Genomic DNA, 71821 nt, shown 5'->3' with positions numbered 1-71821 from the left:
TTTATTTGGACAAAAATTAAATTTAATATACATATATATTATTATAAATAGCATTTATATATTTAAATCACAATAACGTTTCTAACATAACCTAAATTAATAAATAACCTCAAAAATAAGTCCAATAAGAGTGCATAAATTTATTTATGTATAAAAATCCTCCAAATTTTTTGACAGCGTGTTGTGTGTGTCTCTTTGTGTATTTAATTAATTTAAACCACATTAATGTTCCTAATATCACGAAAACTAACTAATAACCTCTAACATATATATCATCTACAAAGAAGATATTTATGCAAAATAATCAGAATTTGGGGTAACACTAAGGGCGTACTCCAGAACATCTTCATTAGAAGAAAGAAAGGGAGGGGAGGAAAGCAAGACCACGAACACAGTTCGCCGGTGCGAATTACCAAGTACAGAATCGAATTTTAGGGGGAGTTAGAAGGAGGAGACGGGAGCAGATGTGACTTTCGTGTATAAATTTAACGATTTTGTTCAATTCTGAATCAAGATAAGAGAAGGTGAACTCTCCATGTGCTTTCTTTCCTTTCCTTTTCTAAACGTGAGTAATTGTAAAGCATGCTCGGGAAGCTTTTGGTGCTCTTAATTTAATATTATTGTAAAGGACACTATATATATATAGAGGAGGGTTCAAATGCATCCAAATTTTTAGTAAAAGTTGAAGATCAAGTCATCTATTATTTAATATCTATAAAGAATCATTTTTTTCGGATTTCGAACCGTAAAGGAGAATAATTAAATTAAATTCTAAATCGGATAACATGTATTGTTACCCAATATGTGTACTTTTATAAGGGCTTTCAAAAATGACCTTTAAATGATAAATGAAAGGCTTGGAGTTGCAGAGCACAATTATTGATGCAGGAAGGCCGTTGTAAATGTAGACAACTGGACTTGAAGTGATTGAACCAAGCAAGTCGTCACTTTATTTTGGGCCTTAATTGGGCCTATTTTAAGGCTAACTAATTTAAGATTCTTTGATCAGGCGACGGACTAATTGGGCCTTGGGCTTTATGTTATATGGCTGTGAATGATTCAGTTGAGCAAAATCGTTATTATTGCTGTTATTATTACAAGCAAATACAAATATGTTTTATCAAATTTATAATTAAATTTTTTAAGAAATGTATACGGTGTACTTTTCTTAAAATTGTATATTAATTGTATTGTGTCACGATCAATATCATTGCATGATGAACATTAATTAAATTTTTATATAATGACAAAATTAAAATTGCTTAAGCATTGTCAAAAGTGAAAGAAATCAGATCCAAAAGAGAATGGAATCAGGTGCTTCTCAAATCCCTCATCTTCCTCTTTCTCTCTCCTACGTGATTCTCTTTTTCTTTCTCCTCTTTTTTGAAGAGCGATATAGGGAGAAAAAAATAGTAGGAAGCTGCTTTTCTAGCAAGAAAAGCAACAGATACGGATCTGATCCAAAGTACTTCATGATATAAACACATAACTACACAATTACAGATAGAAAATATACAATTTTAAGAAAAATACATATGTAGGATTTTAGCTATTAAATATATTTCAAAGCAAATAAGATGTTGGCTTCTTATAACAAGGTTGTCATCATCAATGTTGCTTCTTTTTAATTAACTATTGCACTATTTTAGAGTTGCACTTCTAAAACACACACACACACAAAAAATGGTTTCTTTGTGTTAAAATGGTGCTGGCCCCTCAATCTCACCTAAAAACAAATGTCAAATGATCCTTTGTGCTAATATCCTCTGTGTCTCATATAGAAGTTTTATTCTCAGTATTTGTTTGATTCAGTGTACAGTAGCATATTGCAGTTTTTTTTATTTTTGAAAAGAAACAAATATTTTTAGAAATCGTACAAATAACGAAATTTTATCGATGATATATGGAAGGAACCACATATTAAGTGTTGTTTGTTAGCGTGCCACAACGCAACATGATATAGAACACACAGTTTGCTACCTTCTTAATTTCTAAGGAACTGCACATCAATTGTAGTTCTCCTCCATTTTGTTCAAAAGAACCGCATTTTATATGGTTTAATTTCTTTACAAATGAGATTTTATGCAATTATTGTTGAATAATTTGTTGTGATCTGATAAGGAACCGCATCTCCGTGTTGAATTTCCAAAGGAAATATATATACATTTGGTGCAGTTCCTTTTATGTCAAAGAAACAAAATTCTTCACATTTCCAGGTTTTCAAAAATAATTAATTTTTTTTCTGAAAAGAATAAGATGCTTCATATGCTTGGGTTGCGGTGAATGACTCGCCACATGGATATGAGTGTCCATACAGCCACAATGAATCTATTATAAAGTCCTTGCTTGTCTTCCACTATACTGTGACATGTTTGTTCAATATTAAACTGGAGGTATATTGTTAGATTGCTACTCTGTCACACAACCAAACCAATGTACTTGTCAAGCAACCAAATTATGACTTAGTGTACAAGCTCGGAGCCATTTGTCGATCAACTTTAATTTCATTAATTCCTTCTTTTTCTTATAAATTGTTTCATGTCTCTTTGATTAATTCCATGCTAGCTTGTGGTTATACTCTTTTGTTGTTTCATTATAAAGTCCCCATTACATTTATTGTCATAGCTAGATTTATTAAAATTGAAATGCATATATATAATATTGTTTCCTTTAGGGATGAAAATGGAGCGGATGGATAGTGGTAAAACCATATCTATATTTTTTTTTTTTTTTTTTAATACGGATATGAAGCGGATATCAGACAGATTCAAATACGGATATAGATTAGATCGGATCATATTTATTAAAATATACTAAATTTCATAATATTTATCTAATTATAATGGTGAATAACATAGTATTTTTATAATATATATCAAAATATATGGTATATATCTACTATTCGGATACAAATAATTGAAATGTAAAACCATATCAATATCCATATCCACACGAATACTTGAAAATCGGATATCCAAATCTAATTTTTCAAATACGGATCAAATACGAATCGAATATTAAACATACCATTTTCACCCCTATTTATGACAATAATTTTATTATTTATTTTAAGTATATCATATCTTGGAAGAAAAATATGATTTCTACTATTGGTGAAAATATCAGGATTGGAGAAAGGTTTAAATAGCGTTTATTGAGTCACAACGGATTGGCTAAAAAATCAGTGCTATGTCCAAATAGCGTCGTTATAGTGCGGAATAGCACTCTATAACGCCATAACTTTTATGGTCCGAAAACGTTATAGCGGCGCTAGTGTGCTATTTAGAACCTTCGATTGGATTGGATTCATTATTGGCGAAAAAGTAACAAGAACAAAAACATTAGGGACACGTCAGCAACATGAAACTTAAGGCATCAATTTTAGAGGGCAAAAAAGGAAAGTACTTGTGCAAAAGGGAACTCTCTTGCAAAACATAAAAATGGAACTTACTAATTGAACTGAGAGTGACTGCAAATTGAAAGAAAATATACAAGCACTTTGGAAAAATTAATTAGGGGGCACGTCAGCAACATGCATGATATGGAGATAAGCATTTTTGTACAAAAAAGACATTTTTTTTATTTCTATATTAAATTAGGAAAATCCACAAGTGATGTACTATACATTTTTTGTGGATTATTTTATTTTTTTAATTAGAATTATATTTTTAAAAATTAAAAACTTTATTTTGAGAAAAAAAAATCAAGTTACTTATTTACAACTTTCAAGAAAAATAAGGACGATTTTTTTTTTGTCCTACTTATTATTAAAAGAAATATGGATTTTAATTTCCTAAACGATGAACTTTGGATTAATATGTTATAATCCATAATTGATTGATTGTCTGGTGTTTTCAAATCGTTCTTATACCAATTTGGACACCTATATTAGACCATTAGTAAAAGGGAACAAGTATTTTAAATAATTTCCAATTTATTTATTAAGAATTTAACATAGTTTGAATCGTCAAAAAAGAAAAATAATCAACAAATTAAGTACTTTTAAAAGTACTGTTTAGGTTGGTGTGTGAGAATATTAAAAAAATAATATTATATGATAGTATAAAATGATGTTGATTTTTGGGCTATCTAAAATAGAACATATTTTATTTGAATCATATTCTTAGAGAATGATATTGTTAATTTGTACAGTAGTAACATATGTTATTCTTACAAATTATTATGTTAGTAAAATAGTGCAGTAAAACATTTTCTGAGGAAAAGTTTATCTCAAACATTGATGTTAAAAAAATAAAACATCTGTTTTAGTGAGTACATTTGGATGAAACAAAGAATAGCTCGGAATATCTCGCTAACCTAAAATTCAGAATAGCCGCTAACCTAACATTTCATAGGAATAACGGAATAGCAGCTAATCCGAGTTATTCCTTGTGTTGAGAATAATGTTTTTTTCACCCAAATGTGAAATAGTGAGAATAGCTCGCTAGAAATAAAAGCTATTCCTAAGTTGGCGTTATTCCTGTGTCATCCAAACGTAGAGAACGCTTCCTGAAAAATGTATCTATGCTAGAATAAGAATAGGACATTTCATCCAAATAATGTCATTTTTTTGTATAAATGATAATAAAAATCGGTCAAATGAAAATAATAATATTATAATAGTTAAAAAAAAAGTTTAAAAAGAAAAGAGAAAGGTGAGGTGCCCCTTATGAGGGAAATTTTGTACCTAATTTTGAAAGAGGTGTGTTTGAAAATAGCGCGGGAAAAGGAATGTACAGATGGGTTGAGTGAAGAGAGGTCGCTTAGCTTTGTGGCAACATAGACTCAACACCTGACCCCAACCTCCTCCATCACCAATTCAACAAACATATATTAGGTACATGAATAAGACCAAAAACCATAGAGCCTTCCTTTCTACATATAACCCTAGGAAAAGCCCCAGAAGAAGCAAGCTTCATTCATCACATTCACACACAACTAACAAACCCAATTTCAAACTGGTTTGTACTTGTTTTGTTGATCGGAAATGGAGGCTGGCGCAGGATTGGTCGCCGGTTCTCACAACCGAAACGAACTCGTATTGATCCGTGGCCATGAAGAGGTAATATTTCAACAAATGCTATTTTGTTTTGGTTTTTATTGATTTTAAATAGTTCATTATTTTTCTCCTCTGTTGATATGTACAGCCCAAGCCGGTGAAGTCATTGAGTGGTCAAGTCTGTGAAATATGCGGTGATGGAGTTGGATTGACAGTTGATGGCGAATTATTCATTGCGTGTAACGAGTGCGGGTTTCCCGTGTGTAGGCCATGTTATGAGTATGAGAGAAGGGAAGGAACACAACTCTGCCCACAGTGCAGAACCCGTTACAAGCGCCTCAAGGGTATGGCGTCTCTCCATTTTACACATTGCTCTAAGCTGTTTTATAATATATACGGTAGTTGAAATCATCGGTTGATCACTAACGAAAATTTCTTTTAATATTTGAAGGGAGCCCGAGAGTTGAGGGAGATGATGATGAGGAAGATATCGACGACTTGGAGCACGAGTTCAACATGGATGATGATAAGAACAAGCAGGAGACGCATGATAACCAGCATATTACTGAGGCCATGCTTTATGGGAAAATGAGTTACGGTCGGGGCCCGGAAGATACTGAAAGTAACCCTCCTCAATTCCCGCCAATCATCACCGGTACTCGCTCCATACCGGTTAGTAAGAAATATTCGACACCAATAATTTCATTGGAAGATTAGCATCGGCTTTTATTGTAATAAATCTGTAACTTCGATTGATTGCATAATTCAGGTTAGTGGCGAACTTATGATGTCTAACGGTCATAGCTTCGCAGAACAATCCTCTTCCCTCCACAAGCGGATCCATCCATATCCTGTTTCGGAAGCCGGTTAGTACCTTTTCTTCTTCAAGAACTTAATCTTCTTATGTGATTTTAGGTTAAAACTTGTACATCACACTTTGTTTTTAACAACACAAAGTGCAATAAAAAACATAACTCTTGAATTTTAAAAAAAAAAAGATTGTATCTTAATTAAGTCCATTATCTTTTTATTACCTTGCTAATTAAGAAACATTGTTATATGAAAGGGAGCATAAGTTGGGATGAGAAGAAAGAAGGAGGATGGAAAGAAAGAATGGATGACTGGAAATCAAAGCAAGGATTTCTCGGTGCAGATCCGGAAGATGTCGATCCCGACATGCCATTGTAAATATATATATAATTTCGGTTTCTTTTTACGGTTGAGATTGATTCACGGTGAAGTAAAATTGAAAATCTTAATAATATTTCAATAAAAAATTTAATAATTATCAATATTTACTTCTTGTAAATAGACACATATTTTGTGAAATGTCACTGTATTGATTTTGATAGGTCATAACTAGTCCATATACATAGTTCTAAAAATTTCCACACCAATTTTTGCTGGGTTTTAAAAATAAAATGAAAAATGATTTTTTAAGGAGAGAATTAAAAATGAAAAATGGTTTTCTGAAGGAGAGACAATAGATAGAGAAAAATGACAAATGATTTTTTGAAGAAGAGATAATAGATAGAACAAAATCACTTTAATACAACAAGGTTGGATAACAGAGAAAGTATGAGATGGCTTTTTTTTATCACATAATTGATCATTCCACAGAGTTATACTGTAATTCTCATTTTGATCATGCAAGAAATTATGTGCTTTTAATGTATTTTTCTAAAATAACACAAATTTTGGATGCAGGAGTGATGAGGCAAGACAACCATTGTCAAGAAAAGTATCCATAGCCTCGAGCAAGATTAACCCGTATCGCATGGTTATTGTGTTACGGCTTGTGATCCTTGCGTTCTTTCTCCGGTACCGTATCATGCATCCGGTACATGATGCTATCGGCCTGTGGCTTACCTCTATCATTTGTGAGATTTGGTTTGCTGTTTCATGGATTCTAGATCAGTTCCCCAAGTGGTTCCCGATTGAACGCGAAACGTATCTCGATCGTCTCTCCCTAAGGTTTTATTATTTTCCAAGCAAATCTTTTTCAGTTGAAAAAAAATCATATTAATTTTGTTTAAATTTTTGTACAGAATACTAAAACATTCTGTTATTAATTTTCAGATATGAGAGGGAAGGTGAACCCTCCATGCTTTCATCAGTAGACATATTTGTGAGTACTGTGGATCCACTAAAAGAGCCACCTCTTGTGACTGCCAACACAGTGCTCTCGATCCTGGCCGTCGATTACCCAGTCGACAAAGTGTCATGCTACGTGTCAGACGATGGTGCATCGATGCTCACTTTTGAAGCCCTCTCAGAATCCGCTGAATTCGCTAGAAAGTGGGTGCCTTTTTGCAAAAAGTTCCAAATTGAGCCGAGAGCACCCGAGTTTTACTTCACTCGGAAAGTGGATTATCTCAAGGACAAGGTTGAGCCAACTTTTGTTCAGGAGAGGCGCGCAATGAAGGTATATATATAATCAAATTATTAGAAGATTTATTACAAAATGAGATATTATAAATTTTTACAAAAAACAGAGACATGGATATGTCATAATGTATACATCATACACTTTTCAACTTAATTTCATAACATATGTTGCACAATTTCTAAATAAAAATAAACTCATTACTGCATAATTTATATCCCTGATAATCATACATGGTTATTTGTCAGAAAACAGCACCATATCACTTGTTAAATAGACACTAATACTGAAACAACTTTTTATATGTGATTAGAGAGAATATGAAGAATTCAAGGTGAGGATCAATGCGCTTGTTGCCAAAGCCATGAAGGCACCGGCGGAGGGATGGATCATGCAAGACGGCACGCCATGGCCCGGTAACAACACCCGTGACCATCCTGGCATGATCCAGGTGTTTCTGGGGCACAGCGGGGGCCACGACACAGAAGGCAATGAACTCCCACGCCTCGTTTACGTTTCTCGTGAGAAACGCCCTGGATTCCAACATCACAAGAAGGCCGGTGCTATGAATGCTCTGGTATATATGTGCTCCTTTTCTGATACTATTCTCTGCTCAAGATGCTCAAATTGCATCTCAAAAGTATAGCAAGACAAATACTGTCTAGGGGACTATATTCTGACACTGCTTTTTTTTCTGTATGTTGTATAGATACGTGTCTCGGCTGTGCTCACAAATGCGCCGTTCATGCTCAACTTGGATTGTGACCATTACATAAACAACAGCAAGGCTGTCAGAGAAGCAATGTGCTTTTTAATGGATCCCCAAGTCGGACGCAAAGTGTGCTATGTCCAATTTCCCCAGAGATTCGATGGTATAGATACCAATGATCGATATGCCAACCGAAACACCGTCTTTTTCGATGTAAGCCAAACTACTCAATTACTAAAATCAACACTACTGGCATTGACAATTACCAATTTGGCATTAACTGTACAGTATTTGTCCCAATTGGTACTCTGATTTAATCAAATTTGGTGCATTTATATTGTTGTAGATTAATATGAAGGGCCTGGATGGCATCCAAGGCCCAGTATATGTCGGCACGGGTTGCGTGTTTAGACGACAGGCATTGTATGGATACAAGCCTCCAAAGGGCCCGAAACGCCCAAAGATGGTGACATGTGACTGCTGCCCCTGTTTCGGCCGGAAGAAGAACAAGCTATCCAAAGACGGTCTCCCACAAAGCGTAGTTGACGGAGGTAATTAACTTGCTGATCCTTAACATATGAAAGAAATAATATTCTTTTTTTACAGTGGAATTTAATGGAGTGAAAAGCATTATATTTTACAACTGTACAATTGGCAATTGAGAAGTTAATTGAGCATTGCTTTGGCTAAACTTGGCCTAATCAGAAATATCAATTTAGTTCATAAAGAGATCATGAAAAATGAATTACACTAAAATCCCACAAAATTTAATTTGATTGAATCTTAATTATATTGTTAGGAATGGAAAATGATGACAAGGAGTTGTTGATGTCACAAATGAACTTTGAGAAGAGATTCGGACAGTCGGCAGCATTTGTTACTTCAACTATGATGGAGGACGGTGGGGTCCCGCCCTCGTCAAGCCCCGCTGCCCTCCTCAAAGAGGCTATTCATGTCATAAGTTGCGGTTACGAGGATAAAACTGAATGGGGGATGGAGGTAATATCTCACAAACAAAACTAAAAGAAAATATATCAAGCATGAAAATTGCAGATAGATAATCAAAAGGAAAAATTTATCCTGATTTCATCATCTGAAAAATGTAGTTGGGTTGGATATACGGTTCGATCACAGAAGATATCTTGACCGGGTTCAAAATGCACTGCCGTGGATGGAGGTCGATCTACTGCATGCCGAAAAGACCGGCATTTAAGGGTTCAGCCCCGATCAACTTGTCAGATCGGTTGAACCAGGTCCTGAGGTGGGCCCTTGGGTCAGTTGAGATCTTCTTCAGCCGACACAGCCCTCTCTTGTATGGGTACAAAGAAGGCCAACTCAAGTGGCTCGAGCGGTTTTCATATGTCAACACCACAATCTACCCCTTCACCTCACTTCCTCTCTTGGCCTATTGTACTTTGCCAGCTGTTTGTCTCCTCACCGGAAAGTTCATCATGCCTACGGTTAGTTTCTCTTGCAGAATACAAATTTCCATCAAGAGTGAGGCTATGGAACTATGCATAGCGCAGATTAGCCCGTACTATGGACTAATATCTTCGTTTCCAAAGTTTAAACAGTCAATCTAAACCATTCAACATGATCTCTATAAGAAAATATAATTACATTTTTTTTTTTAAATTACTAATTTTTCGATTGGTAGGAAAATCACTGCTTTTGAATGGTCTCGAATTTTCAAATCAAGTGATTTCCTACCTATCTAAAAAATTGTAATTTTTTTTTTAAAATATCAAATTTGATCTACAAACATTTTTGTATGGAGATCACGTTGAACTATTCAGACACCATTAAATTAAATGAATCTAATGTCAACTGAACCATTTCATGGCTGCGGTTATCATATCCAGATAAGCACATTCGCGAGTCTCTTCTTCATCACCCTCTTTATATCGATCTTTGCAACCGGCATTTTGGAGTTGCGATGGAGTGGCGTGAGCATTGAGGAGTGGTGGCGTAATGAGCAATTCTGGGTCATTGGTGGTGTCTCGGCCCATCTTTTTGCGGTTATCCAGGGTCTTCTTAAGGTCCTTGCCGGAATCGACACAAATTTTACCGTCACCTCAAAGGCAACCGGAGATGAAGATGATGAGTTTGCCGAACTCTATGCCTTCAAATGGACCACTCTTCTTATCCCCCCAACTACTCTTCTCATCATAAACATTATCGGAGTTGTTGCCGGTATATCAGACGCGATAAACAACGGGTACCAATCGTGGGGCCCGCTTTTCGGGAAATTGTTTTTCTCCTTCTGGGTGATTGTGCATCTCTATCCTTTCCTCAAGGGACTTATGGGACGGCAAAACCGCACACCGACCATTGTCATTATTTGGTCGATTCTCCTTGCTTCGATATTTTCCTTGTTGTGGGTCAGGATCGACCCATTTGTTTTGAAGGCGAAGGGACCCGATGTCAGGCAGTGTGGGATAAACTGTTGATTTTTTTATGTTGTATTATTTTGTTCTAGTAAATGGTTGATTTTTGAAGGATTCATATAGCTTTGTTAAATGCTGTAAGTTTTTGTGAGACATTGCAAGGAACAATGCATCTTTGTTTTGTGTGATCTGTTTCAATTGAAGAAACCAAGTTGTAGTTTAAGGGTTTTTTATGATATATTAACTAATGATACATTAGGTATTTTCTATGTGGAAATGAGAAAAGGTGCTGCTCCTAAAACAACAAACAGCTCACATGTCAGGACTCAGAACTGTTAGATTCTATATTCCCCCAGTATCAGTTTATTAAAAATTTAAAATTCAGATAGTTCAGTAAATCTTTTATCAGATTTTTTTCTCAAATAAATCTTGTACCATTTTAAAAGGCAATAAAACCGTTCCTACAGATTTTTTGGAACTTTTGATGGGTAAATATATTGAAAGAGCTGTTTTTACTTCATGCAGAACAATAGAGCCCAAACAGCACTTCTATGACTCGTTCGCTGCATCAAGCGAAACTGCTCTGTCAATACCTTTACCTCTTTTTTATTATGAACTCCCATCAATATTGAAAAGGAAATTTACCAGAAGATGAAAAATAAAACAGAGATAAACTGAAATCACCAATATATCTCTATCGACCAACATCAGATATTCCATTCAACTATTGCTACCATTTTCTTCTTTCCATGTCAGTAGTAATAAAATTACATTGGGAAAGAATATGAAGAGCCATTAACATGTGGTAAAAATAAATGTGCAAAAAAACTCAAAAATCCTACTGAATCTTAGTTCTATATATCCTCCTATGCCTAAGTGTTAGCTTCGAAACCACATCACGATCTCGATTGAATGAGTTGTGTTCTTAGACTCGATTCCTGTATCTGCAAGACGAAGCGAAAAAAAAATGAGATAAACTAATTGGAATATATATAAAATTGGTACCAGAATCTAAGATTGTGATTTCTAAGCGTACCTGTAATTGGGTTATTATGGAAAGGTGGTTTCGGTATTCCTCTAACATGGCCTTCTCTTGTGCCGCTACGGTACCAAGTTCTGAAACTAAAGATCCTCTACCCTCTACCTGTCATACATGAATTTCATACCAAAAATCAAATTTGTGCCGCAAATTTGGGTTTATAGACGCAAAAAGAAAGAAAAAATAATAATGTTATACCTTATCTAACAAACTACAAACCGATGAACCCATTGATTGCATGACATCAATGGCCGAACTAATGGCATTTTTAACATCATGTAAATTTGCCTGCACAAGCAAGTAATGTTAACAAATTTTGTTACAAGGTTCCTATTTATAGGCATCAATTAGCTTCTTTTGAGATTTGACTGTTTAATATTTGTAAATATAAGTACCATAACAAATTTAAAATATAGATATTTTATCTGGCAATAATTTCATACCTTGGCACCGGCTGTGACTGGTACACGCAATGTACTCGCTTTAAGAGCATCAATAGATCCTGATAGAGAAGCCGAGTGATCGTTTTCTAAAAGAGCCCATTGCTCAAGGTAAGCAATCTAGATCACAAAAAAAAACATTTATAGTTAGGTTGTGCTTACAGATTTGATAAATTTTTAATTTTTACTTTTCTGGTAAAATATATTTACTTGGTCATTCAAGACAATTTGTAGTTTCTCTTCTTGTATTAGCTGTTGCAAATGCATCCTCTTGTTAATAATCGAATCACGCAAGCCTGATAAATTATTCCATACACCATACAGAGTTCCCTGCTTGAAGTCAATTAAATGAACAAATACTTGTAAATAGTTGATTAATTAGTAAAATATTTTCCACTGCTTGTATCTAACAAAAAAATAAGATATTACTAGTATTCAAGTAAAATATGTTTGTATCATGAATTATTCCAAGTTCACCAAATTTCCACATGGTCATATTGTACCTTTGCAAGATGGTCCATGAAAATTGATACTAATGCCAAATTAGTACAAGTTTTCTTACCTCAGCAATCTCTTTCTGTGCTGATAAGACCTCGACCTCACGTGCATTTACAAACCGCCATTGCAAGATCTTGTTGTAATTCAACCGCAACTGGTGTGCATCCTCTACCTGTTTCCCTCTCAATTGCTTCCCTTGTCTCGCCGTTGCTGACGTGGCACTTAGTGCTGACTGTACAGGTGTCGGCCTGGCACGTACTGGGCTCCGGAACCCTTTGTTTGTAGAAGGGATTTGAGAGGGTGAATTTTTTCCAGGCCGAGTCAAAACCGGCTTATCTGATAGCTTTCCCCCAACCGGAGTACGCCACCTGTCCAACTGCTCAGTAACAGAGCTTCTGGTTTTTAGAGGTGTCTTCTTTCTATTTTGGTCCAAATAAGAATTTTTATTGGTAGGGATTGAAATGGGTTCTGTTTGAAATGATGCAGAGAGTCTACGCATGGAAGGCCACATCATATGGCCCGAAGCAGTACGCATCTCCAAATCTGTGACACCAATAGGTGTTGCAGGACCCGAAGAAGAAGAAGAACATGAGGAAGAAGAAGAAGAAGGGGAGGAAGGAGGTGGTGTAGGACGCCTCCTCTCTGCCGACTGGGCCCTCTTGGGAAGAGGGGGCCCCACTGAGTTAATGTTTTTGCCGCTACGACCGGTGACGGGAGATGCATATCGTTTCAGGGTGGTGGTTTGCGGGACAATTGCACCGATGGATTTGTATCTAGAAGAAACTTCTCGAGCCGTAGCCTTGCGCATTGCGGGACCTATCGCAGCGCTGTTCTTCTCTGACAAGAGCAGAGGTGCTCGTGCAATATTCTCCGGTTTCACGGTTTTGTGCCGCAATGCAGTTGCCGCAGAATCACTTGCAGGGAAATCCATTGGTGGGATTGAAACTTGAAACTCAATTGCTTCTTCTTGTATAACTTTAGAGCTACCATTTAAAGAAGACCCATAATTAGAAAAATTTATATAATGATAACTAAATTAAACTGCATAAACAATGCTAAAAGAAGAAATCTTTTTACATACCAACACTATTTTTAGAGGTGAAATACATAAAAATAAATAAATTTGAGTTTCTCACAATTCAGTACAGCCGCCAGTTGGAAATTGGTACAACAAAATTACAAAAAGAATGGGCAAGAAAGAAGAGTACTGTAGAGAGAGAGAGAGAGAATGAAAGAAGGAACAGGGAAAAGAGAAGGTTTTCTCTGAGCTCTTTGCTGGCACATAGAGAGCTTCTCACGAGAGAGCCATGGTTTGGTGAGACTGTTACAAAAGAGGGGCATGCATCAGCACTGGAAAGAACTGGCATTAAATGAGAATAAGAGGACCACAGTAAAAAATAGTAAAAGTTACTAACTGACAAAAGGTAATTTGGATAAAAAAACATTGTGGAATGGCCAAAGACAACCCCTACAGCTGCTCTGCTCCACCTTGGGATAATCTCATACCAGTAAATAAAATGTTCCCAAGTCAAAATATTCTAACCTGCTGTTTTATATTGAGATAAAAAAAAAAATTGGTTTTCTTCTATAATATATATATATATTTTTAATAGTGTAGCGGTGATCAAACCGTCACAGTTTTTTTAATTAATCAGTCGATTATTTCCGATTAATTACTTGGCAGTACCATGTCCATCCGACGAACACATACCGTTATTTATAACACTGATTTTTAGATAGTTATTGGGTTCACATATGATTTTTTTTTCTTTTTTGGCAATATGGTTGTTGAAGGAATTATTAAGCACAAAGATACTCTTTTGATAACATTAAATTCCAAACAAAGATTAACAAGAAATCATTAAAAGCTCATTTAATATGTGCTTGAAAAAGTAAATTTGCAATTAATTGAGAATTCTGAACCAAATTAAGATGCATTAATTAGTAAAGTTTTGTTTTCTAGCACCAAATATGGGTCCTAATAAGCCCTAAAAAAGTGCAACACAAGTGGCCCGAAATTATTAAATAGTACAAATAACGAGGGCCTAAATGCAATTATTATTTTATTACATCAAGCGGCGGAGATTCTGATAAATGTCAAAACGATCCACCTGTAGGAGTAGTAGGTATAATTTTTTTGCTAAATATTTTAACAGAGCTGTTTTGGTTTTGCAGCGCACGAACCATATGCAGTGCTGTTTTGATTTAATAGTTCTAGCACTGCACGAAGCCACAACTGCTGTGTTAAATTATTTACCTTTTTTTAACAAGAGTATTACTTTAAACAATGTTATAGGAAGCAACGGAGAAAGTCAGAAAGCACATGATAAATTAATTATTACCTAGTACAGTAAAAAATCAGAAACATGTTCTGTGTTATTTTTTTACTGTATACAATGGATTTTTCTGCTGAAATTTTTTAGTTACCACCTTAAACTTTCAAATCTTATAATCTTATCACCGCTTTAGCAAAAATTCAATACTTATACATGCACAAACTGAATATGTGCGCTATTTTTTTTTGAAAGTTTAGAGTGGTAACTTAAAAAAGTTCTCGGATTTTTCTGAAGATTAATTAAATAATTGTTTTGTCTTTCTTTTCCTGCCAACACGTGATTAAATCAAGAAAAATCCAAGGAACAAAATACTGGTAATCATTATAATACAGATTAATCTCTGTACTGGTAAAATTTAATAGGCTCAGTAAAAAGTAAAAGAAAAATTAAACAACAAGTACAGGGAATTACAGATTGAAAATTGAATCCTTCTGAGAGACAGTATCCGAGGCAATTTAACAAATACAAAATTGAATCAAGAATAAATCGTACGACAGCATTAAAATTGGAGCACAAATCGTGCAAAGAGAACTGATAAAATATGCATAAAATAGAAGTTACATGGAAAGAAACTGAGAAGAAAAGAGACAGATCGGGAGACAAAATCTGACCTTGTAAGTGTCTCCAGGATTCCAATTTCGTACGGGATGAATAAACCACAAACCCTAATTTTGATGCTTTGGGATCTGAGCGCCTCCAGGAAGAGAAAAGAAGAGAATTTGATGCCAAAGTTGAAGTCTTTATTTGGAGAATTTGAAGAGGTTTTTGGTGGTTTTTGAATTTTGATTGATTGTGTTGAATTGGGAAAAATGGGATTGAAAGGAAAGTGGGAAGTTCCCTCCAAAACTTGTTACCAACGGTTTCTATTAATTTTTATTTCTAAAAAACATTGGACTATATTGCTATATGTACCTATTTGTTTACACAGAATAAATTCGGTTACATAACTGATTTTTGAGATATAATTTGTATATACAACAATATCAAAAAATTATGATAAAATACTTTTCAAGTTTGAAGAACTTGATTGTTTATTTAATTAATTATATTTCTAATTTTTTTTACTATATTGCAAACAAGAGAAGTTTTGTAAAGTTTAGTACTATAACTGATTTGAGACGTTATTTTTTATATATAATATAACACAAAATTATGATTAAATAAATACTTTTCAAGTCCAAAAGAACTTGATTTTTTTTTCAAATAATTATTTTTCTAATATATTTGGACTATATTGCTATATGCATAGGGGTGAAAATGGAGCGGATATTGGTAAAATCATATCCATATTCTTTTTTATATTTTGAACTAATATAGAAATTACAGATAGTCATTCTTTTTTTTTCATTTTTTCTGATATTTTGAAATACATGTATTATTCATGGAGAAAGATGTAGATGGAAAGTTAGTTTCATGAATTATTTTGTTTTAATGTTAGGAAAAAATATATTATTTACATAAGAGGATTATTTTGTTTATTTTTTCTAGTTGAAATCTCTAATTTTGTATAAATAAAACTAATCAATATTTTACTTATCCAAGGAATATGTTAGTCTTTTATTTTTAAAAATATTTGTTGAAGTATTTTACGAGGAATAAACTAATTTATCAATATTTATAACATGCTCTCCTTTTAAAGTATGTTTTGCTAACTTGTTAGGGACAAACTAGTGTACCCAAAGCATTTGCAACATTAAACAAAATAAAAATTTCATGTCCAAATTGTGATTATGAAATTTGGATCAAAATGCAAAGCAGCCTAAACAGACTTGAACAAGTCATGGATTGTTCACCATCTCTAATCCAATGTTTGAATTTTGAATTCCTTGGTCAATTTCTCACCTCATAAATTATTGAATTTTTTTTCAAAATTGTATTTATGACAAGATTGGATTGGACATATGAATTCAATTATTTAATTAATGCAACTTTACATAAGATGGGAAATTCAACTACTGTTCAATATTTAATTTTTCAGGACGTGTGTATCCTAAAATATGAACAAAAATATTTAAATATGTTTCGTACAACTATTTCATGAAAATGTACCTAAAATTAAAATCATGTGTGGGCTTCCTGTGGAGCTAGAATAAGGCATTTATTATTAATTTCTTAAGTCAAGAAAAATAGGTAACATATTTTATTTTTAATATGATTGTTTATGAAAATAATTAAAATTATGTTTATATATATTAAATTATGTTACACCTAAATGATTATTTTTTGTAATTAATTTATAGCAAGGTGATTAGTTATAATTTTTTTTATTTTGTACCACTAAAAAATAATGATAAAAAATTCACAATTAAACGAAAACTAAACAATGATAAATTAATCCAACTTAATCAGATCCGAAATTAATTTAAAAGCAGCTAAAATAATTTCTATTTTAGCAAACCAAAAATAGAAATGCGAAATTTCGTTAAATATTTTATATTAACTATAGTCGTAAAATATTAATTAAATATAGATCAAAATTTTGCACGAGGGTCGGTTGAATTAGGTCAAAATTAGATATAACACGTTGCAACGTGACTGACATGTAATTAGTGCGGTTTTGTTAAAAATAGAGATTTAAATTGATACTAACGATGATTGGACAAATCAAATATATTTTAAATGAGATTGGAAACCATACCATGTGAAAAATATCAATACAAGCATCTACAATTTTGGTATAAATTACTTAAGATATGTGTATTTGAAAGGATCATATCTTGATTTTTTTTATTTTAGAAATTAAAAAATTAAATCTTCAAGAAAAATATTGATTGGTTTTTTTTCTTCGAAAAATAGATGGAACCACACTAAGAGCATCTACATCCTTGAAACTCTTGGAGTTTTTAAATAACTGTTAACTAATTTTTAGAAATTTTATCTCTGAAAGTTTCTAAACCTTCACATTTCTGAAACTAAAATTAGAGTTTCTTAATTGTCACATCAACAAATAAATTACAGGAGAAAAGAAATTCAGCGAATTATTTGGCCACATCAGAGTTTATAAACGATTTCTTATTAAGAAACTTTAGAACAAAGTTGCTAAATAAAAAACTCATCTGCATATCTGAAACTGGTTTAGAAACTGCCACATTAGATTAGAAACTCTAAGAATTTCAGGGATGTAGATGCTCTAATTGTATAATTTCAGCAGCTTTCAGACAAATTAATGATCAAAATAAGATTTAACGTCTTAAAAATACTAAACCGTATTATTGGTACAATTCAGAAACCCTACACCTAGTAAACCGTACCGGAAAAAAAAAATCAATTTCTTTTCTAAAAATTTGAATTTTTAATTTTAAAATAAATGAATCCATAAATCTTATAAACAAATCCGTACAAGTATATTGCTGACGTATGCGTGACGTAAATTGGAGAAATATTTGGTGAGACAAGTCACATAGTTGGTTATATTAGATGAGCTGAAAATATGTCATGATAAAAAAATAAAAAAAAGGGTTTAACTTTCAAAAATAATATTTTGATGTCATCTGATTAATTATCCAATGTTATAATTAAATTATGGCTATGCAACTTGATTGGTGCAACCAACATGTAAGAATAGAGACACCACATGAATTAGTACAAATTACAAATATTACATAAACATTTAAAAATAAAATGGTCAACCAAACTTACATGTCAAATTTCCATTATTTAAAAAGGAAAAAAAAAATATATATATATATACGGAATTTATTAAGTAGAATCAAAGTATGGAATCCATTTCAGAAAAAAAATTATAATTTATAGGGATTAGTATGAGAATAAGTAATCTTGAGAAAATTATAGGTCCTTTCTAACATCATCATCATCCTTACCATTTATTTAGCTCAAACCCTATCACTGAATTTGATTCACTATACCTGCCGAAATTTTTATTAATACTATTTCAAAAAAAAAAAAAAAACACTCTGAAATTAGAGAATTTAAAAAATACCAGGGCCACCAATTCAATTTGCGGTCCCATTCTTGAAGGGTCGCAGATTGAATTGGAGGCTCTAAAAATCTAAATATCAGTATATTACAATGCATTTTTACAGGTAACTAACTTTAATTTCCTATTCCGTAAATCAATGAAATTCAAATTTGTTCTAATAAAATTATGATATTATATTTTTATAAAAAAAAATAAAGGAATTGCGGATAAGAACTTTTTTTTTTTTGACAAAACGGACAAGTTTTAATGACAATCTTTAAATTTAGAGGATTTAATTTTAGACCGCCACACACGAGAGGAATCATAGAATAGTAGCATCGTACCCGTGTGTTGCAACGCGAACATATTATAAAATTGAATAGAATATGAAGAGACCTTTTTATTTTACATTCACACAAAATAAAAAAAATATTTAAATGAAAATAAAAGACATAAATGAAGAAAAACATAATTCAAATAATAAATAACAATAAAAGAAACAACAACAAATGGAAAAAAAGGGACCAAAGAGAACATTAAAAAAATTCTTAAAGTATCATTGCGATTTAATATCTATTTTTCTCCACAAGCAAAATAGGTCATTAAATGATTTAGAGGAGAAATGATATGTAAAGAAACAAAATTGAAAAAGATATGATTAAATGATTCAAATAAGAATTTTCTCTGCATATTTATTTTTGATGAAAATTATTTTAACAATGAAAATTTCTCTACATATCATTTCTCTATACGAAAGTTATATATATTCTTTATTCTCTTTCCAAATCAGAAAAATATGATTGTTTCCATCAGTATAAGATCCGTTATTCATCTATTCACAAAGATACGGTAGCTCTAAACAAAATAAAAAAAATATGATTGTTTTCATTTTCATTGTCGAAACTATAGAGGAAGAGGAGAAATGAAACAGAGAAAATGAAGAAATAAAGAAATAATTTGATTCCAAGAATCAAAGTTAGCTGTAATGAGAAATAAAGAGATAGATTGCTAGAGATTCATTCAATTTTATAGAATCGAACCTTTCAGTGCAGCATAAACTTTTGACGAAGGTAATACTCTCATGCAGCATAAAGTGTATATCCATATCAAGACCTTTCAATGAAGGATATACATGAATTTGCATATTGCTTCGCCAAATATCAAAAATTGTTAATTTAACAATACCAAATATGATCTCCTAAAAAAAATAACAAAAATAATATGATAGCTCCAGGGCCGGTCCTGAAGATTTTAGGGCCTAGGGCGGGATAAAAATTTGAGTCCTTTATATAGGGGTGTAAATGAATAAGATTGTTACACCCCAAAGGGGTATATAGAACAAAGTTTCAATACACCAAAAGATGTACAGTTTAAACCTTGACCTAACTATGATTCAGACTGCAAGTGCACAGTCCTATCTTGGTAGTAAAGTCAGGTATCGATCCACAGGGACGGGACTCAATTACTAAACTTGGCTTAGACTCGAATTGGTTAAGTACTAGAAGTGAGAAAGGGGTGTTTTGAGTATTTAATGTTCCTAACAATTCAATCAATCAATTCTAAGTAAAGAAAGCGATATAAACTTGGTTTTGGTTTATGGTAAGAGGCGCTTCATGGATTTCGGATTTCATTTCTGTTTTGCCTCAGTCTGTCCGACCTAAGAGGTCCGACCTTAGGTCCGACCTTGGTTGGTCCGACATTAGGTCCGGCCTTTGTGGTCCGAGTCGGACAATGAGGTCGGACCAGACTGAGTTAATGTACCAGATTGCTGGTACCAGGTACAAATCTTGTGTGTAGGGTTCATCTGACCATACCTAATGTTCCTAAACCTCAACTATCGTATATTGGTTCGTTAACTTGGTATAGAACTGCAGTTTTTACCCTCTAAGGTCTCTAATCCTCAACTTTCGTGTTTTGGTTCAATTCACCTTAGTTGCTTGTTGGAATTCTAAAGGTATCCTCTAATCCATCGATTAGAGGAGATGTTCACCTGTCGGTTACAGATCGGGTTCACCTTTCGGTTCACTACTCCTACCTCAATTGCTTGGTTTGGTTCAAGAAAAGGTAATGGTTACATAACCTTGGTAGATGTGATCAAGCATCCATAGGCACACCATATACAATCAAGAAAGACAGATCAAGCAAGTAAAATCAGTTCAATCACAAGCAAACAAACACAATCAAGATTCAATACAAGGATTCAACAATTCAATACAATACAAAACAAGAAAATAGATCCTAATCCATGAAACTAGGTCAACTACTCATCCATAGATCTAGAGATCAAAGAAAGTAAAGAGAGAGGGAAAGCCATGGCAGAATGGAGATGGAGATGGAGGAGGAGAGAATTCGCAATCCGTCGATCTCTTTGAGCTCCCTTCCTTCTTCTCCAAGTCTTCTCCAAGATTCCTTCAATTGCTCCTTCTCTTGCTCCTCTCAGATCTCAATTTTTACTGGAAATGGTCGTTTTTTTTCTCTCCTTGGAAAGAGCGAATCCCGCCTATTTATAGGGTTTGAATCGTCCTGACAGCTGTCAGCTGAAATAGAGCTGTTCTGCGAAGGCTGGTCCGACCCAGACATAACTCTGGTCCGACTCGGACCAAGAGGGTCGGACAGAGGCGGTCGGATCAGGGGTCGGACCATGGAGGTCGGACAAGAGAGGTCGGATCAGGGGTCGGACCATGGAGGTCGGACCGAAAGGTTGAAGCGCTTGTTTCCACCTTAATCTTGCTCGTATCCTGCAAAACAAGAACAAACTCACAGCAGTACCAAATCTTGGCATATTTCAATGAAACACAGCTGATTAAACAGTTTAAAGCAATTGTCTGGTATGAAATCAGGACCGAAATGTAGATATATTTGCGGGATATCAAACTCCCCCAAGCTGAACCTTTGCTTGTCCTCAAGCAAAAGATTCAAACTTAGGTAGATGGCTGGACTAAATGACCTAATATGCAGATACAATCCTAAATGTGAATATTTACGTGAGTTTGCTAAAATCGAGAACTTTTAAAATCATTTTTGTCAATAACTTGGACATCCCTTAAATAAATTCTAATTCACCCCACGAATTGGCCAATCGAATGTCATATTTTGAGATGCTTTAAGGGTTGTAAAGACTAGTCATTTGAAATGATCAATTCTTTCATTCTACTAAGCCTATGCCCTCATTTGTGGTGATTTTATTTCATTTTCCCTCCCCCAAGCTTGGAACAAGCTTAGGATAGAAAGTTGCGAACTTTGTGTGTTGGTACATGCAAAATTTTCTTTATTTGGGAGACGAGCTCAAAGGCGCCCAATTGGACTTATTGCCAGTACCCTTATTTTCTCCATCTTTTCTTTTTCTTTTCTTTTTCTTTTTTTTTCTTTTTCTCTTTTTTTTTTTTTTTTTTCTTTTTCTTTTTGCACGTACCATGAATACACACATCCATTGGTATTCATTCATACCAATGGATACTCCAATCCTTCTATATTTAAAAATCCCATTTCCTTATTTAAAATGCACAGTTCAGTTCTAAATGATTTTCCTTGATACAAGTCTAATGTTTCATCTTTTCAATCGCTTTAAAACATCTCATCCTAAGCAATTCTTTGGTCAACTATGGGGTTAGTTCAAATCATTCAGGGTTATCCTAATTAAAACAGAAATTTTTCTAAAAATTCTCAATTCTAGCAATCCAAGCAAATTTTCACCTAAAAATGCAACTGAAAAACTAAAAATGCAACTAGAAAGTGCAACTAAAAAGTAAACATGATCTAATATGATAAAGCGAAAGTCTTCCCCCCCAAGCTTAGTCTGAGCATTGTCCTCAATGCTTCAAGACTGAAAGATAGAAAGATGTAAAACTCGGGGATAGGAAAGCAAACCTGATCAGTAGTCATACTCGTCATCTGGTGGTGGCATGCCTGGCCAGTAGCCATACTCCTCATAGTAACGCCAGTCCCTCAGCTGGTCCTCTACAGACTCGAGGCGAGATCCCTGCGCGCGCAGCTCAACCTGAATATCGACGAGTGTGTCGCTCTGCGCAGTCTGTATATCTCGGATGTCACTGAAAGCGGCACGCTGCTCAATCCTCATGTCTGAAATGAGGCGGTACAAGTCGTGGATGGTGGGATCAGGTGGATATGAGGGTGCGGCAGTAGAGGTAGAGGCACCGGCAGCAAAGGAGGAGAAACCTCCTACAAAAGTGGAAGGGCCGGTGGCGAAGGTGGAAGGGCCAGCAAAGGTGGATGGGCCAGCGAAGAGAGTGGATGGACTGGCAAAGGTGGGTGGATGTGGAAAAGCACAGGTGGATGTGCCAGCAGCGAAGGTGGAAGGGTGAGGAGAAACGTGTGACCGCAGAGGAGAGCGCGGGTGGGTCGGACTGAGTGTGAGAGGGAGAGAATGAAGGGACGGACGGGTGTTAAATAGGGAGTCCGAATTAAATGCCCGAGCGGACGCGTCTGTTCGTCTGCACAAGTCTGGTCCGACTCGGACATAAGTGTGGTCCGACTCGGACCAGAAAATGTCGGACCAGAGGTTGGACTAGAAGGAGTCGGACCTCAAGAGGTCGGACCAGAAGGGGTCGGACCTCAAGGGGTTGGACCAGCTTTGATTAAATTAGTTCTTCTCTCTTTTGATCGTCTCAAATCGTCAAAATGCAAATGCAAATGCACACCTATCTAAAATGCAAAAACGAGTAAAATGGCTTGGGTTGCCTCCCAAGAAGCACTCGTTTTAGGTCTCGAGCTCGACCGTCTCTTTTTTCAATTTGCAGGTGGGGCAGGATCAGAAAGATCCAATTCCATGCGCTCGTCTTGAGGATGGTCAGCAATGTAATGCTTGAGACGCTGACCATTGACCTTGAATGTTTGCCCTTCCTTGTTCTCAATTTCAATCATGTCGAATGGGTACACCTTCTTCACACGGAATGGGCCAGACCATCTTGACTTCAGCTTTCCAGGAAAGAGCCTCAATCGAGAATTGAACAAAAGAACAAGGTTCCCTTGATTGAATTCACGAGGCATGATGCGCTTGTCATGGATTTGCTTGGTCCTTTCCTTGTAGATTCTCGCGTTTTCATAGGCGTGCAGGCGCATTTCCTCCAACTCATGCAAGTCAAGGATGCGCTTCTCTCCAGCTGCAAGTAGGTCCATGTTGATTGCACGCGTGGCCCAGTACGCTTTGTGTTCGATCTCCACAGGTAGATGACATGGCTTGCCGTACACCAGCTGGAAAGGGCTCATCCCAATCGGCGTTTTGAAGGCGGTACGGTAAGCCCAGAGTGCATCACTCAGCTTAAGCGACCAATCCTTTCTCGTCCTAGCCACAGTCTTTTCCAGAATTGACTTGATCTCCCTGTTGGAAATCTCAGCTTGACCGTTGGCTTGAGGATGGTAGGAAGTGGTTACTTTGTGAATTACCCCATGACGGCTGAGAAGATTGTCGAACTGGCGGTTGATGAAGTGCTTGCCTCCGTCACTGATGACGGCTCGTGGCACTCCAAAGCGAGGAAAGATGATGTCTGTGAACAGCCGCTTAACTGCATTGGAGTCTGCCTTCTTACACGCCACTGCCTCAACCCACTTGGAGACATAGTCAACCGCTACCAGGATGAACTCATTCCCACATGAGGGTGGAAACGGTCCCATGAAGTCGATACCCCAGACATCAAAGATGTCAACCTCTAGGACAGAGTGAAGGGGCATCTCGTTGCGCTTGGTGATGTTCCCGGTTCGTTGACACTTGTCACAAGCTGAGACAAAGGTCTTTGCATCCTTGAAAAGAGAGGGCCAAAAGAAGCCAGATTGCAAGACCTTTGAGGCAGTCTTGGAGAAAGAAGCGTGTCCTCCATAGGCTGATGAGTGGCAGTGCTCGAGAATGGAGCGCACTTCGTCGTATGGCACACAACGCCTGTAAATGCCATCGATGCCTGTCTTGAAGAGATAAGGGTCATCCCAGAAGTAGAACTTGGCATCAGATCGAAGCTTCTTCCTCTGCTGGTACGTCATGGTGGGAGGTAGCACTCCTGAAGCGAGGAAGTTCGCAATGTCTGCATACCAAGGCACTGAATTGGTGTTGACGCGGCTCGTGTTGATATCCTCCATTGCAGAAACTGAGTGGAATTGATCGTCGAGAAATGAGTCGTTGATTGGCAAGTTGGCAGAGCCCTCATCTTCCCAGCGAAGCCGGGATAGATGGTCAGCCACAGTGTTGTCGACTCCCTTTTTGTCCCTAATCTCAATGTCAAATTCCTGTAGTAGAAGAATCCATCTGATCAAGCGAGGCTTGGCGTCCTGTTTGCTCACCAAGTATCTGAGTGCGGCGTGGTCTGTGTAGATCACTATCTTGGAACCAACCAAGTAGGATCTGAACTTGTCAAGAGCGAACACGACTGCGAGAAGCTCTTTCTCAGTTGTCGTGTAGTTCATCTGGGCCGGATCTAGCACCTTGCTAGCGTAGTAGATAGCACAGGGCTTGTTGTCTTTCCTCTGCCCGAGAACCGCTCCTACAGCATAGTCGCTTGCGTCGCACATTAGCTCGAATGGTAGCGACCAGTCAGGTGGCTGCAAGATGGGCGCTGAGATGAGGGCCTCTTTCAATTTGCAGAATGACTCAACGCAATCTTCTGAGAAAACAAAATCAGAATCCTTGACGAGCAGATTGGTGAGTGGTTTTGCGATCTTGGAGAAGTCCTTGATGAATCGGCGGTAGAAGCCAGCATGACCAAGGAAACTGCGGATTCCTTTGACATTCGTTGGGATCTCGAGCTTCTCAATCACCTCAATCTTTGCCTTGTCAACCTCAATGCCTTTTGAGGTCACGACATGTCCAAGAACAACTCCCTCTTGAACCATGAAGTGACACTTTTCCCAGTTCAGGATCAGGTTGACTTCCTCACACCTTTTCAAGATCTTGCACAGGTTCGCCAAACATGACTCGAAGCAAACACCATAGACCGAGAAGTCGTCCATGAAGATCTCAACTTCATTCTCGATGAAATCAGAAAAGATGGCCATCATGGCTCTCTGGAAGGTTGCTGGTGCGTTGCAAAGACCGAAAGGCATCCTACGGTATGCGTAGGTGCCATATGGACAGGTGAAGGTGGTCTTTTCTTGGTCATGTGGGTGGATGGGAATTTGGAAGAAGCCAGAATACCCATCGAGATAGCAGAAGTAGGAGTGATTGGCCAGCCGTTCAAGGAGTTGGTCGACAAATGGCAGTGGGAAGTGATCCTTGCGTGTGGCCGAGTTGAGCTTTCTGTAGTCGATACACATGCGGTATCCAGACACCACACGTGTTTGGACTAGCTCATTCTTTTCATTCTTCACCACTGTCGTGCCTCCCTTCTTTGGCACCACGTGGACGGGACTCACCCACTCACTGTCAGAGATAGGATAGATGATGCCCGCATCAAGGAGTTTCAGAATCTCCTTTTTGACTACCTCTTTCAGATTGGGGTTGAGTCGTCGCTGGTGCTCAACAGACGGCTTGTGATCATCCTCGAGAAGGATCCTGTGTGAGCAGATTGATGGGTCGATTCCTTTCAAGTCCTTGATCGAATACCCGATTGCGCCTTTGTGAAATCTCAGTTTCTCCAGAAGTTTGGCGGTCTGATCGGGGTCGAGGCTGGCATTGATGATCACAGGACACGACTTTTTCGGATCGAGGAACTCGTATCTGAGGTTGGTCGGAAGAGGCTTGAGTTCAGGGGTTGGATGCGGTGTCAGGTCGTCTACACCAGTCGTGTCATCATCGTTTGACTTGTGTTGGAGATCCTGAAAATCGTTCGTGGTTGCATCTGCCGCACAAATCGACTCGAGCTCGCTTGTTTCGTCTCCCAGCTGAGGCAGGAGATCAGAATGGTGTTGAAGCGAGTTGTCGAATTGTTCAAGGAAGAAGTCCTCAGCCAGACCCAACAAGTCTTCTTCGATCTCGTCTATCCTGTAGCAAGTCTCGGAAGATGATGGGTACTTCATTGCGCGGTCGATCTGGAATTTAACCTTCTCCCCACCAAAGCTCAAGGTCAGAGTACCTTGTCGAACATCGATTATGGCACCTGCGGTTCTGAGGAAAGGTCGTCCCAGAATGATGGGGACTTCCTTGTCCTCTTCCATTTCCATCACCACAAAGTCGACAGGCACAAAGTACTTGCCGACTTGAACTGGCAGATCTTCCACTATGCCGAGTGGTAGTCGTACCGAGGAGTCAGCCAGCTGCAGTGACATCCGCGTGGGCTTGAGTTCACCTACTCCGATCCGGTCATAGATGGTGCGTGGCATGAGACTCACGCTTGCTCCCAAGTCACACAGAGCTTTCTTGATCGTGGTTTTCCCAATGGTGCAAGGAATGGAGAACTTTCCAGGATCATCCAGTTTGGGTGGCAGCTCGCTCTTCAGGATTGCACTGCACTGCTCTGTCAACTTGACCGTCTCGTGCCCCCCCAAGCTTCGTTTGTTGGATAGAATATCCTTCAAGAACTTGGCGTAGGTAGGCATTTGAGTCAGAGCGTCGGTGAAGGGGATGGTGATGTGCAGTTGCTTGATCACGTTAGCGAAACTGGCGAATTGTTCGTTCAGCTTGGTCTCCGCTAATCTCTGAGGGAAAGGGACAGGTGGACGATATGGGGATGGTTTCTCGGTCCATTTCTTCTTCCCTCGTGTTTGTTCGTCAGATGGATGTGGTACGGCCTCAGATTGAGTTTGACTTGAGTTGGTCCCACCTTGTGGTCCGACCTTGGTTGTCCGACTCGGACTGCTTTCCTCATGGTGGTCCGACTCGGACTGTCTTGCAGGGGTCGGACAAGAGAGGGTCGGACCGACAAGGGTCGGACCACAAGGGGTCGGACCGGAAGAGGTCGGGCCACAAGGGGTCGGACCAAGGGTAGGACAGGACATGGAGGTCGTACCAGGGTTCGTTTGATCTGGCATGGGTGGTTCTTCGTATTGGGTCCCACTCCGCAGAGTAATTGCCTTGGCCTCTCCTTTTGGGTTGGGTTCTGGTTGACTGGGCAGTCTACCAGGTTGAGTTTGGCTCGAGGAGGCATGGCCACCCATTTGATCCATCATCAGCTTGTTTTGGGCCATCAGTTGAGCTTGCATCTGCTGCATGGCCTGCATTTGATCGAACACCATCTGGTTCATCTTCCCTTGCTCATGCATGAAATTACTGAAAGTAGGATCAACACGCGGCTCGGGAGGACCGGATTGGGGTGCTCGATTGTTCTGATTTGGAAAAGAGGCGTTCTGGTAGAAGTTTCTGTTGTTGTTTCCACCGGGTGGGTTCCTGTTGAAGGAATTGTTGTTGCGAGGAGGAGGATTGTTCCAGTTGTTGTTAGAAGAAGGGTTGTTGAAGAAGGCGTTCTGCTGAGAGTTGTTGAAAGGAGGTCTTGGAGCGTTGTTGAACGGCGTCTGGTTGTTCTGATTCCACCTCCAATTTTGTTGTTCAACTGGATCTTTGGAGTAAGATCGGTTGAAAGGAGGTTTGGGAAAGAAAGACGGTTCGTTGTTGAGAGAGTTCACTTGCTCCACTTCTTCTTCTTCAGCTTGCACCAAGGGACACTGCTCGTACGCGTGTCGCTCGTCTCCACACATGACGCAGACCTCGGGCTGCTGCTCGACCGCCTTCACGCTCAGCTTGTCCATCGCTCTCTGCATAACATCCATCTTGGCGGTCAGAGCTGTGATGGGGTCGACGTCGTACTTGCCACCGCCTCCTCCCTTCGATCGTGTGTTGTCGCGTCCAGACCATTGTTGGTTCTGCGCCATCCCGTCAATCAAGTTCATAGCCTCGAGAGGCTCCCTTGACATCAAAGCGCCTCCAGCGACGGCGTCGACGTAAGCTCGCGTGCTCTCAGTCAAGCCGTCGTAAAATGTTTGGATTAACAACCAGTCTGGTATGCCGTGGTGAGGACACGAATACTGCAACTCCCTAAACCTTTCCCAAGACTCGTTCAACGGTTCATCAAAACTCTGTCTAAAACTGGTTAAGTCATTTCGTACCTTGGCAGTTCTTTTATGAGGGAAAAATCTGGTCAAAAACAGTTTGGACAATTCCCTCCAGGTCAAGATAGAATCCCTCGGTAATGACCCTAACCATTTTTTAGCCTTATCCCTAAGAGTGAAAGGAAATAAAGCGAGTTTTGTGTAATCAGCGTTCTCACCGTTGGTCTTGATGGTGGTGATGCACTCGAGGAAGGTTTGGAGGTGAGCATGCGGGTCCTCATGATCCATGCCATGGAACGTGCTCTGCTGCACCATGTTGACAACTCCAGGATTGAAATTCGGTTGTTGCCCTGGTATCCGTGGCAGTCTGATTGCCCCTCGTACATCGCCAGCTCTCGGGACATTGTACTCACGCAGAGTCCTTGGCAGAAAGACGTCCGTGTCCTCGTCTGTCAGATTTGCCTCCTCGTCTCTAGCATTCCTGTCTTCCCTTTCCCTGGCTTCCCTCTCTCGAATTTGTCGCTCCAGGTCATTCTCCTCTGGAATCTCCATCTTGTCAGGACTTGATTGCTCAACTCTGGTTGTTGTCCGACCTTGATTGGTCCGACCTTGATTGGTCCGAGTCGGACCAGAAGGGGTCGGATCTGTTGACTTGGTCCGAGTCGGATCGGTTGTCTGTGTCCGGGTCGGACCAGGAGGGTCGGACAAGGAGGTTGAGTCAGAAGGTGGTTGTGCAGGAGGAGTTGAATCTGGAGGGGTTTCGTCAAAGAGAGGTCATTTGCTCCTCAGGTGGTACTTCAACTTGTATTTACCTGCAGGAGGAGGTTCAAAAGCCAGTTTTTAGAATTTTGGAAAAAGAAGAAAAATAAAGGATACAATTTTAAAATCTAGATTAACTAAGTCAAGTAAAAACCTAGAAAGTAATTGATTGCCGTCCCCGGCAACGGCGCCAAAAACTTGTTACACCCCAAAGGGGTATATAGAACAAAGTTTCAATACACCAAAAGATGTACAGTTTAAACCTTGACCTAACTATGATTCAGACTGCAAGTGCACAGTCCTATCTTGGTAGTAAAGTCAGGTATCGATCCACAGGGACGGGACTCAATTACTAAACTTGGCTTAGACTCGAATTGGTTAAGTACTAGAAGTGAGAAAGGGGTGTTTTGAGTATTTAATGTTCCTAACAATTCAATCAATCAATTCTAAGTAAAGAAAGCGATATAAACTTGGTTTTGGTTTATGGTAAGAGGCGCTTCATGGATTTCGGATTTCATTTCTGTTTTGCCTCAGTCTGTCCGACCTAAGAGGTCCGACCTTAGGTCCGACCTTGGTTGGTCCGACATTAGGTCCGGCCTTTGTGGTCCGAGTCGGACAATGAGGTCGGACCAGACTGAGTTAATGTACCAGATTGCTGGTACCAGGTACAAATCTTGTGTGTAGGGTTCATCTGACCATACCTAATGTTCCTAAACCTCAACTATCGTATATTGGTTCGTTAACTTGGTATAGAACTGCAGTTTTTACCCTCTAAGGTCTCTAATCCTCAACTTTCGTGTTTTGGTTCAATTCACCTTAGTTGCTTGTTGGAATTCTAAAGGTATCCTCTAATCCATCGATTAGAGGAGATGTTCACCTGTCGGTTACAGATCGGGTTCACCTTTCGGTTCACTACTCCTACCTCAATTGCTTGGTTTGGTTCAAGAAAAGGTAATGGTTACATAACCTTGGTAGATGTGATCAAGCATCCATAGGCACACCATATACAATCAAGAAAGACAGATCAAGCAAGTAAAATCAGTTCAATCACAAGCAAACAAACACAATCAAGATTCAATACAAGGATTCAACAATTCAATACAATACAAAACAAGAAAATAGATCCTAATCCATGAAACTAGGTCAACTACTCATCCATAGATCTAGAGATCAAAGAAAGTAAAGAGAGAGGGAAAGCCATGGCAGAATGGAGATGGAGGAGGAGAGAATTCGCAATCCGTCGATCTCTTTGAGCTCCCTTCCTTCTTCTCCAAGTCTTCTCCAAGATTCCTTCAATTGCTCCTTCTCTTGCTCCTCTCAGATCTCAATTTTTACTGGAAATGGTCGTTTTTTTTTCTCTCCTTGGAAAGAGCGAATCCCGCCTATTTATAGGGTTTGAATCGTCCTGACAGCTGTCAGCTGAAATAGAGCTGTTCTGCGAAGGCTGGTCCGACCCGGACATAACTCTGGTCCGACTCGGACCAAGAGGGTCGGACAGAGGCGGTCGGATCAGGGGTCGGACCATGGAGGTCGGACAAGAGAGGTCGGATCAGGGGTCGGACCATGGAGGTCGGACCGAAAGGTTGAAGCGCTTGTTTCCACCTTAATCTTGCTCGTATCCTGCAAAACAAGAACAAACTCACAGCAGTACCAAATCTTGGCATATTTCAATGAAACACAGCTGATTAAACAGTTTAAAGCAATTGTCTGGTATGAAATCAGGACCGAAATGTAGATATATTTGCGGGATATCAAAGATATTATCTGATTTTGTTCCGATCTGAATTCAAAAAATTACTTAAATTATATGATTTGTATTTGTATCCGAGATTATCGATATTTGTATCCATATCCGAAAAATTATAATGGATAAGGATATTGTTTAATAATTAACTATCTATATCTGTATCCGTATGCGTATCCGAAAAGTTATAACAGGATACGGTTTAATAATTAACTATCCGTAACTATATGTATCTGACCGTTTACACCTCTACTCCACAAGAAATGATTTGTTAAATACCAATGATTTATTACTTATATTATAGTTGCATGGTATTGATATGTGATCATTAATGTAGTTGGTTCAAGACTCTCTTTGTTTTTTTTGTTCTATATGCTTAGAAAGAAACATTATTGATCTTGAATTGATATATTCTGATTAACAATATAACATTATGAGATGAATAGTGACTAATATTTTGGTACTATGATATATGTTTTGTATCCAACAAATTTATTATGAAAAATATTAGATATAATTAATGAATGAAAAAACTATATTTAGATATTATACTTTACTAGAATCTATATTAGTATTTTTTTTAATTATCCAAATTATATTCATATCCATCTGATATCTGATCCGTATTCGTATACATTTAATATCCAATCCGTATCTGTATCCAAGACTATCCATATTCGCATTCATATTTGAAAAATTATAATGGATAAAGATACGGTTTGATCACTATCTGATTTGTATGTGACCATTTACACCTTTGCCTATATATATATATATAGAGAGAGAGAGAGAGAGAGAGAGATGGGCTATGGTACATTGCAATGCATAGACATTTTTGTGCATTGGACCATAAATCACCGGATTCAAAGTCCAAATGACCGATCCAAACTGTTCATCTTGTTCTCCATATTAATATGTGCTTGGAGACCAAATTTTACATTTTTTTTGAATTTTTTTACTATTTATTAACCCACTTTGAAAATCGCTGATCCAACGATGGCTTAACAAAACAGTGCTACCGTTGGATCAGCGATTTTCAAAGTGGCTTAATATATAGTAAAAAAATTCAGAAAAATATAAAATTTGGTCTCCAAGCACATATTAATATGGAGAACAAGATAAATGGTTCAGATCGACTTTTTAGATTTTGAAATTTCAAATTTAGATCGGTAGCACTTCGGCCCATATTCTACCGAAAGCATATTAGTCAATCTCTCTCTCTCTCTCTCTCTCTATATATATATATATATATATATATATATATATATATATATATATATATAGAGCTAGGCTACGGTGAGTTGCGAAGTAAAGCGACTATTTTACTTCACGCTCATATTTTATAATTTTAAAGTTCAAAATGTCGATCCGAACCGTTTATCTTGTTCTTCATATTGAAATGTGCTTGGAGACCAAATTTTACATTTTTTGGAATTTTTTTACTATTTATTAAGCAATTTTGAAAGTCACTGATCTGATGGTCCAGAAAATTTTACTGTTTTTTTACTGTTCACAGCAAAACAGCAATTTTAAAAAATACTTAATAAATAGTAAAAAAATTCCAAAAAATGTAAAATTTGGTCTCCAAGCACATTTCAATATGGATTAAACATCTAACGGTTCGGATCGGTCGTTTAGACTTTCAAAATAAAAATACAGCGTGAAGTAGAAATGCGTTTTACTTCGCAACTCACCGTAGACTACCTCATATATATATATATATATATATATATATATATATATATATCTATGAGGTGGGCTACGGTGAGTTGCGAAGTAAAGCGACTATTTTACTTCACGCTCATATTTTGCGATTTTAAAGTTCAAAATGTCGATCCGAACCGTTCATCTTGTTCTCCATATTAAAATGTGCTTGGAGACCAAATTTTATATTTTTTGGAATTTTTTTATTATTTATTAAGCAATTTTGAAAGTCGCTGATCTGATGGTCCAGAAAATTTTACTGTTCACAGCAAAACAGCAATTTTCAAAAATGCTTAATAAATAGTAAAAAAATTCCAAAAAATGTAAAATTTGGTCTTCAAGCACATTTCAATATGGATTAAATATCTAACGGTTCGGATCGGTCGTTTGGACTTTCAAAATAAAAATACGGCGTGAAGTAGAAACGCGTTTTACTTCGCAACTCACCGTAGCCCATCTCTCTCTATATATATATATATATATATATATATGAGGAGGGTTCAAATGCACCCAAATTTTTGTGCACCCATATCTAAAGCTGGATTTCTATGACGAGAAGAACATTTTGTAAACACTTCACTGATATTTCTCTTTTTTTTTTCTTAAAGAAAATATATTTTATAATTCAAAACAAAAGCTTTTGCATATCTAGGCATCTGTAAAAAATGCAATTTCTAAATAAAAAGGAGGTACATTTAGTCAAATTATATAGGGAATTAGGATTTAAATCTGTATATATACTGGTAAGCTAGGTTCTAGAAGAAACTTCCAAGGAGGTAAGCTAAACTTGAACATATGTGTATGAATTTGTGCTTTTAGTTGTAATAGCCCAGAATTTATACAAAGGCAATTAATTTCTCCTCCTATTTGTTTTTTGTTTGTAAAAGTTGTCTTACTTTAAGGATGACATTAATATGAAATTGTCAATAAAATACTTGCTCACCATAAGATGAAAATAATATACACGAAAGTTGTAGATATTCTTCATTTTTTCTCAAAATCAGAAATATATGATTTGTTATTTATCTATTCACAAAGATACAGTAGCTATAAACATAATCCAAAAAGATATGATTGCTTTTTTATTTTCATTGTCAAAACTATATAGGAAGAGGAGAAATGAAAAAAAAAGAGAAAATGGAGAAATAAGAAAATAATTTGATTGTAAAAATCAAAGATAGTTGTAAGGAAAAATAAGGAAACAGATCGATAGGGATTCATTCGATTTTAATGTGACAAACCATTTAGCAATCTATGTGACGAGTATGTTTTCAATTAACTTTAGGCTTATACACATAAAATAAATGTATTTAATCAAAATTTAACAAATTATGTAATTGGAAGGTTGATATTCAATTCGAAAATTTATTTTTCAATCTAAGCTGTTGGCGAATCAGGACATGAACTACATGCATATAATATAAGAATGGAGATTTATAAAATAAATAAAAAAATAGAGTGAACCTAAATGAAAAACAGGATTCTTGAGGGGTGTTTTTGCAAAACCACTCCACATGGCGCTTGCCGCTTACTCATCAATAGTTAAATCATGAATAAAATCAAAATAAACATATAAATAAATAATTTGAATAAATAAACAGAGATTAAGTCCGAGGACTGTCGGCAGGTGAACTCCTCAAATACTGTTATTATTATCTTTTTTACATATTCTGTTGTAATTTACATGACATAACATTATATAATATGAAATGATATTATGCATTATTTTCAATTAAATTTCAATTGAAATGGAAGTATCCGTGTCAGAAAATTATATAACATGAATAAGTATTAAAAAGTTTAATCAGAACAGTATGTAAAAATTCGATGAACAGTATAATATTTATTTTCCCGTTGTTCATGGAATGTACAGAGCAAAACAAATTTGCGTGTGTGGGACCAGGACCTGCTTGGTGGGGACAATCCTTTTGTTTTTATGTCAAACCACCACGTGTCCCTTATAATTGATATGATCTTCATTTTAATCAATACACATTTATTATTCTGAAACAAATATTCAATAATAATAATAATAATAATAATAGTTGGGCTACGGTACTTGCGAAGTAAAGCGAGTGTTTTACTTCACGTCTATATCTTCAATTTCAAAGTTCAAAATGTCGATCTGAACTATTCAAGTTGATATCCGTATTAAATTGTGCTCAGAGACCAAATTTTACAATATTTAGAATTTTTTTACTTTTTTTTTGAATTTTTTTAAATTCCTAAATTTTATGGTCCACAATTCTATGAAAAACAATGATTTTTAAAAATTCTAAAACAATATTAACATTTTTTAAAAATTGTAAAATTTGGTCTCCAAATATAATTTAATATGAAAATAAACATAAACGGTTCAGATCGACGTTTTAAACTATAAATTTGAAGATATAGACGTGAAGTAAAACACTCGTTTTACTTCACATAATAATAATAATAATCATGGTAATGATGATGATGATGATGATGATGATGGTACGTAAAGAGAGAAATGGAGAAGATCTTGCATAGACAGCGAGTCAAAAAACAAAACCTTAAAAAATATAAAACAAATAAAGAAATACAAAAAGAGTAATTAAATTAGATGCTTTTGAGGAATCATGGGACCCGACAAAAGCGATGGGGGCACATGCTTAAGTGGCACCACATCATGGGTTGCTCCAATCTTAGTAGGACCCACTTATATATGCATTCTCATGCAATGATTCCCCCCCGCTAACACGTGGCAATCTCTCACTATATTCGTTTAGAAAAAAAAATTGTCGGAAGGAATAAAAAATTTAGCCGAAATTTCTTTATTTCATAATAAAATTTCAAATTAAACACCTAACAATATTAAAAGAAATTGGAAATTATTTATATGCATTTTCAATTAGAAAGAAAAAAAATCGAAGGGAGAAAATTAAATTAACTTTTTTGTTTGTATAAGAAACAGATATGAGCTATGACACAATAACAGAGTGAGCTGAGATTAAGGGTGTGCTCCAATTGAGGTTACGCGGAGAGAGATGAAGGAAAATACACTGTGTGGAGGTGAACGGTGCCTTAGACCGCAGCTGTTCGAAGGTTTCACCTGCTCCAGAACTGAAGAAGCGGAGAGGAAGCGGAGGTGAACGCATATTGTGCGGAGGTGAACGCGTAGTGATTTTTAGCGACAATCTTCACCCCAAATTGGGGTGTAAAGATTACTGTTCGGGGGTGAGCGTCTTCCTTCCCCTTCCATTAATAAAGGCTTTCACCCTCAATTGCGGAGCGCACCCTAAGGGCTGAGCTAAAATGTTAGTTCATAATCAGATCGAGTCAGCATTGAGCTGGACCGAACTAGCTCGTTTTGTGCATTAGGCTTTATTTGAAACAAGCCCATCAAATAAAGCATCAGATATTTATTTTGAAGTGTAGTTAATAGAATGAAACAAGTCTATCAAACAAAGCATCAAACATAGCAATTTATAGAATAACAAAAATACAATATTGAATAAAAAAATATCGAATCGTAGCCTTAACCTTTCATCCAACATATTAGTTAAAATCATAAAATATATCTAACGAGTGAGCTAGGCCCTGCTCAAACTCGTTTAAACTGAACCAAATTAGTAACAAACAAGTTGTTAACGATCGATCACAAATTGATCCCGATCAATCCACGCGCTATGAGTATTTTTGCCAGCTCTAATTAACATTGTTGCAAATTTGTGTAAACTACTCATAAAAACGAAGACTAATTGGATGAAGATGAAATGAATTTCAGCAAATTAAGTGTCAAAAATCAATATAATTGATCCATATTTGTCAATATGAATTAAAAGCACTAATGCACTTTCTATGTTGTGAAATGTGATTAAGACGATTGACAAAACTTTTAGGTCGTATTTGATTGAGATCTAAAATTCAAAAAGTTTTAAGTTAGTTATTCTAAATTAGGTCGTTTAAGTTATTCATAATTTGGTTGGAATTTATAGCCTAAGTTATTCTAAATTAGATTACCTAAGTTAAGCTATTTTTTGTTTGGTTGAAATTTTGTAGCTTAGGTTATGACTTATGTTGATTTTTTTTTTCTTTTTGTTTTCTTTTCCATGCAGTCCTAGTTAGAAACAAAATTAAAATATAACCTAATAAAAAGCAACATTACATAATATGAGAAATTTATGACATCTAATTAGAAATTTAAAGATATCAGGACATAACTTAAAATTTAATTAACAATCAAATTAAAACTATCACACAGTGTAGCGAGTCACTTCATGTGTATCCCTGTTCACCATACGAAATAATATATTTGTACGTGCCACACAATATCTTAGATTGATTAAAAAATTACTCCAAACTTTTGTCCTTCTTTTGGATTCTGATACGGGCTATCACACGGTGTAGCGAGTCACTTTATGTATATTCCGGTGCGCAATACAAAATGATATATTTGTACGCGCCACAGAAAATCTGAAATCTCTCAGTTCATCCCGAAATCTCTGAATTCGTATCCTCTGAGATATCTGAAACTTTGCGCGACTTTATGGAAAATCTTAACCGTTTAAATATGTTATGCACGAATCTCAAAGCACACATAATAATGACCCCCTACATCACCCCCGAATAGGCACCGGACACGTTGGTCACGCAAAAGTTGAGATATCTCAGAGGATACGCACTCGAAATCTCTTGTATGTTCCAAGCTCCACTCGTAGCTCGAACGAGGCGAGACCGTCTGAATCCATGTCGCTAAAGTATCTGAAATTTTGAGTTTAGATCTATACCGTCAGATCTCCTTCCACACGAATATTGAAAGAGATCCTGTGCATTCCACATTTCCACATCGTGACAGATTGGCCCAGATTCTGATCGGACGGTTAGGATATAAACGCAAATTTTGAGTTACTTTAGGTTTCTGAACCAGAGCAATCATACCTTTTTTTTTTTTTTTTTTTGATTAATAGAGCGATACTACCTAAAACAAATCAAATTCGTGCGACATTTTCTTCCTGAAACAAATTTCAATGGGAAATAGCTCATCCATGCTCACTCAGTATGACATCGAAGAGGTCCAGGAGCACTGCAATCACGCCTGTAATTTCGATTCCTTTTTTTGGGTACTGTTGGCTGAATCCATGGTTCATTTTTGAGGAAATTTATGATAAATTTGCGTTCTTTTCTCGATCTGATTTCAGTTTCTCAGCAAGAGATACTTTCTCTGTACAATAGATTCTGTCAGTTGGATCGAAACAGTGGTGGGTTCGTCTCAACTGATGAGTTCATGTCAGTTCCTGAGTTCGCGGTTAATCCTCTAGCTCAGGTTGGTAAATTAGTTTTGTGATTTATCCTCTTTTAGTTTCAAAGAAAATGTTGAAATTTTACTGTTAATTAATGAATGAATTTTTTTTACCAGAGACTATTGCGAATGGTAGATGGATTGAATTTTAAGGAGTTTGTTGCATTTCTATCAGCATTTAGTCCTCGAACAACACCTTGGCAAAAGATAGAGTGTCAGTAAAACCAGTAACTTGCTTTAATTGTCAAATTGTATACCAGAAAGTGGTTTTCTGGAATTCTTGCTTATGATGCTTCAATTTTGTTGCAGTTATTTTCAAGGTTTATGATTTAGATTGCAATGGAAAAGTAACATTTGATGATATTTTAAGTATTTTGAGGGACCTAACCGGATCTTTTATGAGTGAACAACAAAGACAGGTCAGAATTGACCTCTTTTTTTTTGTTTAATAAAGAAATTAGCGCATTTAAATCACATTGTAAAGGTTGTTTGTTTGTTATTTACATTAAACTAATTAAAAAAATTGTACCATTGACTTCAACAGGGGTTGCATGTTCTATAATTGTAGATACAAATTCAATAGATTAGCAATTAGATTTATTTATTTATAAGGAACAATTTGTTGTTTCTGATATCTAACTGCTACAATTATCTCCTTCTTGTAGAAAGTTTTGGCGCATGTTTTTGAAGAAGCCGGCCTTTTACCTGATTCATCCCTCGGTTTATCTGATTTCATAAAGGTATTTAAATTGCCATACTATGATATTGAAACTGATACGGTACCAAAAAACAAATATTGGATTGAATGATTTGTACTAGTAACTGGTGCTTGTTATTGAACTAATCTTTCTCTGGGTTTTAGGTAATAGATTCTTTTTGAGTGAGGCTATGCAGTGCTATGCATAGCGTCAATTGGTTCATACTACAGATCAATATTTTCGTTATTCAAAGTTCAACATGATCTCCATATGAAAATGTGTTTGCCGACTAAATTTTACTATTTTTTAGATAGATAGAAAATCACTACTTTTGAATGGTCTAGAATCGATCTTTAGATCAAGTGATTTTCTACCTATCTTAAAAAAATAGTTAAAAAAATTCTGCAAAATATGAAATTTGATCTACAAGCACATTTTCATATGGAGATCATGTTGAACGGTTCGGATCAATTGTTTGGACTTTGAAAATGGAGATAATGATCTATAGTACGGACTAATATGCGCTCTACATAGTACCATAGCCTAACTCATTATTTTGTATTAAAAATTTCTGGCTCACCAATTTCTCGATTTTTTTTTTAAAATTTTTGGCACAGATATTTGGTAGTTCTGAACTAAAAATGGAGGTTGAAGTCCCTATTGACTAGGAGGAATATGTTATATGTCATTCTATTGTCATGTATTTTTTATTTGCAACTCCATTTTGGATTATTGCACATCCTTGTTGTAGCAAGCATTTTGTTACTACGTAGATGTATCGATTAACTCTGCTCAGAGTTTATATTTTTCATGTCATAACCGGCCGAATACGGGTTTATTCGACATAGTTACTTTGTTGCTGTTGCCATTTGAGATGCTCTTCTTTCAGGGTTTGATTTGTAATTCTGTTATCTTGTCTTTTTTTTCTTTTCTTGGACAAATTCTTATATTAGCTCAGTCCTAGGCTTGTTGAATTTGATAGAGTTTAATATATATAACTAAAATAATAAAACCCTACACATATTAGGTTTTTGTGTGAAACAAAAACATTCAAATTGGGCTGATAAGGCCTTTTTGTTGGTGTTTCAGTTTTCAGGCTTAATTGGGTTTTTCATCCCGGCCCGTAATTCAGCACAATTAAAGAATTTTAGTTAGGAAATTCAGCATCTGTTGACCAATGATGTAAAAAACAGCCGTTTAGGTTGAATAATCGGTCAATTAGTTGTTGATGGCGACAAAATTGTCATGGATTTTTCCGATTAAACAGTCAATTATTTTCGATTATTGTATATTATACCTCATTATTCCTGATTAATTAGTTGATGATTCTCTGTTCGTCTAACAAGCACACATCGTTATTTACAACACTGCTGCTGACATGCGATATAAAACCATTTTATTTGAATTATGCACATCAAATAATGTTGTAATTTTGTAAAAGAATTTTACAACATGGTAGTAGTAATAGTAGAGTAGACATTTCGTGTATTACAAATATGTCATCCATTTACCTATATTTTTCAAATGAATTTTCACTAATATTCTACAAATTAAAAAACCATATCATAAGTATTTTAGATTAAACTATAAACCTCCCATCATATTATGCTTTTTCCGTATTCAAATTTGAGCATTTAATAGCAAATTAAATAGTAGGGAGGTAATTGCCACTAATTTACAACATGAAATTCAATGTCCACATATAAAAATTGGAAAGTTCTTATTTCGGTATTTTATTCATAACATTAAAAAAAAATTTATACCATCAAATTTCTCAAATCTCATTTCATAAAAGACTAAAAAAAAGTATAACATCAAATTATTCAATATTTTGCTTTATACAGGAATAGTGTACTATGAAAAGAGATTTGAAAATTTTGATGGTATATATTTACTTTTTTTTATTTTGAATGTTATGATAAAAAAAACTGGCTCCTATTGTATTACCTCAAAAAAAAAAAAAAAAAAAATTTCTAGAAATTTTCAGAATTTTCTTTAGCGAGTGATAGTTGTAGCAGTTAATCCCACCAAGCTGGAAAAACGAGTCAAAGCCAAACACAGCATTCATCCTCTCAAACGGAGATCTACTGTGATTTGTTTCATGTAGCGGGTCAGACTGAAGAATTATTTCTTCACATAGGTGATTTGTTGCACGAAAGGCTATTCCATGTAAGAAACAGAAGACCATTAGACGCGGTCTTTTGACCGGAAATATATGGCCTTTAAATTTAACAGTAGACAGGGAGGATAGTCTTTAAACTTGGATTCGGTAATTCAATTTTCCTCCCCCCAAAATATCAAAATTACAAAAAATTGCAATTGAAAGAGAAGCTCAAAGGGGGGCAACATCTGGGAGCAATTCTAGAATTTCACATCTGTGCAATTTCTCGTTTTAGAGAAGAGAATTGGGGAAGAACAATATCTGTGAGTTTTCAATTTTAATCCTTTTTGGTGGAATTTTTTGTGTTGATTGTCTCCCGTCGGAAAAATATATCACCAATTGTATACCAATTTTACACAATGTAAATACTGACAATGCCTTGTTTTATTTTATATATTTCTGATTTGAATTTAGGAAATAATGCCAATGAGAAATAGTTAATTAATTTTTGGGTTAAAAATTGTGTTCATGCAGCTTATGTTCTTGCATGTACCAAGATTTTCATGGCTACTTTAGAAATCAGTATCACACCCTCTGAAATTGGAAATGATATGAACTAATTTAGTATTTTTAATGTTTTAATTCATTATAATAGTGTAAAATGCACTATAAACATGCGAAACTGTACTTTTAAATACAAGAAAAGCGGCAAGAAAAATGCGTTTCTAATTTATTAACATTTTACAAGAGATAAAAAATAAATCCTATTATGTATTTGTACAGGGGCCAATCTGCATCTTTTTGTCGAATAACAGAAGTGAACGATAGAATGCTGAGTCGGCGTCCTGCTCTGGATGAAATAGAGACTGCCGAGTTGAAAGAGGCGCTCTATGATCAATACATGATGATGACAAACCTGTGTATCGAGATAGAGGAGGAAAGGGAAGCATCGGCCACAGCGGCGAGTGAGGCGCTCAACATGATTCTTCGACTAGAGAGAGAGAAAGCGGCCGAGAAAATGGAGGCAAGCCAATACAAACGTATGGCCGAGGAGAAAATGCAACATGTTGAAGAAAACATGGCCGAGCTCGAAGATGAAATGCAAGAGAAGGAAATGGAGATCTCCTTTTTGCGTCAACAACTTAACGAGTACCGGCAAAAACTGTCGTTTGTTGGAGTAAATGTTCATGATATTGAAGAACAGAGAGAAGCACGCAATCAAATTATTAGCGAGATTCCGAATTTGATCAGGAGAAATACTTCGTTACCGGTTTTTCGATATGCTAAAATCCGGGACGAGTTGGCTAATAGTCCATTAAGTCCTATACTTGCTCAGAGGAAAATTAGTCGGTACTTGAGCCAAATCGACGAAGCGGAATTAGACAAAACGGCTAAACTTGATATGCTTTTGGAGAAAATTGATGAATCTGAATCATGTTTGGAGAGAAGCAAATCGATAGAAGCAAGCTGTGGAAGTAATGCACCGAGCGAAACCGTTTTATCAGAATCAAAGTGTTCTAGCAGCACCGCTTCTGATCTCGATTCAAACGTAGTTGTTGTACATGATGTGTTTGAAGTACCAGAAAGCCAAAGTAGTTGTAGCGAAGTAATAAAAGAGCCGAAAAACAAGAACATTTTATCTTCCACTGAGTCGCTTTTCATACCGCAAGCCAACACCCCAAAAAAAGGAAATTGCAGCAAGTCAAGTTATAAAGTTTCTCGCGCTTCGAGCTTGAATTCTGACAATGACCTCGATCAAATAAAAAAGAGGTTGGAGAAACTTGAGAAGGAGAAATGCGCAAAGCAGATCAACGCGGTGAGCGGTGAACAACATTTGAAGATGTTGAAGGATATATATGAGCAACTCATGACACTTGAGAGTCGGATGAAAGCGCCTGAACCTCAGAAAAAGTGCACTAGGAAGGAGGATAAGACACTGGACTCTGTTATTGAGGTACTTGATTGCACAAAATTACTTATTTCCATATGGCTTTCATTGTTTTAAATTCATAATACTGATAAATTAACACTTTGTTGTTCTTGTAAACAACTCTAACAATTTACGTTGTTTTAACAGGCGGTGATGTCTTTCTCGTTATAGTCATGTCAAGGCCGTAAGTAGCAGCGATGCATGCATCACACAACCATGTTAACCAGATGATCGATCTCTTGCTCACCAGTACAATGGAAATGTTCAGAGCCATATATGTAAATTAGTACATTGTATATGCTGAGCATCAGTATTTATATCAAATATGTAAATTATTTGATGCAATGGAGCACAAAATTATTGTAATGATGCAAGACTGTATTTGAGCTTTTACAAAATGAGTCCCATTTGTTTCCTGCTACTTTTTTGTTGTTAGAAGCACTGGTTTTTGCTCTGTAGCCCTTGTAGATGTATAGAAACAATGTATAAAAAAAATTGAGGCCTAGTTGCTGAATCAGTGCAAATCAAAGAACAACCTTATAAAGGCAAACATGCCTCTTTCAAGCAATTTGAATATTCAAGCAAAATTAGCAACTTATATTCATTAATTGTAAAGTATTTTGTATCTCAGCAAAGAGAAAAAACCAAGATATAAACAAAGAAAATAGAATTCTGCATTTAGGATATTTAATAATAAGCCACAAGTAGATGCTAGAATTCTGCATTTAGGATATTTTTTCTTGCAGGAGCAGAATAAAATGGTGTTTATATTTGTTTAGAACAGAAATATTTGGAATTGTAGTTTGACAATCACTAATTTGAATTTTGGGCTTGTGTTTCACCAAAATGAGTTCCAGACAAAGCATGTAATATTGGGTTGAATTTGGGATTTTGGGCCCTTATAATTGATTGAACTCCTCAAATCCCTAATTAGATGTTACTTGCAATCAGAAGCTAAAATAAAATTTTCAAGGAAAATTAATAAATTAGTTCCTGAGTTTTTATTTGCTCAAAATTAATTTGTAAGAAATTTTGCAAAAAATAAAATAAAAAAGAAACAACTTGCTTCTTGAATTGAAAAACATAATCAAATTAGTAACTTCCTTCAACCTTTTTTGAACCAATAAATTGGTCAACTTTCCAAAAGGAACAAAATTGGTCCTTGTTGAACTTTTCTAACAACAATAAATTCAGTTCTTTTGAGAAGGACTAGTAACGGTACTATATATATGTTGATTATTGTGAGAGAAGCCTATGAACTAATTCTTAACTGTTCTCTTAAATTTTATTATTTAATTTTGTGTAAAAGAATCATAATTTTTTTTTTGTAAAATTTCTAAATATTAATTTAGAGCAAAGGCATAAGCTCTCGTCTCTCTCTCAAGAGGACGCAGGTTCAATTCTCGTGAATAGCATCTAAATTAAAGATGTTGGGGGTGTATTGGGGCCATGTAATTAATAAAAAAAATTAGAGCAAATAAAAGTTCATAAATTAACTTGAAATTTTTCATGTTCAAGCATCAACACCTGAAATTCCTAAAATAATAACAATTTCTTCAATGATCAAATCTTAATGCACTGAATAAATGACATTTTAAGTCTGGACCTAGTTAATAAAAGTAAAGTTATATCTTTTAAAAAATAAATAAAAGGATAGTTCTAGCATAAAACAATTTTTTTATTTATATATTAGAATAATGGCAATTAATCTTTTTTATGTCTATGCTATCTATAATTATAATTATTTATTGTGACAACAATAATGACGGCAATTAGATGGTTGTAAAAAATAAATTAATATAATCTATCCTGTAATAAAATATTACTGCATGCTCAGATCTTTACTCTTTAATTTGGCCCCAAAGCAGGAAACAGATCTGCTGTTATTCCAATAGAATAACATTAACCTGTTATTCCGATCCCAACCGTTCAAATTTTTTCATGCGCGAATCTCTATGAAAAAGGTTTTTCATGCACGACTGTCAATAAAGATCAATGATTGGGATCAGAATAACAGGTTCTTGTTATTCTTTTGGAATAACAGCAGATTCATTTCCCCCAAAGCATGCGCAATGAAAAAACATAGGTGGGGGATTGAAGGCACTACACTATATGATATATCTATTAATTCCAATCCTATTTCTGCAATGTGTATTCTCTTGCTAGACCACCAATAAGCTGCCTTTTCAAGTAGCTATCTTATACCACCTTTTGAAGATAGTGTGGTGCACTATGTACAATATTGATTGAGCCGCCACTAAACCTCTATGCACCAAAGCCTAACACTAGATTTCATAGCAAGTAATCATTTCCTTGAAGAAGATATATAAAAACTATATATCAAGCCGCCATTCCTTATCCTGTTTGTTGTTTCTGTGCACACATGTAGTCTGTAGAACACATCATGCTTCTAAGACATATGGTTTGCATTTTATAATATATTATTAACAGAGCTAGAACATATATATACCTAGTCTTACTTGTAAGGATATCTAACTATAAACTAGTTCAATATGGTCTGAACTCTAAACAATATATGAATAGTTAATTGGGTAATTCATTGGAACCATAAAAATTTGTACAAATTTGATAATCTAAACAACTCTACCTTAATTTACAAATGTTAAATTGTTAATTGAAAAGCTAAATATCAGATTGATTCAAATTTGATAAATGTGTTATTTAAGAAATAAAAAAATACATGTACAATTCTTTTTTTTTTTAAGTTAAAATAATGTTTTAAATACTTTTATCATCAAAATTAGATGTATTATATAAAATTGTGTGAATGCTATAATTACCTAAGCGTTAAACACGAGCTAGTATGGCACTGATGGACTGAGTGGACAGCTTCCTAATCACAAAAAGTGAGAAAAGAAATATGCAATTAATGATACCAAGTTGATCATCTTTGTAGAGCACACATCACTTATCACACAACAACCCCACACATTAATTCCTTTCTCTTCCTTTCACCTAAGAATACCACTTTTCATTTTTCCCTATGATCAGATGAGCAACAATAGTGATTGACAATTAAACCATGCATGTCTGAAGCTATGGCTTTAATTTGACAATCACATAATAGCTAGCTCTAGCTAGGTATTGCCACCTTTCTTCCCACAGAAAGCATGATTTCTACAATCTGTTTGAGGATTATCATCCTTCTCCTCCTCCGTCATGTCTCCGCAAATGACCGCCAACGCTTAATGCACCATCGCCATCGCACATCTATCCTCCATGAAAAGGCAACACTCCTCGCCTTTAAAAATGACTTATCGCCACAATACCAAGATATCCTTTCCAACTGGAATGAGACCACAGATGTGTGCAACTTTGTAAGAGTTAGATGCAACAAGTGGCGCCTCCGTGTCAGTCATCTCTCTTTAGCACACTTGCTCATCTCCGGTTCGATTCCCCCTATGATCTTTAACCTCACCGGTCTCCACATTCTAGACTTATCTTGGAATGCCTTTACTGGTGACATCCCCTCTGAATTTTCCAACTTGCCAAATCTATTGGCACTCGATCTCTCGAACAACAACTTAACCGGGGTTGTTCCTCGGTCATTTTCGAAGCTAAGTAGCCTTCAGTATTTGAATCTTGGAAATAACTGCTTGGCAGGAGAAATCCCGGCTTCCATATTTTTGAATTGCACAAAGTTATGGGATGTGTACCTCCATGGTAACTCACTTTCAGGTGAGATACCCTCGGCACGAGAAATATATCTTCCGGATTTGCTCAGATTTGACCTCTACTCGAATCATTTAACCGGGAGGCTCCCATCATGGCTCTCAAACTCAACAAAACTTACCGAGTTAGATATTGAAGACAATTCTTTATTTGGCGAGCTTCCTATCGATATAATAAGAAACAAGAGCCAGCTTGAGGTTCTTCACCTCTCGAGCAATGACTTTTGGAGCCATGATGGTAACACTAATCTTGAACCATTCTTTGATGCCCTTTCCAACTGTTCAATGCTCACAGAGATTGAGATGGGATCAATTGGCATAGGCGGCAAGCTGCCGACCAGCATTTGGTCGGCACCAAGAAGTTTAATTCATGTTAGCTTAGAAAATAACATGATATCAGGGCAAATTCCTCAAGACATAGGATACCTGTACAATCTTGGCTTTTTGAACTTATCAAGCAACCGACTGGATGGACCGATTCCGGCTTCAATTGGTCATCTAGCTAGCCTTGAGGAACTATTTTTATCTAATAATTCCTTGACTGGTACAATTCCCCTTCAAATCACAAACCTTAGCCATCTTGGTCTTTTGGACCTGTCGAGCAATTTATTTTATGGTGCAATACCTGCCAGCATCGGAAACCTTAGCCAACTCAGATTTATCTTTTTTCAGCATAACCAACTCTCGGGTAATATACCAGTTAGTCTTAAGAGTTGTTTGAGCTTGAACCAACTGGACCTTTCATACAATCAATTATCTGGGATGATACCTGAGGAAATAGCGGGGATTGTCAAGTGGTTTTTCAATCTTTCAAATAATAGGTTTCAAGGGCCCCTTCCGATTGCAATGAGTAAAATGGATCAAGTGGAGGAGATCGATCTTTCAAATAATATGCTCACGGGCAAGATTTTTTCACAATTATCTGGGTGCGTTCGATTAAGCCGCCTCAATCTCTCACACAATTTACTCTATGGGATGCTTCCAGATTCGTTAGGAGAACTTCTAAGTCTTGAAACTCTTGATCTGTCATACAATCAACTGAGTGGTGAGATACCACAAAGCCTCAACAACTGCCATAGCCTCACCTATCTAAACCTTTCGTTCAATAATTTTAGTGGCTTTGTTCCAACTGATGGAATATTCCGTCAGTTTACATATTTATCATACATAATGAACCCGTACCTGTGCGGGTTGATCATTGGCCATCCTTGTAACCACAGGCACCAATCATGGTTAAGATCACGTAAATTTCTCATTGTTGCAAGTGTGGTTGCATCTCTTTTAGCTTTTCTTTTGACCATAATTGTAGTGATTGGAACCAGGAAGTGCAAGGAGAAAATATCCACAATTAGAGAAGGTAAATTCCTTAGTTCTTCAACACCAGTTGTGAAATCAAAGTACCCTCGAATCACGTACCGTGAACTAGTAGAAGTGACCGATGAGTTTAGCGAGGACAGGCTGGTAGGGTCTGGCAGTTATGGCCGGGTGTATCGTGGGGCTTTACAAGATGGTACACCTGTTGCAATCAAAGTACTTCAGTTACAAACAGGAAACTCAACCAAGAGCTTTAACCGAGAATGCGAGGTGTTGAAACGGATCCGGCACCGAAACCTCATGCGCATAATTACTGCATGCAGCTTACCAGATTTTAAAGCTCTGGTTCTTCCTTTTATGGCAAATGGTAGCCTTGAGAGGTGCCTCTACTCGGGGTCTGTCGAGCTAGGTTTACTTGAGAGAGTTAACATTTGTAGTGACATTGCCGAGGGGATGGCATATTTGCACCACCACTCTCCAGTGAAGGTCATACATTGTGATCTCAAGCCGAGCAATGTTCTTTTAAATGATGACATGACAGCTCTAGTTTCTGATTTCGGGATTTCTAGACTCGTCATGAACATTGTAGGTGGTGGCACTGTTGACAATGTCGGGGCATCGACGGCAAACATGCTTTGTGGATCTATTGGTTATATTGCACCTGGTATACCTTTTAGAATTTAGCACAAAGCATGCAGATTACCTATATTAAAAAAAAAAAAACTTAATTTTGATACATGGTTTCATTTCAGTAGATATTTTGATTTTACAATTTTTTTGGATTTCTCCATAATTTACTCAACATGTGCAATTGCTAAAGCTTGGCAGTCCCTTTTAAATTTGGTATTTAGAAACTAACTCCTATATCATCCTCCCAAAATACCCTTTTTGGATCAGAGTATGGATATGGTTCAAATGCATCAACCAAGGGAGATGTATACAGTTTTGGAGTTCTAGTTCTTGAAGTCGTAACTAAGAGACGGCCAACCGATGAAATGTTTGAAGGGGGGTTAAGCTTGCATGCGTGGGTTAAACGATACTACCATGGCAGAGCAGAATCAGTAGTCGACTCTACATTGTTGCGCACAATCAGAGAACAGACACAGGAAGTGCGAAGAATGTCAGAGGTGGCAATATGTGAGTTTCATTTACATAATTGTTTATTTATTTGCAAGAAAATTAAGATAAATAACTAATTCAACGATCAGGTATTATTCGGCTTAGCCCCTTTTTTTGAAGAAAATATTCAGTTTGGTCCTTTAAATTCTCAGTATAATGATGATTATTTTTTTAATAGGCGAGTTACTCGAGCTTGGCATTCTCTGTACACAAGAGAATCCATCTCTTCGGCCAACCATGTTGGATGCGGCCGATGACTTAGATCGGCTGAAGAGTTACCTTGCCGGAGACTCAACGGCCACTTTTGCGTCTTCATTGGGATTGTCATCGACAACTTTTGGCGATGACTAGACATGTTGGTTTTAATCCTGGTTTGTTGATACTCATTTTCTAGTCAAATATTTTTTGGTGGATGGTTCAAGCAAGGTTAATTACAGTTTCTGGGCTAAATCGTTGTGTTTTTTTTTTTCCTTTTAGTGTGTATATTTGTGGTCAAATTACTAATTTCAACGAAATTGCTAACGCTCTACTTTTCTCTTCTTCCTCTTCTCTTTGTTTTCTGTTTGTTTTTCTTTTTTCCCATTTTTCTTTTAAATTTTCTACTGGTCCTATAAACTGCTGAGGGGTTGTGTAGTATTGTTAATCCAGTATTTTTTTGTTAATTACTGATTTATATTAATTTTTAACTTTTATTACATAAAATAAGCTAAATGAAATGCTTCACGTGAAAAAACAGAACAAATTAGAGGGATGCTAACAGATCAAATGAGATTAAAAATGTTTAGTGAAAACAAATACAAAATTTTCAGGCCTTTTCAGCTTGCAAAAACAGAGTTTGGAAATAAATATTGCTACACTATAAATTAGGTATTATTCTTTATAGTTGAGAGTAGGTCTGATGCCCATCGGACCTACTTTGGTTTGATGGTTTCAATCACTGTTCGATCCACTTTAAGATGCGATCTACTTTAAAATTTGTGTGTGTCTGCTTCAATTTTCATGCGCACATATCTTAAAGCAGATCGTACGGTCTTGGAGCTCATTGGACCAAAAAGTAGGTCCGACGGGCATCGGACCTACTCCGTTCTCTATTCCTTATTTATAAATCTTAGTATATGCATTTGTGTTATATATGGAATTGATCTTGTGGTCCCAAAAAAATTATACAAGTTAAAAGATTAACAGAATGCATGCACTTGAAGGTATGATTGTGTGCGTTCACAACTATGAACTAAAATAATAGATTATACCTTCCTAAAAGGCTAATTAGCATAAAAAAGATCTAACCTATCTAGCTACTAGCTTAATTAATTAAATGAAATAACTATTATAATGATCATAGGTCCTAGAGTACAAAAGAATTAGATATTCTTTGAATTGGGTTCCCTCTGTCATCAACCAAGAATATAAATTAGATTACAATAGAATATGTCATAATTAGTAATATCTTACTTTAGCTTGTGCCATAATTACAACAGAACATCATCCATCTTTAAATTTATTTGCTTAATTTCAAGCAAAGGAAGCAGGACATCTTATCTTGTTTTTGAAGTGAAATCTGTTGTTGTTATCTTTTTATGATGCTCTATACAATTAATTTTATCTCACAATTCATAAATGAAATGGCCAAACAATCCAATTAAACATTTAAATATATATATATTTTTTTAATTGTATTGGAGATTTGTTCTGTTTTGCCTTTCATTTTGACAAAATTTAAACCATTTGAAAAATTAGCTGATGTGGGCAGAAATATTGTATTGTATTGGTTTATTTTTCTCTCTCAAAGTTTGTAAAACTATAATAAATGGGATGAATATATATAAGCTTGTAGGAAGACGATGCATTTGTAATACGAGTTACCGGTATATATGTGTTATCACCGAAAGAGAGCGATACTAAATTTATTCTCATGGATAAAGATAGCAGGTAAGTTTTATGAAATTATACAGTTTTCACTGTGGAAGAAATACTGTTACTAAATGTTAAAACAAGAAACATAAATTTATGTTAGGACCGGAGATTTCAATAATTTCTGTTCAAATTCAAAAAGTAACAAAAAAAACTGTAATAAAAGTAAGAAACTTGATAATATCTTAAATATCATCGACTACTTGGTGTCGTGTTTATCAGTACTGTGCCAAATGTAACAATTAGTGGAATGCAGAGTAAGCTGTTGCTGCACTACATGTTGTGAGTACTGGTCCCAAGTATGCTCTGTTTCTTTCATGGCTCCTCCACACATTAGCAATTTGGAAACATAGTATGGTTGCACTTATGAAAAGGTTTTAGCATTTCATATCTTTTGCAAAGAAGATGATGTTATCTTTCATTAATTATGTTGTCTAATATGTTTCATCATTGGAGGTTCAACAAAAAGAGGAATGAAGTGGTCCAAGTAGCACTAGCATCACAATCTTAGGTTATGTGATTGTTTCCTGAAAAAAGAGAAATATTACCAACAAAAAATGTAGAAAAAACAAATCTTAGTTGATCTCTCTTGTACTAACATTTTATTGCATAAATAAAAAAAATAGATAGTTCTGTCTCTCTTATTCATCGAACCTAGGAGGAGCCGATCGAGTAAGCGCTAAACAAGCTGGTAATTAGCTCAATTTTCAATTCAAAGATATTATTTGAATTTTACTTAGAATGTTACAGTTGTTAATGATTGATGCATGATGCATCTATGGACACCTGACATCTTAGAAATTCTCTAGACTCTAAACAGAAGCATCAAATCACCCCATAGAATGATGATCTTTTTTTCCCCTTCTGTAATATAAGCATCTATATTTATTTGCATACTGTACCACATTATCTTTCAAGTACAATAATTGTGTTGTACATATGTAGTGCTTTTCCACCATGATAACATCTCTTGCCATTCTTTGTTGGGTCCTTTTCCAAGTCAACTTTCATACACTGCTGCTAGCACAAGGTGCTGTCAATCATAATTTGGCAAAGAACACAAGTATTCAATGCCTCCTACACACATTTTCTGGATATTGTAGGGTCCTGTTAACTGTCGGCCAGATTTTTTCATCCCGGGCTCACCCGTTAACAAGTATTCATGTACAAATTTATTCTAATATGTATGATATTAAGAACTATACAAAATTTAATTTATATAAAGTTTATACTTGTTAAGCTTGTTTCAGACATGCCAAATCATCTTTTTTTTTCATATAGTAAGTTTTTTCTCTCAGTCATCCCTAGTTGCTTTTATTAGGTCTGATAAAAAATTTGTTGCATGCTTGGAAGATCTTTTTTTCATTTTTTTGGTGAAAATCTCTTGTAGATCTATTGTTCTACAATATCTCAAAATATTGAGAGAGATTGGAGTATGTAAAACTTGTTACATTGAGCTTTAATCATTTGATGATGAAATTTTAAAATAAAGAATTGTAAATGCAGGTAGAAAGTAAAATGTGGAATAATAAAAATTAAAATATTTAATAAATTGGCACCTAATACCATTGTTAGCTACAGAATTCTGACTAACTTTTAAAATCTCATTGTGTATAATAAAGATCTAGAAGAATTGTCAGTTTTTGTAGTGTATTTTTGTGTTTATTCTAAGCCTCATTAAAGTGGGTAACTTGTGGGCTGCAAGTCACATATTGGGCCTTCAATGCTTCCCTTAAATCTCTTTGTTACTGAGTCAATAAACTGAAGCCCATGTTTTCACTTTGATATCTTAATTTTGAGATGAATTATAATTTGTTGAAAGAAAGGTGTATTATCTGATCAATTGAAGAAATGTTCACCATGTTAATAATTAATTACACTTCTAATTTGTGCCACTCTCTTCAAATAAAATAAATATTTGACATTCTTTTTAATCGGTTTTTATTAGCATTAATACGTAGGTACAAGGCCCAAAAAGGCCCAATATAGTTACAGCTTCCAACTCAAATCAAGTCACCTAAATACTGTAGCTAGTAGGCCTTAGAGCCTCAATCTCCTCATACAATATTTTCTTGAAGCATTGCATGCTATCCGGCTCTAGTCCGATTATCACCGATATTCCACCACCCATCGCCGGAACCTTAGATAGATAAACATACCCACTTCCGTACATTTGTGCACGTGCCATTAGTAACGGTTCGCCCCAACCGAAATCGGCATCATACATGGGCATACTAAGCCAACTTACTGCCATCAAACTTGTGTTACTCATTGCACCTCTCTTGCACAAAGCCTCTAAATCCGTCGACTCTAGATGGTCGATAAGTGACCGTCCAAACTCGTCAGTGATGTTGTCAACTGCATTTTGTATTAAATTTGCACCGAATTCAAGTGTGTTGTTCACAAGATCCTCAACCTTGGCAACGGCCTTGGTACGGAGTGTTGGGTTACCGATGTAAGTCGTGGGAAGCGGTGGCTTGAAGCGGCCACGTAGGTCAACAGGAAGGAGGAGTTGGGTCTCTTGATCAGAGGCCAGTCCACGTGCAATGCAGGTGCATTTCCACACGTGCGCAACTACTGCACGGAAAGTAGAAACCCTCTCTCCACCCGCAAGGCTTTTCAACGATTGGATTTGTTCTTTGGTGAGTTTGAGATTGGAACATACGACTTGAGAGGAGGTGTTTGATGAAATGTTTGATTGGATAACTTTCGGGGTGTAGTCGGAGTGGTCAAAGGAGACAGAGGGAGGGGAGCGGGCCCGGAGGAGGGAGCGGTCAAAGAAGGGAGCAGGGATGGTGCCTGTGTCGCCACGGGCAAATGCTGATATTGTCTTGATGAAAAGAGAGGCGCCACGACCGTCGAAGGCGTAATGGTGGATTGCAAAGCCGAGGATTATGCCGCCGCACCTGAGGCGTGTCATCTGCTTGGCAAAAGAAGAAAAAACAGATTAATAAGTTACATTTACATCTTATTGAACTAATATTGCATATAAATGTACATACATTTAAGATATTAGATATATATATATAGAGATAGGCTAATGTGCTTCCATAAGCACTTGGCCCGAAGTGCTGCCACCCCATTTTTGATTTTTCAAAATCCAAACAGTCGATCCGAACCGTTTATCTTGTTCTCCATATTAATATCTGCTTGGAGACCAAATTTTACATTTTTTGGAATTTTTTTTCTATTTATTAAGCCACTTTGAAAATCGCTGATCCAACGGTGAACCCCTGATTTTACTGTTTGGCAAGCCACCGTTGGATCAGCGATTTTCAAAGTGGCTTAATAAATAGCAAAAAAATTCCAAAAAATGTAAAATTTGGTCTCCAAGCAGATATTAATATGGAGAATAAGATGAACGGTTCGGATCGACTGTTTGGATTTTGAAAAATCAAAAATGGGGTGGCAGCACTTCGGGCCAAGTGCTTATGGAAGCACATTAGCCTATCTCTCTCTCTCTCTATATATATATATATATATATGGAATATGCTAGCATGCTATGCATAGCATAGAGCCCCTCCATGCAACGCCTTGGATTTTGACTTTTCAAAATCCTAACGGTCGATCCGAACCGTTCATCTTGTTCTCCATATTAATATGTGTTTTGGGACCAAATTTTACATTTTTTGGAATTTTTTTACTATTTCTTTAGATTGATTGAAAATCACTGTTTTTTTATGGTCCAGATTTGCTGAAAACAGCGATTTTCAATAAATATAAAGAAATAGTAAACAAATTCCAAAAAATGTAAAATTTGGTCCCAAAACACATATTAATATGGAGAACAAGATGAACGGTTCGGATCGACCGTTAGGATTTTGAAAAGTCAAAATCCAAGGCGTTGCATGGAGGGGCTCTATGCTATGCATAGCATGCTAGCATATTCCTATATATATATATATATATTTACAGAAAAAAAATATGAAATTATGGCAATGAAAATGTTAAATTATCATGGAGCTTGCCTACAATTTGTAAATTAATTGTCATTTAAGGATCATTTTATATTATGTAAATATTATCAGCTTATAACCAAACAAAAATGAAACCTTTTTTTTGCTGTCTGATTTCATTTTTTAGGTTTATCCATGTAAAATGAAGCCTTCTTTTATCGTCTGATTTCCCATTGTAAAGAATTTTTGAAGTTTGGAAGGGTACAAGCATAAAATATATATATGGCTTCTTCATTAAAGGGACACCTTCTATATCCAAATCAATAATTCAAATTTAATATTCAAATTGTCAAATTGGGATAAATTCAAATGACATGAGTGTGGATTATTCTTTGCTCCTGTCGTCATCGATTTTGAATTTTTTTTTCTTTCCACTAATGGCATTCATTCCTTTTTAAGTATAAATTATTAAAGAGGTTGAGGTGATTCCTTATAATTAATTTGTTCTTGCTTTGATGGCATATCTATCAACATGATAATGTAAACTATATAATTTGCTATAGATAAAAAAAAAAAAAAGGGGTCCAAACTCTCTCTTATAAAAGTCCAAATTATCTGCTATAGATAACCAATTATGCGGCTCTCTATCCTAGGAACAGGAATAAAAATAATTTGGAGGAATATTATATTTTTTCCAACTCCTTATCCCCAATTATTTCTATTATTAAAATTAATAGTTAAATATATAAATTACACAATAATATTCAGCTCTATTATGCAAAGTAAATGAATATTTTTTTATGGTCAGATGATTAGTATAAAATTAAATATTTATGGTCAGACAATTGGTATAAAATTTTAAAATAGCAATTATGTAAATCTATGTAAATAACACTTATAATAATTATTTCAGACTCAAAGAACAAATATGTATTCTTATTATTATACAATAAATAAGTGTATATTAAGTATTAATAAAATCAATATTAAACGATATCTAAATGTGTAGTTTCATATTTTTGTAGAATTACTGAGTGGGGAACTATTAAGGATAAGCAAAATGGAGACAGTTATGAATTCATTATTTGTAATTTATGGAGATTATTTGATCCACCTCTCCCTGTTGGATCATATCAATGAATTAAATGAATGCACTACAAACATTTAATGCAACCAACGACTTTTCTATGAACATTATATGATATTATATTAAATGCAAGATAAATCATGCAATTACCACTCAAAAATATGAAAATTATCAAAGTTTTAAATAGTGTTTATCGCATCATAGCGGAACGGCTAAAAAAATAGCGCTATGTTTATATAATGCCGCTATAGCGCGCTATTTAGAATCTTAAAAATTATGTATTCTCTCTTTAAAATTTATAATATCATATTTACCCTTCTATACTTTAAAAATATAAATTTAGCAAGACAATTTTATCTTTTTTTTTCTTTTTTTTTAAAAATATAAACATAGCATGACAATTAAAATCTGACCATCATTTCCGGTAGTTATGGAGCCTCGTAGAGTCAGAGACAAACACTTCCCCCTTAATTAAGCTAATAAGTTGTAAACCATACTTATATTTCTCTAATTTTCTTAAAGAAATTATAAAAATTAAAAATATAAAATTATATCAAAATAATTGCGTGCTAATGGGGGTTTCCAAGAAAGATAGTGTCCAAGGGCTTTCCCTCAAAAAAAAAAAAATACAAGAAAGAGAGAGAGAAGAGTATTATACAAGAAAGAAAGAGAACAACACTTGACAGCCACTGTTAAGATTTTTAAAAGAAAAAGAAAGAAAGAGAGAAGAGTATCATGACAAACTATTATATTATTATTCCTGCTCAGTTGTTTGACGCAAAGAATAGACCCTCTCCAATTATAATAATTCATTGCCATGTCCATTAAAACAATTTGAACCGTTTATTTGTTATTATTCGACACGAGGGATATGTTTTAGGATTATGCAATGAGTTCTTTAAAACTGGAGAGGAGCCAAAGTTAAACACTTAAACACAGGCGGCTATGACCCATAAATATATAGTTGCTTAACATGTTTATTCATAATAATACTATTTATCGATAGCATCGACTTTCAAATTATAAGGGTCAAATATAAATAAGAATCGATCAATTATATAAAATTTTCATATTGCGAATAGGAATCAACATTACGGTATCTATAGTATTTTATCATATACTATATAGATAATCGTATATAAGTATACAAATTTTCAAAATAAATGAAAATCAATTGATCCTCATTTCTTGAATGTAGCTCCGCCTCTGAATAGGATAAAGGAATCTCACATGGAAATGGAGTCACTTTTAAAACCATGCCTAAATTTAAATTATCTGATGATGTATTTTTACATTATCCTAATTATATCTCTATACAATAATTATATTATACTATAATAACTCTATTTTTATGGCTATTAAGAGAAGCGATTTTTTTTTAAATATTTTAGCTCAATTATATGTCTATAAAATAGCTCTGGATGCATAAAAATCAAAACGATCTAACCTTTATGTGCACTTGGTATATAATATGTGTAAAATACTAAATGTATTGATTTTGGTATTTGTTCAAAGTTTTTAAATATATTAATTTTATTGGCACCTAACACAAAAAAAAATTGAATTGTACCCTCATAGCTAAAAGATGCTGGTGATAATGTAAAATTTAAATGAACAACAAATTTCCTAGTTAAAGAAGATAACATAGTACCAATAGGTTATAATGACAAGTAGAACTAGGGTGCTCTTAAGCTCACCAAAGTTTTGGTAAGCTTAACTCTAAAACTCATCAAATCGATATCAAATGACGAATCCGAACCGTTGAAATCCGCCTACCTTACGTGTGATGCATCTACATGTGAAATTTTTAAACATTCGAATTAATTTAGTATAAAGTCAAGCGGTCAAAATTAGAAGGTTAATAAATTAATTTTAGTGCATTTATTTTTGAACGTTTTTTGACCGCTTGACTTTATACTAAATTAATTCGAATGTTTAAAAATTTCACATGTAGATGCATCACAAGTAAGGTAGGCGGGTTTCAACGATTTGAATTCGTCATTTGAAAATTGATTTAATGAGTTTTAGAGTTAAGCTCACCAAAACTTTGGTGAGCTTAAGAGCACCCTAGTTCTACTCTATAATGACACTAATCATTATTATTAGCACAACAATTTTGGTGCTTTCTTTTTAGATCATTGAAGTTTATCTTTTTATTCAACCAGCAACTTGATTTTTTTATAACTATTTCATAATGATAGTAATTATATTTTGACGACAACGGATTACATCCTACATTTTCAAAATTCAAACTGTTCAACGTAATGAATATATTAAAATATGTTTGCAGATCAAATTTTACTTTATTTTTATTTATTTTACTATTTATTAAGAATAATACAAAAATTCAATGGTCTAAAAATAATGATTTTTTATTATACTTAATAAATTGTAAAAAAATTCAAACAAATGTAAAATTTGATATGCAAGCAGATTTTAATATATCCATCATATTGAACAATTTGAATCGATTGTTTAGACTTTAAAAACTTTTAAAATGTAAAATGTAATTAAGTGTCACAAAAACAGTGTAAGTGGATCAAATTTTAATATATGATATTTATTTTTTATAAGTATATATATTATGGTAATAAAGCAAAGAGGGTTCGGAGTTGAGATATTTTAATTATATGATTATAATTCCAAGAATATCAAATTTTCACCTTATTGAAGATATAATAACCATTAAAATAAGGGTGGAAAATGCAAACAAAAAGAAATTAATGAACAATATAATTGCAGCCGTACATAATAAACTGCACAGCGTTGTATAATATTAAATTTTCACCAAACAACACCTATCCAAAATAAATATAATATTAATGCATAGCGGGCGTATTAAACTGTACACTATGAAATCCCAATTATAGACATTGAAAGAAAGCACTCGTACTATAATAACTATTGCACATGGATATTTATGACAATGTTTGCTAAAAATAAGGAAAAAAAAAACTATTTCAAAAAAAAAAAAAGGGAAGAAGAAAGTACTGTGAACAAACCTGGAGCACCATCATGACACAAGGCGGGTCGGCCGAGTCGATAACCGGCACAAGTTTCTTTCGCATCTCCGCTGACGGTGCGAAATCCGTGAAATCGTCAAGCGTTGCATCCAATTCCGCCGTGTAAAAATTCACTCCTTCACCCGTGCAGTTGATCTCCGGTCTTCCGGTCTCTGGGTTCCGGCTCAATCGACCAGCCAATGGGTAGAAAATCACTAGTGCCTTGGCCAAAGCGGCTTTCATAGCCTCAACCGGAAAGAAATATTTTACGCCGATCGAAGGGTACACGTAGATTGTCGGAGTGTAGCCTCGAGCCGTGATTACGTCGAGATTGGACAGCCAGATTTTGTGCTTTGGGGTTTCCTCTGATGGGGTTACTAAAGTGGATTGTGTTATCTCCACCATTTTTTTGTTTTGTTTATGATGTTCTTCTTTTGCTTGGTATGAATAGATGCTGCTAAATAATGAAGGTGGTATGATGGTAGCTCTTATCTAGTCTTGTCGACAGTATATTTATAGGTGGAGCCAAGGAGGATATTTATTTAGGTTCCTAAAATATATTTATTTATAGGAAAACTGTACATCTACAGTGGGTAAGAATTGTTTTATAAATCATAAATAAAAAATATAATTTTAGGGAACCAATTTGATTAGTTGTTTTTTTTACAGAAACTATAATTACCGAATAGACTATTCGATACAAATTATTTATTTTTTTCGGTACTGAATAGACTATTTGGCATTGTTATTCAAGTTTTGTGTTATAGTTCATGCTGAATTCGGTACTGAATAGACTATTTGGCATTGTTATTCAAGTTTTGCGTTATAGTTTATGCTGAAAAATTGTGAAATTCCTTAAAATAAATGGTTGATGTCGAATAATTTATTCGATACTTATGATTTTTTAAAAACAAACCAATCAAGTTAATTCCTTAAAATTAATTTTTCTATTTCCTGTTTGTCGTGGGATTATACAAGATGAAATTTGATGGAAATAAGAATTCACTTTTGAAAAGTGGAAACTCATAAATAGAGTACCTATGAGAATAATTATGGGAATATATAAAAATAAAGTGTTCAGTTGTACTATGGGTTTAATCGTGAGAAATCTTAATTTATTTAGGGCCTGTTCGGCAGCAGCCCAAAAATATCTGTTCACGTGAGAAAAAAAAATTCACTCAGATTGAATTTTTTTTCTCCAAGCACAGTAATTTTTAGTTCAAAATTTTTTATTTTTTATTTTTTATTTTTATTCTCATTCTTATTCCCAATAGAGCTGCCAAAAAGAGCCTTAATGTAATTATATATATATAGAGAGAGAGAGAGATGGGCTATGGTGCATTGCAATGCATAGGTCATGGTGTGCATTGGACCATAAATCACCGATTCAAAGTCCAAATGACCGATCCAAACCGTTCATCTTGTTCTCCATATTAATATGTGCTTGGAGACCAAATTTTATATTTTTTGGAATTTTTTTACTATTTATTAAGCCACTTTGAAAATCGCTGATCCAACGGTGGCTTCTGATTTTACTGTTCCAAACAGTCACCGTTGGATCAGCGATTTTCAAAGTGGCTTAATAAATAGTAAAAAAATTTCAAAAAATATAAAATTTGGTCTCCAAGCACATATTAATATGGAGAACAAGATGAACGGTTTGGATCGGTCATTTGGACTTTGAATCGGTGATTTATGGTCCAATGCACACCATGGCCTATGCATTGCAATGCACCATAGCCCATCTCTCTCTCTCTCTCTATATATATATATGGTAAGGCTACGGTGCTAAGGGCTACATTTTTTTAAAATCAGACCAAATTCAATGCAATGGCTCAATATTCAGAAAAATAATCTGAATTTTATATTTTCAAACCATTGAATTTTCTATTCCGTAGAAAATTCAATGGTCTGAATTTGATATTTTTTATACACATCTTAATAAATAGTAAACAAATTCAGAAAAATGTAAAATTTGGTCTCCAAGCACATATTAATATGGAGAACAAGATGAACGGTTCGGATCGACTGTTTGAACTTTGAAAATAAAATATGTTCATTTTACAAATAGGTCATTATGTCTATAGAAGCATCACTCTATTTTTAAAGGTTCAACTTGCAAAAATTCAAGCTTAAATAAAAAAAAACAGAGGCCAACGTGGCGTGCTTGAAGATCTCATTTCACCCGGTGAAAGGAAGTAAAATATTGTAAATATAACTGCAAAAGAAAAAAGGACAAGTGCAGTCCGAAGAGTTCAAATTTGCTGTGCAGTCCGAAGAGTTCAAATTTGCTGGAATATATGGAGATTTCAGAGACTTTAAAATTCTCAATTCAACTGTTTATATATTCCGTGATTTGTGCATAAAATTATGTCTGATTTGAGATTTGTGTATGGAAAAACTTAAATGGTTGAATTTGAATTTTAGGGACTCTGAAATCCTCAGCAGATTTCATTTCCAGTCCGAATTGGAGAAGAAAATTAGTCCACAAGTGAAGTTTAAAGCTGCTATATATATATATATATATATATATATATATGTATATGAGGAGGGTTCAAATGCCTCCATCATGCCTCCATCTCTCTCCATCATTTTCAAAGTTCAAACAGTTGATCCGAACCGCTCAACCTAACCTCCATACTAAAATATGTTTGGAGACCAAAATTTATATTTTTAGGAATTTTTTTACTATTTTTTTAGATAGGTAAAAAAATATTGTTTTTAGATGGTTCAGATTTACTGATTTTGTACCTATCTAAGAAAATAGTAAAAAAATTCCTAAAAATATAAAATTTGGTCTCCAAACATATTTTAGTATGGAGGTTAGGTTGAGCGGTTCGGATCGACTGTTTGAACTTTGAAAATGATGGAGAGAGATGGAGGCATGATGGAGGCACAAAAACATAGAGACATTTGAACCCTCCCCTATGTAAAAATAGAATTTTTTTACTGTTTATTAAGCCACTTTGAGAATCGATGATCCGGTGGTCGAGAAATTTTTACTGTTTTTACTGTTCACCCGGATTTTCAGATTTTCAATAAATCTAAAAAAATAGTAAAAAAATTCCAAAAAATATAAAATTTGGTTTTCAAGCACATATTAATATGGAGAATAAGATGAACGACTTAAATCGATCATTTGAACATTGAATCGGTGATTTATGATCCAATACACAAAAAACCTATGCATTGCAATGCACCATAGTCCATCTATATATATATATATATATAGGATTTGGCTAATATGCTATGGGTAGCTAAGAGGCCTCCCGTGCTACGGCTTAATATTCGACTTTTCAAAATCCTAACTGTCGATCCGAACCATTCATCTTGTTCTCCATATTAATATGTGTTTGGAGACCAAATTTTACATTTTTTGGAAATTTTTTACTATTTTTTTAGATTTATTGAATATCGCTGTTTTTTATGGTCCAGATTTGTCTGAAAAACATCGATTTTCAATAAATCTAAAAAAATAGTAAAAAATTTCCAAAAAATGTAAAATTTGGTCTCCAAGCACATATTAATATGGAGAACAAGATGAATGGTTCGGATCGACCGTTAGAATTTTGAAAAGTCGAATATTGAGCCGTAGCACGGGAGGCCCCTTAGCTACCCATAGCACCGTAGCCAAGTCCTATATATATATATATAGGTTTTGGCTAATATGCTACGGGTAGCTAAGAGGCCTCCGTGCTACGGCTCGGATTTCGAGTTTTCAAAATCCTAACGGTTGATCCGAACCGTTCATCTTGTTCTCCATATTAATATGTGCTTGGAGACCAAATTTTACATTTTTATGAATTTTTTTACTATTTATTAAGCCACTTTGAAAACCGCTGATCCAACGGTAGTTTCTGGTTTTACTATTGGGTTAAGCCACCGTTGGATCAGGGGTTTTCAAAGTGGCTTAATAAATAGTAAAAAATTCATAAAAATGTAAAATTTGGTCTCCAAGCACATATTAATATGGAGAACAAGATGAACGGTTCGGATCGACCGTTAGGATTTTGAAAACTCGAAATCCGAGCCGTAGCACGGAGGCCTCTTAGCTACCCATAGCACCGTAGCCACGTCCTATATATATATATATATATATATAGTGTGGCTAATTTGCTACCGGATGCACTTCGACCGAGGTGCTTCCGGGGCTATATTAGCATATGTGATGTTCAAACAACAAATCCAAACTGTTAGATGTTTAATCTATATTAAAATCTACTTGGAGGCCAAATTTTACATTTTTTAGAATTTTTTTACTATTTATTAAGATGGTTTGAAAATCGCTGTTTTTATTAAAATTCTGCACCATAAAAAACAGCAACTTTCAAACCATCTTAATAAATAATAAAAAAATTTCAAAAAATATAAAATTTGGTCTCCAAGTAGATTTTAATATAGATTAAACATCTAACGGTTTGAATTTGTTGTTTGAACATTACATATGCTAATATAGCCCCGGAAGCACCTCGGTCGAAGTGCTTCCGATAGCAAATTAGCCACACTCTATTTATATATATATATAGAATTAGGCTGGGGTGCTATGGATAGCATAGTGGCCTCTATGCTACGGCTCAATATTTGAGTTTTCAAAATCCAAACGGTCGATCCGAACCGTTCATCTTATTCTCCATATTAATATCTGCTTGGAGACCAAATTTTATAATTTTCTGAATTTTTTTACTATTTATTAAGCCACTTTGAAAATCGCTAATCCAACGGTATTACTGTTTTGTTCAGCCACCGTTGGATCAACAATTTTGTAAAATACTTAATAAATAGTAAAAAAATTCAGAAAAATGTAAAATTTGGTCTCCAAGCAGATATTAATATGGAGAATAAGATGAACGGTTCGGATCGACCGTTTGGATTTTGAAAACTCGAATATTGAGCCGTAGCATAGAGGCCACTATGCTATCCATAGCACCCCAGCCTAACTCATATATATATATATATATATATATATATATATATATATATATATATATATATATATATATATAGGCTGTGGCTAAATTGCTGCTGGCAGCAGTTCTGTCCAGGTGCTGCCGGGGCTATTTTTAGCCATGTGATGTCCAAACAATAAATCCAAACCGTTAGATGTTTAATCTATATTATAATCTACTTGGAGACCAAATTTTACATTTTTTGAATTTTTTTTACTATTTATTAAGCTGGTTTGAAAACCGCTGATTTCAATGCTGCAGAAAATTACTGAAATCAGCGGTTTTCAAACCAGCTTAATAAATAGTAAAAAAATTCCAAAAAATGTAAAATTTGGTCTCCAAGTAGATTATAATATAGATTAAACATCTAACGGTTTGAATTTGTTGTTTGGACATCACACGGCTAAAAATAGCCCCGGCAGCACCTGGACAGAACTGCTGCCAGCAGCAATTTAGACAAACCCTGTATATATATATATCCGACAGAGCTACTATGCCTTTTGTCCGGTTTGGACTGACTTTGAATTGACTCGTCTCAAAAGTAGAAATTGAACAGCCGAACACGCCTATACGGTTTTTCTTGTGGGTAAAATGTGAGAGCTTTATGGAACTATGTGCACAAGGAGTGATAGGGATCATCTGTGACATATGCTGGCATGCTAAGTTCTGTGCCGGGTCAACTGATGCCTCATTAAAAGCAATAAAGGATGCAATTAAGCTATAAAAGTTGCTAAATATATAGGCATGTAGCATGACTGAGGTCATGGTAATTAATATGCATGTTATCTATCAATTCCTATTATGAATTCATATATCTAATAGATCTCAACCATTAAATGTGATATTTGTATAAAAAATATATCTGGAGTCAAATTTTATATTTAAAACCTTTTTACTATTTTTAAAACTTTTTACTACATTGGATTCATATTTTAAAGAGTTGATCAGAACTATCACACATGATCTTCATATTAAAATATACTTGAAACAAAAATTTATATGTTTAGAACATTTTATAATTTATTAAGTGGGTAAAAAACTACTATTCGAAAATGCTATAGAACTTTAAATTAAGTGATTTTCTATCTATTTTTGTAGCAATAGTAAATTTTTTCTGAAAAATTGTAAAATTCAGTCTCCAATTACATTTTTATATAAACATTATTTTGAACTATTCATATCAACTATTGAACATTAAAAATAGAAGTAAAAATTTAGAGTACAAATCAATTCGAAATACGCATATTACCAAAGCCTCACTCTGTAGAATTACTGTGGAATTTTTCTATGAATCACACAGTGTTAGTCTTAGTATCTAATCACCATAGTGACAAATGAATTATTCGGGTTCGGTTCGGCAGAGTCCAAAATTTGTGATTCAGAAATAATTCGAATATAATTTAAAAATAATACAGAATGAAGTCAGAAAACTAAATTTCAAATCAAAGAAATTTTAACACTTAGATAACAACTTGGACACATTTTTATATACAAAAATGAACACAGAAGATCTAATTTATACTTTGGAACATACTTGCTCTTCATTCTGTCTAACATAAAGCTCATCTTCTATTTTCCAAATTTAGTGGGATGGTTCTCAAAAGATGTAAGCCATTAAATTTAGATTCAACCGTTCAGATCTTCATGAGTTATGCAATGAATTCTCTTTAAATTGGAGAGGATCCCATGAATTCTCTCTAAATTGGAGAGCAAACACGTGATGCCCTCCCCAGCTGGCCTAGAAAGGTGTAAATCTCTCGTGATTTTTGGCGAATAACTTTCCCAGATTTCAAAATCATATCTTGACGAACTTTTCCGAAACATAAAAATTCGCGAATTAACGTAAAATTGGCTCAGAACTAACATTTCGACCAGTATTGTAAATAACGGTATGCGATATACTTGCGATATACTGTCAAGTGATTAATCGGTATGTAACCAATTAATTGAAATTATACGGATAATTTAATATTTTTTATAAATTTATATATATATATATATATATATGAGTACGGCTAACGCGCTTCCTCTAGCATATGAGCCGAAATGCTTCCGGTGGAAAGTTGAAATTTCAAAATTCAAAAAGTCGATCTGAACCGTTCATCTTCTTCTCCATATTAATATCTGCTTGGAGACCAAATTTTACATTTTTCTGAAATTTTTTACTATTTATTAAGCCATTTTGAAAATCGCTGATCCAACGGTAGCTTCTGATTTTTACTGTTTGGTAAGCCACCGTTAGATCAACAATTTTCAAAGTGGCTTAATAAATAGTAAAAAAATTCAGAAAAATGTAAAATTTGGTCTCCAAGCAGATATTAATATGGAGAAGAAGATGAACGGTTCAGATCGACTTTTTGAATTTTGAAATTTCAAATTTCTACCGGAAGCATTTCGGCCCATATGCTAGAGGAAGCGCGTTAGCCGTACTCTATATATATATATATATATATATATAGGAATATGCTAGCATGCTATGCATAGCATAAAGCCCCTCCATGCAACGTCTTGGATTTTGACTTTTTGAAATTCTAACGGTCGATCCGAACCGTTCATCTTGTTCTCCATATTAATATATGTTTGGGAACCAAATTTTACATTTTTTGAAATTTTTTTACTATTTCTTTAGATTTATTGAAAATCGCTGTTTTCAGCAAATCTGGACCATAAAAAAACTGCGATTTTCAATAAATCTAAAGAAATAGTAAAAAAATTTCAAAAAATGTAAAATTTGGTCTCCAAATACATATTAATATGGAGAACAAAATGAACGGTTCGGATCGACCGTTAGAATTTTGAAAAGTCGAAATCCAAGGCGTTGCATGGAGGGGCTCTATGCTATGCATAGCATGCTAGCATATTCCATATATATATATATATATCATAATTTATTAAAAAAATTATGTAACTCATTAAATTTATCAAATAAACTTAATTTAACTTAATTTCATTATTATAACATGATACTACACTTATTTTTTTAACGCATAAGCACTTTACATGTGTCAATACAACATTTATTTAAAGAAAAAATAAATTCAAGAGTTAAACTTTTTTCAAATACTAATAACATATTATATGAAAGAAATTAAATATTCCAACATAAAATCACTAAATTTAATCAGAAAAAATGGCCGATTAAATGTTTTCCACCGCAAACATGCCTTCGTTAAGGGTATGCGTGACAGTTTGGCCACCGTCACCGATTAATCGTCCGTCACGGACGTTTTTTACAACACTGGTTTCGACCATCTAAGATGTAAATCTCTCGTGATTTAAATACAAATTAATTGTAAATTATTAGCGAATAATTCACGAATCATGTTACTGTTCTAATCACCCCATGCTAATGGATATAGAGAAGCAAAGATTGTCAAATTGTCCATGATTTTTTATTTAACTTTTTACTTTTTTTAATGAAAAAGTAGGGGTGTAAACGAAGCAGATATGGAGTGGATAATGCTGATATCAAATCTGTATCCATTTTTAGTGAGCGGATACGAATACAGATACAGATAGTAAACATATATCAAAATTCGGAACCAAATCCGCCTTAATCGGATACAAATACGAAGTGGATAATTCTCGAATACGAATTCGAATACAAATCTAAAGCGAATAATTATCGGATAATTGAGTTATATGAATTTTAAAATACAAATACTAATTAACAAAAATTAATAATTTAAATATTTAAGTTGGTAATTTATAAAGAAAAAAATCTTAATCCGAATTGGTTCAAGAGAGTCTATTGCCACATGGGTTTGAAAAATCTTAATCAGAAATGGGCTTGAAAAAAATCTCAATCTTAATCTTAATTATTGCCACATGGGTTCGTTCAAGAGAGTTTTGTCTCACGTGGTCACATGGGGTTTCGGAGAGAGAGAGACTTAAAGGCCATCAGTCACGTGAGAGAGCAGGGTTTCGGACAAAACTTGAATTTGGATTTCGGATATATTCGGAGGATCCGAATCTGCTGAAATTTGATGTCGGTACTGTTCATTATGAAATTTCTGCAATTTGAATTCAGCTATCGAACTGTTCCGAGATATGTGCAAGAAAAAACCAGTTGTTTTGAGATGCGTTCTCGAAAAAATTCAATGACTAGATTTAGAATTGCAAGAATTTCAGGGTGAACAGTACCTGATCTCAGAATTTCAGCTGAATTATTTCCATATGCGGATATCTGCTCCGTTTTCGAATTAAATAAATTATTCGTATTCGAATCCGGACCATTTCATCTTATATAATAAATATCCGTATTCGGATCTAGTAAATATTTGAATTCGTATTCGAATCCTTCCTTACAATAAATTCTACAGCGGTTTACCTTCGCTACAGTAGCGCATTTCTTTCTTTTCCTCTCCGATTATCTTCCTCTAGAGCAGGGTTGCAACGTGGACAGTCCATTATCTTCTTCTCTTCCCCTTTGTTTCTGTTCCTTTCCTGTACACCTTGTTTGGATATTTTACTATTTTTCGAATATTTTACTATTTTTTAAGTATGCAAAAAAACACTATAGGGGAGTGGTTTGGAAAATTTATATTAATTGATTTAATTTCTACCAATTTAAAGCAGGGATTGGGTTTTGTTCAAAACACTTTGGACAAAGTCTCATTCAAAATCAAGCTTAAACATCTTATTTGTATTGAGATTCGTACAAACATATTTAAAACTTAATAAATTTAAATAGCTTGTTGAATCTAAACATCTGTACGAATTTTAATGTAGATCGGACGGTTTAGGTCCGACTTTGGATGAGACTTTGTCCAAAGCCGTTTGGACAAAATCCCACCCATTAAAGAAATACTGAAAATATTCTAAAAATTATATAGTTTGATCATTAAGTATATTTTTTATATAAGAATCATATTAAACGGTTTGAAAATAAAAATATTAATACATGATACTGATGGATCCATAATATACATATAAGTATATAACCTATGTTGTATGATATAGATATGGGTATTATATCGGATACGATACGGATACAGCGATACGGTAATTTTCAAAATTCTAAAAATATGATATGCCTATTATATGTATTATTTTTATTATTTTATATATTGTATTTAGATTATTATAATTTAAAATCAAATTTTTACAAAACAATAAAAGCTTAATCTAAGTATAGATTAAATACATAAGTTACTAGCATATAACACATGATACTCTAGTGTAGTGTTTAAAGGTTTTGTCTCTATCTTAATCTTTCCAAGATCGAATCCGGCCAACAGTAGAAAAAAAGTTCCTTTTCAACCAGTTCACAGTGCGGGAGGGATCCATGGCGCAGTTCACGGGCGCGAGAGGGGTGCGGACACGGTTCCTGAGTTCGATCTGACTGTATTCGGATGTGTCTAGCTGTATCTATCTGCATCCCTGACTTTCAACAGAGTATCGGTGATCGTATCGGCTAAGTAAGAATACGCCACGTGGGTCAATACGCCAGCTGGCGTATCAAATACGTATCAAAACCATATCGGTATCCGATAGATATCTGACACGAGTACGGACTCTAATCTGAAGTATCCGAATAACATAGCATATAACTGATAAATTATTGTGTAACAGTAAATTTCTATCTTTCTATAGACCACACAGCGTTGGTCTTAATATCTTAACTTTTTTTTTTTTTTATCATTAGAAAGCCCGTAGGCCATTAATATCTTAACTACCCCATGCCAGAAGATATAGACAAACACAAATTGCCAAATAGTCCAAGAATCTTTTATTTATATATTTTAGTTAATCTAGCACCCAATACATTTTGTCATTTATCTCCTCCACTTACTCTTTAAATAACAAAGCAGGTACTTAATGATTTGGAGAAAATGTTTGAGTGAGGCTATCGTATATTGTAATGCACTAATTAATGCGCGGATTATTTCGTGCATTGAATTTATATTTTCGTTTCTAAAGTTCAAATAATTGATTCAAATTACTCAACATTATTATCATATGAAAATATATTTAGAGACTAAATTTTATAGTTTTTAGAACCTTTTTACTATTTTTTGAAATAATTAGAAAATCACTTGATCTAAAAATTCTGGACCATCTGAAAGTAATGATTTTCTACCTATCTCAAAAAATAGTAAAATAATTTCAAAAAAATATAAGTTTTGATCTCCAAGTATAATTTTATATAATAATAATATTTGAGCAATTCAAATCGACTATTTAAACTTTGAAGACAAAAATATAAACTCAATGCATGAAACACATTGCAAAGTACATAGCCTCACTCAGTAGCAGAGCAAAAATTCAATGCATGCACTGCACTTTTAGATTCAATGCACTGAACTTGGAGAAAGTTGTACTATGAAATCAGTAACAGAGCAAAAATTCTATGAAAGAGATGATGATCCGCACTATCCAGTGGGTATGGGCTTGAACTAGGGCAGAACTTTCCAGGAAAGAAGGATATATAAAAGAACACGTTGTCGGTTTTCATATTTTATAAAGTTGTGAAAAATATCATTGTTGTAAATAATAGTATGTGTTTGTCGGAAAGAGTACTGTCAAATAATTAACTGAAAATAAATGAGAATAATTGATTAATTAGTTGGAAAAATTCGTAACAGTTTGATCACCGCTAATAATTAATTGGTCGATTAATCAATCTAAACAAATATTTTTTATAACACTGAAAAATATATATTTGTGTTCACCAAGACCCAGATATTTGATGAGTTAATACTTCAAAGTCGATTAGCTTCATGAGTGAAGGGCTTACATGTAAAATCAAATTAATTTAATATAAAAGAAAGCAGTAAAAAATAATGAAAAATAAATAAATAAAAATTAAGTTTAAAACTTTTTTTTTAACCGTTTGATTTTGTACTTAATTTATTTAAAATTTATAAATTTTGTAGATAGCACGTCACTTATGAAATATATCAATTTTAACGATTTAATCTAATTCGTCATTTAAAATCAATTCAATAAATTTTATGATTAAGTTCACCAAATAGCTAAGTGAGCTTAAAAACAACATAATTCTATTCATATTTGACAAATAGTTGTACACAATTCACAATTAATATTTTGTGTGCTTGAGGGTGTGTTCGGATGGGTTTTTCAAGGAATTGGGCAATGCAACCCATAAGGTGTTCGGCAATCATTTTTCCTAACTCAATTTGAATTAGTATTATTATCCATTTTTCATTTCATAGTTCAAATTGATGAGAAAAAAAAAATTGAATCCAAACTCATGTTTTTATTTTCCACATCTCTTGTCATTATTCATTAACCTTAGTCCTTTTGTTTTCCGTCTTTGAAAACTAACATAATTAACTTATTATTAATTGTAATTTAATTTACAATATTTTGTTGTTACAAAAAAATGAATTTAAAATATTTGATAAATAAAAATAATTTTCAGTATAACAAAATTGTAAAAAAAAAATTCCTATTTGTATTTTATTTCAAACAAATTAAAAAATTAGTATCAATTTGCTAACTTAATTTTTAGGGAGAATTTCATGTATACCACTCAAAAACTGTGCAATTTTATCATCTAAATTTATGTAATTACGTATTTACCATATAAAAAAAAAAATCTAATAACTCACATATTTATCCAATTAATAAAAAAATGAGATTAATTAAGTTTAATGTTATATAAAAAAAATTATTTAGTCTCTTCCCTTTCTCTATCCCTTCCTCTTTTGTGCACATATTTTTCTCTAGCTTTTTTTGGTGTAACTTTTTCCTTCCCGCCAAAACTCTCTCCTCATCTCGTCTCTCCCACTAAAACTCAGAGAGAAGGGAGCAACACACTCAATGATTAGGATTTTAGCACCGGGATGACCATCTAAAAACAATGTATCCACTCCACATTTTCCAACACAACAACTCTAACTGAATTCGATGTTGATATTGCAATCCTTTATCAAAGTAGTAATTGAGTTTGAGAATCTGCGTTTTGTTACTGGCTCAGTTTGGAATATTTGTTTTTAATATCTTATATTGGTTATAAAGGAGAACAGATCTAAGGAAAAAAAGATAGGGT

At 34.7% G+C, this 71821-nt stretch overlaps 6 protein-coding genes across 7 annotated transcripts; 4 read left to right on the top strand and 2 right to left on the bottom strand.

Moving 5' to 3' along the window:
* Positions 1-4860: 4860 nt before the first annotated feature.
* IRX3 (Cellulose synthase family protein) lies at positions 4861-10702 on the top strand. Its single transcript, XM_078294555.1, has 13 exons — positions 4861-5062; positions 5148-5343; positions 5451-5671; positions 5769-5865; positions 6066-6183; positions 6707-6973; positions 7079-7424; positions 7699-7962; positions 8095-8307; positions 8441-8645; positions 8894-9093; positions 9201-9554; positions 9957-10702. The coding sequence occupies exons 1-13, from the start codon at positions 4988-4990 to the stop codon at positions 10542-10544; spliced, it is 3144 nt and encodes a 1047-aa protein (XP_078150681.1). The 5' UTR covers positions 4861-4987; the 3' UTR covers positions 10545-10702.
* Positions 10703-11195: 493 nt separating this feature from the next.
* LOC144546003 (uncharacterized) lies at positions 11196-15627 on the bottom strand. Its single transcript, XM_078294554.1, has 7 exons — positions 15406-15627; positions 12523-13441; positions 12171-12290; positions 11964-12080; positions 11719-11808; positions 11518-11625; positions 11196-11425 (listed from the first exon to the last, which is right to left on the bottom strand). The coding sequence occupies exons 2-7, from the start codon at positions 13387-13389 to the stop codon at positions 11378-11380; spliced, it is 1350 nt and encodes a 449-aa protein (XP_078150680.1). The 5' UTR covers positions 13390-13441; positions 15406-15627; the 3' UTR covers positions 11196-11377.
* Positions 15628-37832: 22205 nt separating this feature from the next.
* LOC144545735 (Calcium-binding EF-hand family protein) lies at positions 37833-39688 on the top strand. Its single transcript, XM_078294283.1, has 6 exons — positions 37833-37905; positions 38007-38131; positions 38225-38321; positions 38417-38526; positions 38773-38847; positions 39423-39688. The coding sequence occupies exons 1-6, from the start codon at positions 37836-37838 to the stop codon at positions 39471-39473; spliced, it is 528 nt and encodes a 175-aa protein (XP_078150409.1). The 5' UTR covers positions 37833-37835; the 3' UTR covers positions 39474-39688.
* A 1401-nt stretch (positions 39689-41089) lies between these two features.
* LOC144545834 (uncharacterized) lies at positions 41090-43381 on the top strand. Of its 2 annotated transcripts, none has more exons than XM_078294396.1 (3): positions 41090-41229; positions 41690-42860; positions 42984-43381. In XM_078294396.1, the coding sequence occupies exons 2-3, from the start codon at positions 41736-41738 to the stop codon at positions 43005-43007; spliced, it is 1149 nt and encodes a 382-aa protein (XP_078150522.1). In that variant the 5' UTR covers positions 41090-41229; positions 41690-41735; the 3' UTR covers positions 43008-43381. The 2 variants fall into 2 exon arrangements, with proteins under 2 accessions (XP_078150522.1, XP_078150523.1); XM_078294397.1 differs by having other exon boundaries at positions 41090-41233.
* A 2388-nt stretch (positions 43382-45769) lies between these two features.
* On the top strand, positions 45770-49501 carry LOC144546014 (uncharacterized). The gene is made up of 3 exons (XM_078294565.1): positions 45770-48506; positions 48740-48979; positions 49140-49501. The coding sequence occupies exons 1-3, from the start codon at positions 45968-45970 to the stop codon at positions 49310-49312; spliced, it is 2952 nt and encodes a 983-aa protein (XP_078150691.1). The 5' UTR covers positions 45770-45967; the 3' UTR covers positions 49313-49501.
* A 3295-nt stretch (positions 49502-52796) lies between these two features.
* Positions 52797-59344, bottom strand: LOC144545918 (putrescine hydroxycinnamoyltransferase 1-like). The gene is made up of 2 exons (XM_078294478.1): positions 58859-59344; positions 52797-53792 (listed from the first exon to the last, which is right to left on the bottom strand). Exons 1-2 carry the CDS (start codon positions 59261-59263, stop codon positions 52890-52892), a joined length of 1308 nt encoding a protein of 435 aa, XP_078150604.1. The 5' UTR covers positions 59264-59344; the 3' UTR covers positions 52797-52889.
* Between the last annotated feature and the right edge of the window lie 12477 nt (positions 59345-71821).

This window comes from Carex rostrata, chromosome 28 (genome assembly GCF_964058835.1).
Source record: "Carex rostrata chromosome 28, lpCarRost1.2, whole genome shotgun sequence".
Lineage (NCBI taxonomy): Eukaryota > Viridiplantae > Streptophyta > Magnoliopsida > Poales > Cyperaceae > Carex > Carex rostrata.
This window is presented reverse-complemented; position numbering and strand designations above follow the sequence as displayed.

What these genes read in the sequence shown, in the direction of transcription:
- LOC144545735 (XM_078294283.1), top strand. Translation starts at nt 37,836, where the DNA reads ATGGGAAATAGCTCATCCATGCTCACTCAGTATGACATCGAAGAGGTC. An exon ending in GGAGCACTGCAATCACGCCT is followed by an intron (nt 37,906 to 38,006) that starts GTAATTTCGATT and finishes ATCTGATTTCAG; the next exon opens with TTTCTCAGCAAGAGATACTT. An exon ending in CGGTTAATCCTCTAGCTCAG is followed by an intron (nt 38,132 to 38,224) that starts GTTGGTAAATTA and finishes TTTTTTTACCAG; the next exon opens with AGACTATTGCGAATGGTAGA.
- LOC144546014 (XM_078294565.1), top strand. Translation starts at nt 45,968, where the DNA reads ATGATTTCTACAATCTGTTTGAGGATTATCATCCTTCTCCTCCTCCGT. An exon ending in TATTGGTTATATTGCACCTG is followed by an intron (nt 48,507 to 48,739) that starts GTATACCTTTTA and finishes TTTTTGGATCAG; the next exon opens with AGTATGGATATGGTTCAAAT. An exon ending in AATGTCAGAGGTGGCAATAT is followed by an intron (nt 48,980 to 49,139) that starts GTGAGTTTCATT and finishes TTTTTTTAATAG; the next exon opens with GCGAGTTACTCGAGCTTGGC.
- IRX3 (XM_078294555.1), top strand. Translation starts at nt 4,988, where the DNA reads ATGGAGGCTGGCGCAGGATTGGTCGCCGGTTCTCACAACCGAAACGAA. An exon ending in ATATCCTGTTTCGGAAGCCG is followed by an intron (nt 5,866 to 6,065) that starts GTTAGTACCTTT and finishes GTTATATGAAAG; the next exon opens with GGAGCATAAGTTGGGATGAG. An exon ending in ACAAAGCGTAGTTGACGGAG is followed by an intron (nt 8,646 to 8,893) that starts GTAATTAACTTG and finishes TTATATTGTTAG; the next exon opens with GAATGGAAAATGATGACAAG.
- LOC144545834 (XM_078294396.1), top strand. Translation starts at nt 41,736, where the DNA reads ATGCTGAGTCGGCGTCCTGCTCTGGATGAAATAGAGACTGCCGAGTTG. An exon ending in CACTGGACTCTGTTATTGAG is followed by an intron (nt 42,861 to 42,983) that starts GTACTTGATTGC and finishes TTGTTTTAACAG; the next exon opens with GCGGTGATGTCTTTCTCGTT.
- LOC144545918 (XM_078294478.1), bottom strand. Translation starts at nt 59,263, where the DNA reads ATGGTGGAGATAACACAATCCACTTTAGTAACCCCATCAGAGGAAACC. An exon ending in GTGTCATGATGGTGCTCCAG is followed by an intron (nt 53,793 to 58,858) that starts GTTTGTTCACAG and finishes TTTGCCAAGCAG; the next exon opens with ATGACACGCCTCAGGTGCGG.
- LOC144546003 (XM_078294554.1), bottom strand. Translation starts at nt 13,389, where the DNA reads ATGGATTTCCCTGCAAGTGATTCTGCGGCAACTGCATTGCGGCACAAA. An exon ending in CAGTCACAGCCGGTGCCAAG is followed by an intron (nt 11,809 to 11,963) that starts GTATGAAATTAT and finishes TTGCTTGTGCAG; the next exon opens with GCAAATTTACATGATGTTAA. An exon ending in TTTGTAGTTTGTTAGATAAG is followed by an intron (nt 11,626 to 11,718) that starts GTATAACATTAT and finishes CATGTATGACAG; the next exon opens with GTAGAGGGTAGAGGATCTTT.